The 71,041-nt window shown below is 36.7% G+C and overlaps 6 protein-coding genes across 6 annotated transcripts; 3 read left to right on the top strand and 3 right to left on the bottom strand.

Annotated features, from left to right (window-relative positions):
- Positions 1-1,625: 1,625 nt before the first annotated feature.
- Positions 1,626-4,857, top strand: LOC126704594 (40S ribosomal protein S25-2). Its single transcript, XM_050403617.1, has 4 exons — positions 1,626-1,777; positions 1,867-1,941; positions 2,699-2,833; positions 4,479-4,857. The coding sequence occupies exons 1-4, from the start codon at positions 1,775-1,777 to the stop codon at positions 4,590-4,592; spliced, it is 327 nt and encodes a 108-aa protein (XP_050259574.1). The 5' UTR covers positions 1,626-1,774; the 3' UTR covers positions 4,593-4,857.
- Positions 4,858-20,134: 15,277 nt separating this feature from the next.
- Positions 20,135-25,375, top strand: LOC126706019 (glucose-1-phosphate adenylyltransferase large subunit 1). The gene is made up of 15 exons (XM_050405279.1): positions 20,135-20,294; positions 20,744-20,987; positions 21,185-21,307; positions 21,466-21,636; positions 22,015-22,107; positions 22,257-22,340; positions 22,434-22,489; positions 22,675-22,768; positions 23,040-23,225; positions 23,564-23,644; positions 24,140-24,226; positions 24,304-24,408; positions 24,525-24,631; positions 24,721-24,781; positions 24,935-25,375. Exons 2-15 carry the CDS (start codon positions 20,757-20,759, stop codon positions 25,034-25,036), a joined length of 1,581 nt encoding a protein of 526 aa, XP_050261236.1. The 5' UTR covers positions 20,135-20,294; positions 20,744-20,756; the 3' UTR covers positions 25,037-25,375.
- A 1,117-nt stretch (positions 25,376-26,492) lies between these two features.
- On the top strand, positions 26,493-29,360 carry LOC126706020 (SNF1-related protein kinase regulatory subunit gamma-1-like). The gene is made up of 7 exons (XM_050405280.1): positions 26,493-26,758; positions 26,961-27,145; positions 27,241-27,348; positions 27,841-27,999; positions 28,240-28,322; positions 28,433-28,624; positions 28,816-29,360. Exons 1-7 carry the CDS (start codon positions 26,596-26,598, stop codon positions 29,201-29,203), a joined length of 1,278 nt encoding a protein of 425 aa, XP_050261237.1. The 5' UTR covers positions 26,493-26,595; the 3' UTR covers positions 29,204-29,360.
- Positions 29,361-29,788: 428 nt separating this feature from the next.
- LOC126706018 (uncharacterized) lies at positions 29,789-34,126 on the bottom strand. Its single transcript, XM_050405278.1, has 4 exons — positions 33,902-34,126; positions 31,614-32,968; positions 31,357-31,382; positions 29,789-31,167 (listed from the first exon to the last, which is right to left on the bottom strand). The coding sequence occupies exons 2-4, from the start codon at positions 32,908-32,910 to the stop codon at positions 30,394-30,396; spliced, it is 2,097 nt and encodes a 698-aa protein (XP_050261235.1). The 5' UTR covers positions 32,911-32,968; positions 33,902-34,126; the 3' UTR covers positions 29,789-30,393.
- Positions 34,127-39,076: 4,950 nt separating this feature from the next.
- LOC126705106 (uncharacterized) lies at positions 39,077-43,566 on the bottom strand. Its single transcript, XM_050404055.1, has 3 exons — positions 43,315-43,566; positions 42,770-43,204; positions 39,077-42,490 (listed from the first exon to the last, which is right to left on the bottom strand). The coding sequence occupies exons 1-3, from the start codon at positions 43,564-43,566 to the stop codon at positions 39,077-39,079; spliced, it is 4,101 nt and encodes a 1,366-aa protein (XP_050260012.1).
- Positions 43,567-44,155: 589 nt separating this feature from the next.
- Positions 44,156-45,109, bottom strand: LOC126705105 (uncharacterized). The gene is made up of 2 exons (XM_050404054.1): positions 44,987-45,109; positions 44,156-44,935 (listed from the first exon to the last, which is right to left on the bottom strand). Exons 1-2 carry the CDS (start codon positions 45,107-45,109, stop codon positions 44,156-44,158), a joined length of 903 nt encoding a protein of 300 aa, XP_050260011.1.
- Between the last annotated feature and the right edge of the window lie 25,932 nt (positions 45,110-71,041).

Below are 71,041 nucleotides of genomic sequence, written 5' to 3'. Positions count from 1 at the left end.
GGATGTTTTTAAATAAATGAATAGAAATGAATGAAAATGAATGAAATACAAGTAATCTTGTTTGGGAGTAATAGAGAGAGAATGGAATGGAATTATTTACGACAATATTACTATTAAACCCCTATTTAAAAATAAAGGGTTGAATATATAGGGGTATTTTGGGAGTTTAATAAAAAATTCACTAAATCTAATTTCATTCCCTCCATTCCTTCCAATTTCGAGATAAATGAAAATTTGAGATTTTAAGAAAATAGAAAGGAATGAGTGTTCCCTCTTACCCATTCCATTCCCTCCCACTTAGGGTGTGTTTGTTTGAATGTGAAATAGGGTAGAATGAAAACTTTGAAGAGAAAATGGGAAGAAAAACTTTTTTAGAGTGTGTTTGGTTGGGTGGGAGGGAAGGAAACTAAATGGTGAAACCCAAGTATTTTCTCCCCTAACCCACCAAAGAGTTTTCTCTCCAAAATGGAAAGAAAATTGAAGAGAGAAATTCGGCATCATTTTTGGATGAAAATGCTCATGTACAATTGCACCTTTACCCACGTTGCTTTTCTTCACACTTTTTTTTTTCTTTCTTTTTTTCCTACGTTGCCTACCTCCTTCTTCTTCTTCATTTTTTTTTTCTCTTGATTTACTGGGTAGGCATTGCCTACCTCTTTCTTTTTTTTCTTTTTCTTTTTTCCTTTTCTTTTGATTTACTGGGTTGGCTTGCCTAGTATTCTTTTTTTTTTTTTTTAGATGTGGATTTTTTATGGACATGATTTTTATTTTTTAATAAATTTAGGTGATTTTTTTTTTTTTGGTTGTTTATCACTTTTTGGGTTTTAATTGGGTATCATTTTTTTAATAAGGATATATGCGTAAATTTATATACACTCACTTTTTCCATCCCTCCATTTTTCCACTCCTAACCAAACAAAAAGGAAGGAAATTAAAATATTTTCTATCCTCCCACTTTTCTATCATCTCACCATTTTCTATTCTCCCCCACTTTTCCACTCCTCCAATCAAACGGAACCTTAAACTCCCAAATAAGGGAATGAATTTTCCTTTTTTATTTTTATTTATTTATAGAGGGAATGAACTTTCCATTCCCTCCATGAAAACTCCTAAATAAGGGAATGAAAGAATATTATAAAATTATTCTATTCTTTCATTTTCCTTTCCATTTCATTCCATTCCCTCCTTTCAAACGAGGACATTCCATTCTATTTTTTTCCATTCCCTTATGATCATTATATTCTATTTCATTTCATTCTCTTATGAACTCCCAAACAAAGGGTAAAACACTAAAACATATTTACCATGTCTAGTAAGGTTTCGAACAATACAATTCCTTTGTCTCCGAGAGTAAAAAAAAAATAATAATAAAATAAAATCAACAAAGCAATCTATAAGAAGTTTCACCTCACCAATCAAATGACCATAAGAGACAAAGGAAACATCATCACTAGGCAAAGATTTGGTGATTGTTTCTGAATCAAAATGGTGATAGATTGATTCTCAAAAAAATAAATAAATGGTGATTAAAAGATTGATCCCACTTTCTCATTGTACATGAGAGGGCCTACAGAATTAAAAAACGACAACAACGTTTTAAGTTCAGGGGAAACAAGCCCAAAAGAACGATAAGTCGTTTATACGGTTTGGCGGCAATATATAAGAGTACAAACAAACGGCATCGTTCCTGCACAGGTTTATCTTGTCCAATAAACCCTACTACTTCGTCTTCTTCTATAAGCGCCTCAGCTCTCTCTCTCTCTGATCTGATCCAATGGTATGCACCACTGTACTCATGGCCTACCCAGTAGATTTTCACCATTATCAGCAAAGTTCAACTAATAAGTGTTGGGTTATTGGTTGCAGGCTCCAAAGAAAGAGAAGGCTCCTCCACCTTCCTCCAAGCCTGCCAAATCTGGTGGTGGCAAGCAGAAGAAGAAGGTTAAACTCAGACCCATCCTTTTGAATACACACACACACACACGCTAAAATTGTGCTTTTTTATTTTGTGGGGGTGGGGGGTGGGGGGTGGGGGAGGGTATAGTGCAAGTTTGATATGTTATGATAAATTTTTTATAGAAATAAGAAGTGGGTATTTAGTTTTGATGATATAAAGTGGAATTATGTTGTAAAGTTTTGGTTTTTGGTGTGGGGTGTATGCGTGTGCGTGTTGTGTGCTAAAGTTGTTGGGTTTTTTTTTTTTTTTTGGTGTGTGGGATGGGGGGTGTAGTGCAAGTTTGATATGTTGTGATGAATTTTTTTATAGAAATGAGAAGTGAGTATTTTAGTTTTGATGATATAAAGTGGAATTATGTTGTAAAGTTTTGATTTTTGGTGAGGGGTATGCGTGTGTGTTGTGTGCTAAAGTTGTTGTTGTTGTTTTTTTTTTTTTTTTTTTCCTCTCTGTGGGGTGGGGGGCGTAGTGCAAGTTTGCTATGTTGTGGAGGACTTTCTATTTGGTAGAAATGAGAAGTGTGTATTTAATTTTTGATGAATGATGATATATACTTATATGGTGGAATTATGTGTGTGTGCGTGCTAAAGGTTTTCTTTTTTGTGGGGGTGGGGACTGGGGGGTGCAGTGCAAGTTTGATATGTTGTGAGGACTATTTGGTAGAAATGAGACGTGGGTATTTAATTTTTGATGATATAAAGTGGAATTATGTTGTAAAGTGTGGTTTTTAATGGTGGATTACAGAAGTGGAGCAAGGGAAAGCAAAAGGAGAAGGTGAACAACATGGTATTGTTCGACCAGGGCACTTATGACAAGCTACTCTCCGAGGCTCCCAAATACAAACTCATCACACCCTCCATTCTCTCCGACCGTATGAGGGTACTTCTTTTACCTTTTTTCAAAAAATTTGTATTGACTGAGTATTTTGTGTTCTGATTTTGTTGATAGTTTAGTAAGCATCTGTATTGATTTCGTCTAGGTGGTTTTCTTAACTGGAATTTCTAAGCGTGTATTTTTGTTATTATGTTTTTCTCAAATCATATAGGTTTAGAAATTATGGGAAATAAATTAAATTTAGTGAAGATGTTAAAATTACTGGAATTGGGATTAGTTCAGATGTGACCATCAGGGCTTTTAGTAAAAGAAATATCAAACTTAGGTAGCTAGTGTTATCCTTGATAGAATTAAAATTTCCAAGGAATAATAGTTTGAACCTGATTTAAAACTTGATTACTCATTATATGAGCAGGTGGACAATCCGAAAATGGAAAAATTTATAAGAGTTGGGCAATAATCATGAATGGTCATGTATGGATCCACATATTTTTGAGGTGGCTGATTGTTTTCATAGGTTATTGTAGTGAAGATGCCACATTAAAGAAGCCTGCTGTCAAGTATGTCAATCTGAAAGTCCCACGTTGATGTAGTGGATTCCTGACAATTAAATGTTGTAGAATCCAAAACCCTAATTTGATGCATTCTACAAACCCATTGTGACTGAATTTTTGGCGAGTGCCTTTCCCCCCCAATCAGTAGAAGATTCCTCACTCACCAAAATCATCTCATCCACCCACAGTAGTTTGAACCCCAAACGGCCTTGTGAGGACTGAAGAGTTCTACCAGGCCACTAGGGTGTTAGTAGAGGTAAGTGCCAATTTCACTTCATGATGTTGCCAAACCTATTTCAGTTTTAGTTTATGGTTGGTGAGTGCCTTAATGCCCCATTGAGAAAGAGTGATTTGATTCAAGTCAAGGGAACAAGAAAAGATAAAAGGCCAAAAGTAAAATTAGTAGAAGTTTTGTAAAAGGACATAATAATTAAGAAGTAACAGAGATGATGATTTTGGAGAGGGTAGATTGAGAGAGAATAATGCACGTGGTAGACTCTAGTTAGGCTGTTGAGGATCCATAACCCAACCCAAAGTTTTGTGACTTAGGCTTTGTTGATGTTGATGGTGAGGTTATTAAGAATGGCAATCTTTAAACTGTCCAGTTGTGGTCAATAGTGAATTTTAACTTGCATTTATAATTTTGGTTAGATTTCAATTCCAACGTATATTTTTGCTTCTTGTGATTCTTTAAATCAATATTTTTTGGTGTTTTCTTCTAGTGCTGTTCATGTTTGTTCATCAACATGTCCTGTTAGAGGTAGATGTCTAGTCAGAAATCTATTAATCATGCATAAAAGTTTGGTTAATAATGCGGATTTGCTGATAGTCTCAGCATCATCTATAGATATCTAGAACATTACTGCTTACTACTTCCATGTTCTAGGTCTATGTTATTGATAGGATCATCACCTAGTTTTACTAGCGTTTGTCTACAAAGTTGATAAGTAGTACGTTCCAGATGAACATTGGCCTAAGCAATTTGAACTTGCAGCTACATGCTCTTAATACAACTCCCCAAGCAATAATAAAAGCAGTTCCTTTTAATGATTGTTTCATGTTTAATTGTCAACTCTACCATAGGAGAGTTTTATGTTCCTTTTAATGTCTCATTTGACTTTGTATTCATTTCACAGATTAGTGGATCACTTGCAAGGAGAGCAATCAGAGAATTGATGGCAATAGGTTTGATCAGGATGGTCTCTGCACATTCAAGCCAGCAGATATACACACGAGCAACAAACACCTAGTTTTCTTATTGTCTATGCTTATTTAGTTTTATCTAGTGGTGCTGAGTTTGACCACTTCTATTATTTCCATCTTAAGATTTTCCTTCTGGGAATCTCATTAGTGTGCATCAGCTCAGTTCTAGATTATCGGCCATTTTTGCTGTTTTGGGGAGATCATATTTTTGTTTAGAAGTCTGTTTAATGGAGAGAACATATGGAGTGAGTTAGATTGTTTTTGAGTTTTGCTTAGAATATAGTATCTATTCTTAAAATGGGAATTTGGATATGTTGGTTTTGATCTTCATCATTTCATATTATGCTCTTTTCTACGTGCTTAAGGCAGGAAATTTGTGTAGTATGTAATAGGCTCAATTAGCATTAGCATTTTTGGCATTACAGCTTGTGATGGTTCCACTGATATCTGGGGCCTAAGCTAATGGATTCAGCTTTAATGTCATGTGGAAAGGCTGCTCCGTAAATATAAAGAGAAGATCACAAGAAACAGATTGGTAACTACTGGAATCCTCCGAAAAAAAAAAAAAAAAAAAAAAAAAAAAAAAAAAAAAAAAAAAAAAAAAAAATCTATTTCAGCATAAGCTAGAAGGCTTTGGAGTCATAATACTTATTGAAATATGAGTTCTATATAATATTTCCAACTATTGAACAGCCATTGTCTTGCTAGATGTTGCTACTGAATCATGTATCGGTGGGAAACATATGGAAGTTGGACAATTGTCAAAAAGGCAAATGTTGCCTTGTGAAATGGCTGTTATTGTTGGAGCTCTATGGTCGTTCATTAACCTGGACTTTATTCCATACCTAGAAACTCATAGAAGTGGATTCACGTCACATGTGAAGACCACAATGGGGTTTCAATACTTCAAATCTAATAACTGACTGGGAACAAGCTTCAGTTTTTCTGGCTGTTGGGCTGAGTCTTCTGGGTTCTCTATCTGAGAGATTGGGCTTCAAAGTTTAAACATCACCCCTTTTTGTCCGTACTTTGTGATGGCTCCCCAAAGAAATATATTTTTGAAAGTATTAACTTAGGCACCTTTGCCTATGATTTCTTGGGTGTACAAGTGTGCATTCAACTTACCAGTCCGATGAATCTGACCCAATATGATGTCTCAAGTTGGTTTTTATGGATTGTTGGATTTAGTTGGTTTCTAAACTTTTTTGAAGCTTGGAGTGCTTTGAGTTTAGGTTGGCAAAATTTTCAACCCAAGTAATTTGATCCGACAAACGCTATTAATCATTTGGAAAATACATATTTTTAAATTTATCATTTTGATTTATTTTGATATTTTTATAATTATGTTTACAAAGATAAATTGTGCGAATTATAAACATTTATTACATAACAAAATAGCCCAACTCGACCTAATCCCTACAGTTTTGGTGAGGTTGTTTTTTAAAGCTACCATGGGTTGGCTTGGTCATATTAGATTAAGAAATTTCTAGAACTCAGGTCAACCTGACCAATACAGACAACTACTCCTATGGTTTATAAATGAACCTTTATAAACCAAGTTGCTCTTGAATAACTCAAATTTGACTTGTCACTAACCAAATAAACTAACGCTCTGTTTGTTTCGCTGGAAAACCTTTTATAAAGATAGTTTTTAACATTTTCCAGTATTTGGTAATATATAAAAAATAAAAAATAAATAAAAAAATTGGTTAACGAAAAACTATCTTTAGTCAACAAAAAACTCATATAAAAATAAGATTTATTTTATATAGGTTGTTTTCCAAAAAAAATAAATAAATAAATAAAATTGGAAAACAATCTCTCTCTCATGTAGCGCATAATTCTTATAAATATTATCCTCTTCTGACTTAGCAAACAATATTTTCTTTCGCTCATTCAGCCTTTCTCACAATAAAATCTCTCATTTCTTCTCTTTCTTTTGTTTTTTCTCTCTTCTCACACCCTCACTATCACCCCCTCTGGCCTCTTCTCTTTCCACGAATTTCCCTCTCTATCTGCCGCTCTTCTTTTTTTCTCCCTATTTCTTCTCCCCTCTATAACACCGTTTTTTAATAATGTTTTTTTTTTCTTCTCACAGATCCGTCAACAATTCTATAACAATTTTTGGTATTTATCAAATTATTTGGCCTATGTGGCATTTGAACTATTTAAAATGGAACTTATGGGTATAATGGTTATTTTGAATTATGAGAAGTATGGTTAATATATATATATATATATATATATTGCTCTTGATTTGTGCCACTATAGTACACTTCCAATGTACTTGGTTGGTTTTTTTTCTAATAAAATTTCTTACGTTACTTATCAAAAATACTGTTTACATATATGAACAACATGAGTATTTGAGATCATGAAAATTGGACAACTAATTTTGATTGTATCCGTTGTCAAAATTTTAGTTTGAAAACCAAATTCATTCTTGATTATTTATTTATTTATTTATATTGATTAGATTAGGTTGGTTTACACAATACACATATTATACATGTTTAAAATTATACAAGAAATGTTGTAAAAATTGTGGATACCAAACACCAAAAAACGTTCTCAAGCCCATTTTCAAGGTTGTTACCAAACACCAGAAAATGAAATAGTTTTCTAAAAATGCTTTCTAGAAAATAAACTATTTTCCAGAAAACGTTAATGTTGAAACTAACAACGTGGTAAGCTCAAAATACAATTTCTTACTCATATATTTCTCACTACACAACTTTAAAGTTATGAGATCCTCAAGTTCTTGATTCTGTGCAGCATAGAGTCTCTGCATACACACACCACCAATCAGGATATCTCAGAGGAATGGATTTGTTAATAATTTACTAGCATGTCACGTGAAGTTTTTGTCACCTAATGTATTGTTGTTTTATGATCCTTATTTTCTTCTTTTGTGTAAGTACTTATCATCCTACATCATTCTTGTTTGTAATGTTGGCTTTAGGTGTCACAAACCAAAGAGCCCATATGCTTGATCGATATTCTTGAGCTCTATTTTCCATTCATCAACCTTACTTCTTTTGTGGACCCACAAGTCTAGTATTTCATAGCTCAACCTTTTACAATTTCCTTTTTGATGGTATAACATTCTAGTATTATACAATGATTTTTTTTTTTTTTTTTTTTTTTTTTTTTTTTTTTGCATTTAGCATTACTTTTTAAACATTCTAATTAGTTGTCAAGTTTATAAAACTATTTAACAAACTAGCATCTCAAGACTTTAAAACTCGAGTTTAAGGTAGAACTCGAGTTTAAGGTAGAACTCGAGTTTCTAATACTCGATTTGCAAGGGATGGTACGCTGATGTAGGCAAAATATCCACCTGGAACTTGAGTCTTTAAGACTCGAGTTCTTACACAGTAGCATCTTTTTTCTTCTTTTTTGGCATTTTCCATTCTCCATCTCTAGATCTTCTTCTTCTTTGGCATTCTACAGATCCGACATTTTCCATCCTCCATCTCCAGATCTTCTTCTTCAAATCCGATTTTCTTCTCCAGGTCATCTTCTTCCTCTTCTTTTGATCTGGATCTTCTTTTCCTCTTCTTCTTCTCCTTTTCTCCTTTTGCTTCTTCAAATCTGCTCCTATGGAACTCGAGTTCCACACTAGTAGTGGAACTTGAGTTTGAAAGCCGCAATTCTTGTCATCGAACTTGAGCTTTTCAAACTCGAGATGCTAGTTTACAACATTGTTTCAAAATTGGGCTTACTTGTTATATTGTTTCCCATAGTTGTGCTAGCCTGCAAATTACCCCATCTATATATTACTAAAAGCTGAAGCGTAGCGTTTAATGCTGCTGCTCTCACGTTACGCCACATCAGCTGCCACATTATTCTTTTTTTTTTTCTTTTCTTTTTTAAAATATAATTTGTCCTACAATTTTAAAATGGTTTTTACAATTTGCAACCCTATAAATGCAACCCACTACTTATTTATTTACTTCCACTATCACCCTATAATAAATCCAACCCACTACTTATTTATTTACTTCCACTATCACCCTATAATAAATTTGTATTATTAATTCAATCCACCTCTTATTTATTTAGTTCCACTATCAAGCTCAACCCAAAGTCTTTTCAGTTCAGTTTTAGGGTTTTGTGTGAGTTTTAAAAGGAAGAAAAAAAAAAACAAAAACAAAAAAACCAAACGTTGAAGCCTTTCAAGCTTTAGAGTTTTTTTTTTTTTTTCAATTTTCTTATAATTGTTTTTAACATTTATTTTTTTTAATATTTACACTTCTCCAACATTTCTCTCTCCCTTACCATTTTATCTCCCCACTACTTTTTCAATCTTTCTCCCTCCCTTACCTTTTCATCATCCCACTACCCTCTACATTAAAATCATTCTTTCTCTTTCCCTTCATCTTCCTTTATTTTTGTCTATTCTTATTCACATCTTTTTACTATAAATTTGTCACTATCTCTTCTATTTTATGCATAGTTTTCCCTTACAAAAAAAAAAAGGTTCCCTCTCTCTCTCTAAATTTTTTGGTGGATATTTTTTATTTTTCTTGCATCTCTACTTTAGGTTGATAATTTTTTATATTCTTTAAAACTCTATTTTGGGTTAATGCGATTTAGTTTTGTTTTTTTAAATTGTTGTTGCTATTTTTTTTTTTTTATTCTCTTTGATTGTTAAATGTTATCATATTGCGTTCTAAAGAACTAAATATAGCATATAAAAATATAATATTATTCTATTACATAGCATGATTTGGATAATTTGGTATTTATTCTGTTACATAGCATGATTTTTTATAGTTCTCAATTTAGATGTTAAACTATGAGACTTTACTAATTTTTGTTTATTTTATAATCCTTTGTGGTGGACAAAGTACTCTTAATAGTTGTATTAGAAGTACTCTATAATACCATTTATTTTTAAAAAAGTAAAGGTTAGCCAAACGAAAATAATCGGATAGGTGACAAATTTTAACTTTTGTAATTTTATTTTTATTATTATTATTTTATAACAATGCATGTATAGAAATTTAATTCTTAGATTTTGCTAATAATTTTTTATTTGATAATATGTTTTGGGTGGCCGAAATTATAATTTTTACAAATAAAATAACCTTAATTGATTATCAAAAAAAAAAATTATCCTAATATTGGTTCAATTAATCATTGTTAAGTTTTATTAATTTTTTTTTAGTTTACGTTTTTTTGGTGTTTTAGATTGTTCCTATATTACATTTATGATTGTTCTTATAATAAATAAAAATATAATTACGAAATACATTACTCATTATTAGATTAGTTTAAACTGTAAAAAAAATTTAATAAAACTACCATAAAAATAATTATCACGCGTAACGCGCGGGATCGCGGCTAGTTATACAATAATATATAGAACAATCAGGTCGGCATTACAACTATATTGGGATATGGCTTCATGGTAGAAATTCTCAAATTGTTTCACTTGGTGAGCAATTCAAGTAATAGCCCCAATAAAGTTCTAGTGATACACTTTGCATTACTCATTGCTATCACGTGGTATGGAATTAATAAGCCTATATCGAAACCCTTTTAAAAAAAGAAAAAAAAAAGTCGGCATTACAAAATCAAGTACAAAAAGTATATATATGTTATTGTTACACTTGCACTTGCACTTGCACAATGACATCCTTTTATATGAAGACAAGTGTACGGTGAAGAAATCCCCACCAACTAAATTAATCACTTGGGTCACTCTCAAACATTAGAAGTCAAATTACTTATCAGCATCATCATGTGATATGGAATCAACAAGTCCATACCGGAAACCCTTAAAAAAAAAAAAAAAGAAGATCGGCATTACAAAATCAAATACAAAGAGTATATGGGTGGGTTCGGATACCACTTATTTGCTGAAAACTGAAAATTTATTGCTAAAAATACTACTCCCTCCGTCCCACTTTGTTTGTCCTCTATTCCATTTTGAGATGTCCCAAAATATTGTCTCATTTTTAAAAATAAAAGTTATTAATTTACTAATGTTCCTATTATACCCCTATTAATTTACAAATTCAATTTTTTTGATAAATTTATTTAAGAGTAGTTTTGAAAACTTATACATTTTTAAAAGGTAGACAAAATAATAAATAATATTCCCTTAAAAATTTTGACTTTTCAAACAGGACAAACAAAGTGGAACAGAGAGTATAACAAAATAATTTTAAAACGTTAAAAGTAGCTGTGGGTCTCAGTTTTAAAACACTGCCGTGGGCCTTCATTTGTTGGTTGAACAGTAGCCGTGGGTCCCAATTTTAAAACACTACCGTCGGTCTTCATTTTAAAATGTGAAAAGTAGCTGTGGATCCCAGTTTTAAAACACTGCCGTGGGTCTTCATTTTAAAATGTGAACAATAGTTGTGGATCCCAGTTTTAAAACGCCAAACACAGACGTGGGAAATGCACCGTGCAATCCAAACTCACACTATATATCTTATTGTTACACTTGCACTTGCACAATGACACCCTTTTATATGAAGACAAGTGTACGGTGAAGAAATACCCACCAACTAAATTAATCTCTTGGGTCACTCTCAAAAATTAGAAGTCAAATTACTCATCAGCATCATATGTTTGGATGTTTTCCCAGATTGTTAAGCTCATCTACTCATGCCATGTTGGATCAATAACCAAAATCACAAAGTTGCTCATCACTCCCTCTCACTGTCTTTATCTTGTTATATATTTCTGGAATGTGCACCCTATACTGCTTCAAATGTCTGCTAGCTTTCCATTTTGCACACTATAACTGTTCCTGCTCTTTTTTTTAAAGCAAAAATAAATAAATAACTGAATTTATGTTTGCTATAACTTACCAAAATATATAAAAGCCTTGTATAGTTGTAGGTTGTAGCTCAACTAGTACATTTTATTGTGTTCAATAGAGACATTTAGGGTTCAAATCTTTCTCCAATTATCAAATTATGAGAAAAACTTACTAAATTATACTAAGGGTCACACAAAAATTCATGGTTTTTTCAAAGCTCTAATGCTTTCACAAGATTTATGCATAAGGACCTGTCTTTGATCTTTATTAACCAGTAACAAATAGTGGGACCAAAAGACTAGTGAAATGACAAACCACCATAATTTGTGTATGAAAGCTTGTAAGACTCATAAGTACAATTCTTTGATTGAACTTCTATGTTTAACTTTCTACAATATTTAAACCGAAAAATTTTGGCCAACAAATTATAAGGTTCTCATGGTGAACAAGTGACATGGTCCATCATTCCATTAAAAAACTTTCATCTGTTTAAAATTACTGAGTTAGAAAATTTTTAAAAATAGAAACTGATTACTAACTTAGCAATTTTAAACAAGTGGAAGTCTTTTAATGGAATAATAGACAAGTGACATGGTCCACCAGAGGATTGTACAATTTCTCCTCAAACGGATGCTCAACAAATTAGGACAAGACATGATGAAGAAATTAATCATTTCTAATGAGATGATGCCAACATTATTAAAATATAAATGAGAGAAAAAAAAAAATGAATGGGTGACAATAAAAATATTAAAATAGAGCGTGGACAAAGATTTGAGAATGATAATAAAATATGTAAGCATAAATTAAATTATAAACAAAATATGAAAAAAAAAAATAATTCACATATTAAAAAATTTTATATAAACACACTCGAGGTGGGACAGAAGATTTCCTCTTTTTTTTTCTTTTTTTTTTTATAAAGGGATCAAACATATATAAGCTTAAAGAAAGTACTACAAACAAAGTTTAGCCGATATTAGACATGTATTGCTGTAAGCAGTGGACTGGAAATCTACTAGTTCTAATTGCCATATCTAAAACCTGAGCAATCACTGCTTTAGTTACAAACAAAAATTGAGTGATCACCCCCTGCTGGTGCACATTGTGGAGATCCATTAGTAAGGCTTGGTCCTGCCATGCTATCTTCATGTGTTTGTTGCAAATATCTACCAACCTCGTATCAACACACACAATGACAACTCTGTCAAGTCCCAATTCTGTTGATTTGATCAGTGCCTTCACTAGTGCTTCCTAAATTACAAGATGTTGAGCTTTGTCTTCCACTACTAGCTCCCCCCCTAATCAAAATAGAAGAGTACCATCCATCTCCCTTGCTTCAAATGCATAGCCACATCTTTTTGTTCTTCTATTCCTGATGCTGCCACCTTGATAAGTATTTGCCAGCTCTGAGTTTAAGGATAGGTATTTTAGGCTTTGGTTTCTGACTTGTCTCTGATCATGTGATTGTTGAAACTTGAAAGGCATCCCTGTACCCTTGTAGACCAAAAGAAAAATGTGCAAAATGGCAAAGACTAATTAAGTGGGATAGGACATTCTCAAAAAATAATTAAGTGGGATAGGACATTTTGAACACCCCTAATTAGTAAAATCAATTAAACATCATATGATGTTACTACTCATTACCCAAAAGAAAAATCAACAAAATTTTTACTTATTTTAACATAGACTCACCGTTAAAAACTACTCTGTCCGACACAATTAAAAAAATAATAAAAAGTTGTCGATCTATAAAAATATCTATTTCATTTCATTTTTCATACACCTATTTCTATTTGGAATAGACTGATGAAGTGGGGTCCACCAATAAACAACATAGATACTGGTGAAGGCCACGAGTGTCAAAGTGCGGACACATCATGGGCTTATTTAAATGTGCAATGTAATAAGAACCGTCCACACGGTTTGGTGCGATATTCATATTCATATATTACTGTCAAAAATCTCAGAGGTCCATTGTCAATGGATAGTAACACACCCTATGATTGAACAATCTTCTTGTTTGGACTTGGGCTTATTTGGGCCCCACAACACCCATTACTTCTTAAAAATAATCTTCCACACGAAAAAAATATTTAAATATAACAAAGCTGAGTGAGCATCCTATGCAGTTCTCTTTAAATTTTTTTGAAGAGTCACCCTATGAATAGTAGTATTTTTGTTGTTTGAGACCCAAAGTATCATGTGCACATTTCAAAGGGTTTAACGCAAAGAAACACTGGATCTAAGTCTTATTATAATTGTGAGTTTTAATTATCTCAACTGATAAAATTTTTTATAGTTCAATAAGAGATCTAGGTTTAAATTCTTACCTATATCAAAAACTTATTAATATCTTAGTCTGATGATAAATTACACAATTATCAGAATCGAACGCTATAGGTTGAAATTTTATAAAATAAATAAATAAAGTCTTATCATAATTTATTTTGAAATATTACCCAAAACTAAAAAGGAGAAGCTGCAACTAACCTATGGATTTGGTGGTTCATTTCAATATCAGGACTTATAAGGATTAGATCCAAATAAATGTGGTTGTTTTGATTAACATAAATTTTATAAAGAATATGGTAGGTTTGTTTGTTGGTTTTTTTTTTTTTTGGGAGAATCATGTAGGAATTAGCTTAATCAAAAAATATGTTACTCTTTCACTTTTCCTTAAATTTTGCTTTATGAAATTGAGGGTTTTTTTAATATGGAGAATTATTTTTTTCCACGTTTATTGGTTCTATAATATATGATATCTTTATGAAAAATGAAATTGGCATTGCTGTAAAGCAATTTCTTTGGAATATACCGAATCTAAGAATATTGTAGAGGTGATTGATTGCAAGTCATGCACTTGATAGCCCCAAAATGATTTTTTCATGTCTCTATCCAAACTCCACACCCAAGAAATGAAATGAGTTGTAAAAGTAAGCAGCCAAAAAACCATTGGTGTCCTTGTGGTATATATATAAAACCACTGTAGAAAATGGAAAGGAATGTCACTTTGGCAAGTCTCACTGAGCCTCAACAATGAGACATGCTATTCTTCTGTCTGCCTATTTTATAGGCTTCCAGTTCAGACAATTATGTTTGAAGTAGAAATTCCCATTTCATTGCTCATGAAAATACACAAATATGGTCTAGGCTCTTTAATTTTGCCTTTCCTTTTCTGCCTTATGAGATCATAGTTGTACTTGTATAGTTTTTTTTTTTTTTTTTTTTTTTTTTTTGAAAAACTTGTATATTTAAATTTGCATGAAAATTTTAACACATTGTAATATGTTCCATATATTTTATGATTTTGTTCAAATATGTCAAGGTTTAATATCCTGCATGTATTACTACCGCATACTTTGATGCGATAGTCACTCTATAAGTATAAATATTTACGGAGTGTGGAGGTAAGAGTCGGGATTCAAGTCTCTAAGAGAAAATTTCACACACATATATACTTAGATTAAATTAAAGTAATATTTATATCTTGTAAAAAAAAAAAAAAATTCATTCCTGTATTTCTAATGGTCTAAACCACAATACCAAATCCTTCCAAAACTCAGATTTGGATATTGCATGGTGTAATTACCACTTGATGTGACATGTAAAAGTTGATAAGTTTTTTTTTTTTTTTTAAATAACATTTTACCTTTTCACAACCTTTTTGACTTTTTTTTTTTTTTTAAACTCACTACTTTTTTTACTTTTAACTAAATTTACTTTTACATCTTTATGGATATTGCATGGTACAATTACCACTTGATGTGACATGTAAAAGTTAATATAATTTAAAAAAAAATTAACATTTTACCTTTTCACTACCTTTTTGACTTTTGGCTTTTAACTAAATTTACTTTTACATCTTACATTCAAGTGATAATTATGTAGTACAATAGCGCTGGATCTACGTAACCAAAACTCTAGTATTAGTTACGAATGCTCAATAAATTAATGAGAATAAATTAAGTTAGGAACTGGCGTAAAAGGTGTGTTTTATTTACACCAACCAATCCTAACCTGCCACATCACCAACTTTTTTTTCTTCAGCAAAACAGATTAAGCCTTAAGCCTTTCTCCCACTCTTTCTCTTCTCTCCTCACCCAATCTCTCCATCTCTGAATTAAACCCACGACCTCCATGGCCAAAGCTTCAAAACTGAACACAAGCCACCAACACCACTACCATGGCTGAAACTCCAAGGTTCAACCAATAGCCACCGCTATGTGTGCTGTATTCATGTGATGATTTTACTCGTGTTCACATTTCACAAGAATTACAAATAACACAGCATGCACACATCTAGCCATAGAAAACCTGAAGCCCTAAAATCCCAACGCAAAAGCATAGCCACACCCAAATCAAAAATCCAACCTTTTGAACACCCAAAACTTGAAACAAAAATCCTTTCTTTCTTACACCCCCAAACCCAAATCAAAATCCCTTCTTTTTCCAAATCATTAAACCTAAAAAAGAAACCAGATCCCTAAACCCATAAACAGTCAGGCAATAAAAAGAGAAACTTTCGGCTATAAATCAAAGAATAACAGCAGAAAAATATAAAGATAAAGAGAAATAGAGATAGAGAGAAGCCGAGGGAAAATGGGGCCACCTCATGGTGACTCACAACGACAGCTATTGGTTGAACCATGGAGTTTTGGCCATGGCAATGGTGTTGGTGGCTTGTGTTGAGATTTGAAGCTCCAGCCATGGAGGTCGTGGGTTTGATTCAAAGATGGAGAGATCAAGTAAGGAGAGAAGAGAAGAGAGACTTAAGGCTTGAATCTTTTTTGTTGGAAAAAAAATATATATATTGGCGACGTGGCAGTTCGGCCATGGCAGTGGTTATTGGTTGAACCATGGAGTTTTGGCCATGGCAGTGGTGTTGGTGTCTCGTGTTCAGTTTTGAAGCCCTGGCCATGAAGGTCATGGGTTTGATTCAAAGATGGCGAGATTGGGTGAGGAGAGAAGAGAAAGAGAAGGAGAAAGGCTTAAGGCTTAAGGCTTAATCGGTTTTGTTGAAGAAAAAAAAGTTAGAGACGTGGCAGGTCAGGATTGGCTGGCATAAAACACACATTTTATGCCAGCTCTTGACCCAATTTATTCTCTAAATTAATTAGGGTGTTCAAACTTGAATCTAAAAAAATTTATTTATGAAAAGTGACCTTGGACGGCTCGACTTACTATATTCCTCTGGTTTTGTCTAGACTTAATTTGGTAATAGAAAAAATGTAACTCTAGTTTTAATTTGAGTAATTTCTTTTTTTCTTTTTTTTTCTTTTTTTTTTTTTTTTGAGAAGCCAGATCAGAGACCTGGGAAACTTTATTCCACAAAATAAAACTAGTGAACATCATGCAAAACTAACGGAGCAATATCAGACGGCAAATCATTTAGCCAAATCTGATCCCCAACGTTTGACTTAGCTTTCTTAGCGAGAGCATCAGCCACTGAATTACAAATGCGACTAACATAAACAAATTCCACAAACTGAAAAACAGAGGAATGTAAACGAATATCATCCAAGATGTTTCCGAAACTGGCTAGTTCACCCGCACCGTGAAGAAGAGCATTGATGATGACTGCTGAATCTCCTTCAATCACAACTCGGTTGAGGCCAATTTCCAATGCAAATTGAACAGCCTTCAAAAATGCTAAGGCTTCTATATCTGCCACAGACTGGGCCATTGGAATGGGCGAGGCCAGGGCACCCACTGCTTCACCAACATGATTACGGGCTATAATCCCAATACCTGCCAAGTTTGATCGATGAAACAAAGCGGCATCGAAATTTACTTTGAAGCACTGAGGGTCCGGAGGTCGCCATTGTTGCATGGGAGGAGGACGGGGCGATTCAGACACAACATTTTGGGCTTGAAGAAATTCCTGCAAATAACTACCTGTAGAACTGCAAATACTAGCCACTGGAAGAGGCGGGTGACCAAACTGGACTGCATTACGCCTATTCCACAGCAACCACACCATGATCACGAAAATCTCTGCTCTAAACTCCTCTTTGTTGCACAGAAAACTAGAAAGTAGTTCAGTGAATGAAGTGGGACGTGGCGGTGCAATTTGATGAAACCAATCCAACGTAGACCAGGCACCTGAAATGGCTTCACAGTACCACACTGCATGAAGAGAGTCTTCAGGAAGAACATTACACAGCGCACAGCTCGCACTAGGAACAATCTGACGCCGATGAAGGTTCACCATTGTTGGCAGAGCATTGTTACAAATTCTCCATACAAAGTGCCTGATTTTGTTTGGGACCCGGAGCTGCCAAATGCCCTTCCAAAACTTTTTCTGGGCTTCAGGATTAGAACCACCTGCACTAGAAGATGCATCACAGGAAACCAAAAGTTTATATGCACTACAAGTAGTGAACATACCAGTCGGTGTGTGCGCCCAAATGATGCGATCAACGGGGCGTCGAGTGCTCAAAGGAATACCCAGAATAATATCAGCTTCATGAGGTAAAAACAGTTGCTGCACAGCCTCTGTTTTCCAAGCATTGGTGTCTTGGTCTATCAATGTACTAACTTTCACATCTGGAACCAGTGAAGGCAGGGGTGAGATGACTGAACAATTTGCACGTCCAGGAAGCCACCTATCCTCCTTAATTCGTACAGCCTCTCCTGTCCCAATGCGCCAAACCATCCCTTGACGTATCACATCTCTTGCCCCAATAATACTCTTCCAAGCATAGGATCCTGACTTAGACTCTTTGGCATCTAATATAGAGCACTCCGGGAAAAATCGAGCCTTGAACACTCGATAACAAAGGGATTCAGGATTATTAATCATTCTCCACACCTGTTTAGCCAATAAAGCATCATTAAATTTTGCAATATCTTTGAACCCCATACCACCCACTTCCTTAGCTTCACATAGTCGCTCCCATTTTACCCAATGAGTTTTCCGATGCTCTCCTCTATAACCCCACCAAAATTTACGAATCATGCCCTCCAGTTCTCTGACTAACCCCTTAGGGAGTTTAAAGCAACTCATGGTATAGGTCGGAATCGCCTGAATTATTGCCTTAATCAGCACTTCCCTACCTGCTTGAGACAGGAGTTTTTCTTTCCACCCTTGAAGCTTTTTCCACACCCTTTCTTTAATGTAGATGAAACTCTGTTTTTTTGCTCTACCCACCAATGCCGGCAAACCCAAATATTTTTCAAAATGTCGAATAGCAGGGACACCCAACATCTGTTGAATCCGGGCCTAAACCTCCTGAGGGGTGTTAGAGCTAAAAAATATATTAGTCTTCTCCCGGTTAATTTTCTGGCCAGAACCCCTCTCATAGATAGCTAGAATATCAAGAATCTTTTGGCACTCTTCTTCTTTAGCACTGCAAAATAGCACACTATCATCTGCAAAAAATAAATGTGAGACTTTTGGTCCATTTCTACATATAGCCACTCCTCTAATTTGCCCCTCCATTTCTGCTTTATTCAGCAAACTTTGTAATCCCATGGCACACATAAGGAAAAGGTAAGGCGACAGAGGATCACCTTGACGAAGACCACGACTAGGTTTGATATTATCAACAGGTTGCCCGTTAAGAAGAACAGAGTAGGAAACTGAAGTAATACAAGACATAATAAGCCTTACCAGTCGTTCTCCAAGCCCAAGATGCTTCATTGCTCGTTCCAAAAACTCCCATTCAACCCTGTCATAGGCTTTACTCATATCAAGCTTCAGTGCCATCTGGCCCACCTTCCCATTGGTTTTCCTTTTAAGGTGATGCAGAGTTTCAAAGGCCACAAGAACATTATCTGAGATAAGCCTCTCATCAGTAATTTCTGATGTGTGGTTTCTTCGGTGAATAAGTCAATAGAAGAAAATTGTAGTATGTCTGAAATTGCCTTTCTTTCTTTTTTTTTTTCTTTTTTTTTTTTAATTTACACCATATTCTAAAACCCAAACAGAGAATTTAAAAATAATATTAAAAAAAAACACACACACACTAATAATTAATATATCATTATCACACAAGATACACGTACAAAAAAGATCAAAATTCCCGTGATGGCAAAGTACAAATTTGGGTCTCAATGATTAAGCAAAATTATAATTACACCTTTGAAAATCAGTCAAGTCATTATTACCATCTAATTAGCAACATGTCAAGTGGTAGCAAATATCTTTTCACTGCTGCAAAATGCATAATGATTGAGGAGGGCATAAGCTAATTTCTTCTTTTTGCTACCAATTCTTACCAATGAATCTCAGCCAGAGAAAAACACTAAGTTATTTTTATTTATTTTTCTTGAGGGACAGATGTTTGGCTCAAAATGGCCTCTCATGTTACAATCAGAGGAGCCTAAATTGGCATAATGGTAAACAATGGACTCACATAGAGCATTGTAGCATGGCCACGTTAATTTATGCCACTTTTTTATAGAGCAATCATATTTGTTCTTCTAAAAGGTTCTGTCTATTTTATATAAAAAAATTTACTTATTTTATTTTATATTATTATTTTTACAAAACGCTCATATTAGTTCATATATTATATACTATATTTTATATAAATAATATTTTTATAAGTTGAAGAGAGAGAAAATGGAAAAGAGAATATGAGGCGAGAGAAAAATATACTAAAATAATATATAAAAAAATTATAATAACTATACATATATAAACAAACGGTTATTTGCAACAATTATATATTTATGCATTAATTTACGCTTACTGAGTGGGTGTCTTTTTAGTCTAAAGGGGTAAAATAAGCTACTTTTTTAATATTTTGCAAAGCTGACGTGACGTGGTTCCTCCTAAATACAGTATAAATACAAAAAATGCTGGATTTCTCGTGAGAGCTCACAAGCCAACAAAGTTGAACCGCCTTCAACACCGTTCACGCATTTCACTCCCTCTCAAACTTGACTTTTACTTCCATTTCCACAACCATATAGTTCACTGATCACTCTGAACTATCACAGTTTTGGTGGTTTAAAACTTCAGGTCACTTTGCTTCTTTGCTTCTCTTTACTGTCATGACTTTTTTTTTGTTTTTTATTGATCACTTCTGGGTACTTGGGATTATAGGAACTTACTTGGTCTGAGTGCTAAGAACTTAGCATTTCTCACGTGCTTCCTAGATTTAGATTTAGCTTTTTGCTTCAGAAACTTCCTTTTGATGTTGCTTGGTTTTAAGGTTTTTTCTTTAGATATATTATTCTTAGTGTAAAACTTTGCATGTCTGACACAACTGTCATATACTATTTTATGTTACCTTTGTGTGATCTATACTTTACTTAGATTTAGAGTTCTACCTCTACTTTGCTTAACCAAAAAAAAAAAGTGTACTTTACTGGGATTTGGGATCAGTTTCAGTATTTTGTGAGAGCATCATTTTTATCTCTGATCCATTACCATCTGGGCTTACTGATTTTCTGGGTTGATCTTAGCAGTGAGGAAACTGTAATGGATTCTTGCTGTTTGAATTTGAAACCCAATTCCCATTTTGCAAAAGCTAAAGGTGGTTTCAGTCATGAAAATAATTGGTTTTGGGGGGACAGAATCAGGGGAAGCCTGAAAAATGATGTTTGGGTTAATCAGTTGGCAAAAAGTCTAAGAGCTGAGAAGAAGGCCAGGAAGTTCAGACCTGGTGTTTCTTTTGCTGTAATTACTTCAAATAATGCCCCAGAGGCTGTGGTAAGTTCATTCCATTCTGTGATCTATTTGAAATCTATGACAGCAATCACTTCATTAAAGTATTAAAATACTGTAGGATCATAGTAATTATGCATGTCAAATTGAAATTGTAAATTTAGTTCCATTGTCTTTGTAATCTTAAGTTCATCTGGCAGTTTTATGAATGCTTTTATTAATGATCTTTGGTTTGATTTCAGACCATACAAGCTCCAATATTTTATAGACATAAAGTGGACCCAAGAAATGTAGCTTCGATCATATTGGGAGGAGGTGCAGGGGCTCAACTCTTTCCTCTTACCAGAAGAACAGCAACACCTGCAGTAAGAAAAAAGATTTACAATTACACATATATTTGGTTAATCTAATAAAAACTAGTTTAGCTGTTATTATTGGAGAAGATTATGTTCTCCCACATTGAATTGTTCAATTTGTGCAGTATTGATATGTAATGAATCTGATAGTCTGGTATGATGTGCAGGTTCCGGTAGGAGGATGCTACCGGCTCATAGACATCCCAATGAGCAACTGCATCAACAGTGGCATAAACAAGATTTGTGTACTGACTCAGTTTAACTCTACTTCTCTCAATCGCCACATTTCACGCACGTATTTTGGAAATGGTATTAACTTTGGGGATGGATTTGTGGAGGTATGGAGACCTAGAGGCAAAATATTGACGTCAATTCCTTTTTGAATTCATTGGTTCTTAAAGTAACATGAAAAGTTTGCCTGTTATACAAGAGATAAACTACTTAGGTCTGATAGATTTCTCTTCTGATAGCTATTTTATTGAGTATTGCAAAATAAAGTCTGCACCATTGGCAGAGTCTGATATAAAAGCCTCGTGATATAATTAATGCCAAATGAAGTATTCAGTTATTAGGAGAGTGATACAGATCACAATTGTCTTATGTTAATATAGGATTGGAAGGAAAAGTGCATCCAATTATGTATATTTAAGTTCTTTTATGATATTGCTGCAAGTTCCTTGAATTTCATGACTCAAAGTAGCTCACTTGGCTAATAGGTTCTGGCAGCCACTCAGACACCTGGGGAAGCAGGAATGAAGTGGTTCCAGGGAACAGCAGATGCAGTGAGGCAATTCTCATGGGTATTTGAGGTGTGTATGGAACTTTGTAATCACTTTAAAATCTTTAAAAAAAATAAAAAATAAACCCAGATAGAAATAGATGGACCTTGTACCTGATTTTTTTTTTTCATTCCTTTCAACTGGAAATGGAGTCTGATATATTGCAATGATTTTTGTAGGAGGCCCAGAATAGGAACATTGAAAATATATTGATATTGTCTGGGGATCATCTATACCGAATGGATTATATGGACTTCGTGCAGGTATACAACTAATTTTGTAATGAAGTGGACTCGGTTGAATTTTTTACACATTTTTAGAAATAATTTGCTTATCTATCTGCAATGAATTGACAGAATCATGTTGATCGAAATGCTGATATTACACTATCATGTGCAGCTGTGGGTAACAGGTCCGTTCAGTTTTCTTTTTGCCTCAGTTATTTCATCCTTCAAAATGTATCTTATTGGTTGATATATTATGATCATAAAACCCAAATCTCTTCTGCTGAGAAAGTAGTAAAAGGAAAATTTTTATTTTTCCTTCTTTTTTTTTCTGAATTTAATTTCCATCTAAAACTAAATGGGTATTTTCCAGCCGTGCATCAGATTATGGATTGGTGAAGATAGATGGCAGAGGCCAAGTTGTCCAGTTTGCTGAGAAGCCGAAGGGAGCTGCTCTGAAAGCAATGGTAACCACTAAGCAGATCTAATGCTTAGAACTGATTGCATTCTCCTATTCTTTTTTTTCCTTTTCCTTTTGCCTGATAAGTTCCTAGGGATAATCACTAGAGTTTATCATATTCACCAGTAAGAAAATATTTAAGCACTACGTTGCTAATTATTTTATCTTAATGAAGCTAGAAAGTTCTTGCATACTCTTATTTTGAACCTTTTGTTAGCTAACTGCAGACATCAGAGCATTCTATCTTGAAAGTTTACCTTCTAATTAATTCTATGCAGCAAGTAGATACAACTCTTCTGGGGTTGTCCCCACAGGACGCTGTAAAATCCCCATATATTGCATCAATGGGAGTCTATGTTTTTAAGACAGAAATTTTACTGAAGCTTTTGAAGTGGAGATATCCTACGGCAAATGACTTTGGATCTGAAATCATTCCAGCATCTGTGAAGGAGCACAATGTCCAAGTAAGGAAATTCTAAAAGCTGAAAAAGATGTCCTCTTATTTTGAAAGTACCTCCATTTTGTTCTTGCTAGATGGTGAGCTTGTTTGTTACTAAGGCTTGACTAACACCCCCCCTTCCACACCCCCCCCCCCCCCCCCCCTTCCTTCTTTCTTTCACCACTTTATGTAAGATCATTTCTGATAGGACAGAACATTATATTACTGAGTGAAGCACCATACGGATCAGCCATTTGTTCATTTATATCTTATCTCTGTACTTTCTACATGCAGTATGCATGCTTACTAATTGAATATGAAGAAAAGGTAATGTTATATGACTGATGTCTTTTCTTTTGTCAGGCATACATATTTAGAGACTACTGGGAGGACATTGGAACAATAAAGTCCTATTATGATGCTAGTTTGGCCCTCACTGAAGAGGTCTGTTTCATTGTTTTTAAAACTGACATCTTTGAATTTCATATTGGTTTAATCCCCATTCATAATTTCATGAAATGCACATTAATAGCACATGACAAAAGGGTCCTTACACCCAAGGACATAATGACTCTAGCTCAAATGGCATTTCCTCTGAGACGGGGGTGGAATTTGGAAAGCTAGGACTTGGATTCAAGACACATTGGGTTCTTGCATAGCTTACAAAGAAAATTAAAAAATCCACATCCTATGCCTTTTTAGTGAAGCACACGGGCAACCTGTAATGCAAATTATAACATGGGAATCTGGATGTCATATGAATCTGTTTATGGCATTGCATTCCAACACATTGAAGGCTTTGGAGTTTCTAGTTTAGGCAACTTGTTCATACCCCATTGCTATTGTTAGTCAGACTTTCATTCCATATACGAAACTTATAAAATCTTCTTATTTCCTTGTAAAGAGATTAACATGTATGGTGACATCTCAATTTTGCAGTTTCCAAAGTTTGAATTTTATGACCCAAAGACACCTTTTTATACATCTCCTCGATTCTTACCACCAACCAAGATTGATAATTGCCGGGTATGCTAACAGACTTAGGCTCTTGTTTCTGGCTTCCTTGAGGTACCTGCCTTTCATGCTTCAATTTGGTTTTGCAGATTGTGGATGCAATAATCTCGCATGGATGTTTCTTGAGAGAATGTAGTGTTGAACGCTCAATAGTTGGTGAACGCTCAAGATTAGATTATGGCGTTGAGCTTAAAGTAAACTATCAAGCCTTTTGAATTTGTATTCTTACAACACAAAGATCCTAATTGACTGGGGCACTTTATTATAGTTTTCTCTGTTGACCAAGTTGAGCGTCCATTTTCCTTTTCAGGATACTGTGATGATGGGTGCAGACCATTATCAAACTGAATCTGAAATTGCATCTCTGGTGGCGGAGGGGAAGATCCCAATTGGGATTGGACGGAATACAAAAATTAGGTGACTGGAATTAAAAATTAAGAATTCTTAAATTTAGATAGAATATTATAAAGTCTAGTTCTGACTATGTTCATTATTTTCTTTGGTAGGAATTGCATAATCGACAAGAATGCAAAGATTGGAAATGATGTGGTCATCATGAACAAAGATGTAAGCATAGCTCCCCATGTTAGCTCATCTTTTTGCCTTTTCAACCAAGTTTTATGAGCATAGACTTTCTTTCAGAGAGTCAGCTTTTGATTGAAGTAAAGTGTGTATTAGCATACCCCATCTTATACATCTATCTGAATAATGTCTTTGTAGGGTGTTCAAGAAGCAGATAGGCCAGAAGATGGATTTTACATTCGGTTAGGAATCACCGTTATCCTGGAGAAGGCAACACTAAAAGATGGCATTGTTATATAAATGGATCTCAAGTACTTACACAGGTTGGTGAGGTGTTGGGAGAGGAATGCTGTAAAGAAAATTGCAACTGCTGCAAGGGAAACTGAGATGAAATCTGCAGCATTTTTCTCGAAGAAAGAAGCAAGCATCGTACTTGCTACCATATGTGTAAACTAGAAGTTCCTTGCATGTAAAAAAAGAGTTGTTTATCCTATAAGAGTTCACAGATGAGAGAAGTACATAAATAAATCAGAGGGCAGGCTGGCTTGTTCCTTTTGATCGAGTTCTCTTCAATGCCGAGACATAGAGACTTTCTGTATCAATAAAGATTGAGAATAATTGTGATGAGATTATGAGACAGACCGGTACTTTTACATTGGCATATGATAACTAAGTGTAAGTTTGGATAGAGCTGAAAAGGCAATTTCAGCTGCGTTCAGTGTTTTTTAGTGGGTCTCGTACACAGTGTACGAGACCCACAAGTACTTTTTTCAGAAAAACAACTTTAAAACTAGGTCTCACGACACTATTTACACATTAAAAATTATTTTGCTACAATATTTTCAATTTTCAACAATAAACGATATCCAAACAGACCCTAAATAGTTATCAGAAAACCCATCATCAATATGTTATCCGAGATTAGAAACATTAATTGGTGATGCAGGCCTTCTTTTTAAGGTGCATTTTTGTTTGCAGATTCTTAGTACACTTGATTTTTATCTTCAACTTTGAAAGTTGAATTTTCTAGGTATATTCAGTGTCTGGTACCCTTTGAATTAGTCTAAAAACTAGCTTTGCTTCTTTTGGTAAGTTGGACTTTTTAACAGCAGAAAATTTGTTAGAATCTTTGGTTCATACCAGCCCAAATGAGTATGCCAACATTAGACCTCACCTAAGAATCATCGATACATGAATCATATGACTCAAATTCACCATCAAGCGATGTTACAGTTACCAACTGATTCAAAGAATCATTGAGAAATGTATCACCAATATCCAATAACAACAGGTTTTCCTGCAAACAATAAAATCTCCTGGCTTTTTTCTACTGGCGTTTTTCTTAGAAACAAACACGTACACGGAATGCTGACACAAAAACACACCTAGTGATTAAAGCAATCATTACTTTTATATCGACCCATTATTAACATCATTTTTAACATACACCAATCACAACAACTCACGTTATTTATTGTAAATATAAAAAAAATAATAATAATAAAAAATAAAAATAAAAAGAGAAATCAAAGATTATCCGAATCAAGTATTTTTTTTATTCCATAACAAGAAATTTTATGAGTTAAATCAGCTTACACCCACTTCTAGATCAAAGCTTTTTTTCATTATTTTTTGTTTGACACAAGATTGAAATTGAGAATCTTCAGGTAACATTGCCACGTGGCTAACAATGTGTCGGCTATAACAACCAACACGTGGAACTATTACAGCTCTGACACCTGTCTAGTGCATGAATCTCGAACTCAAGAGAGTATAAAGGCAAGGTGGAGAATTAGAGCAGAACACACAAGGTTGGACAAGACACTGCAAACACGGATCTGAGGTACATAGAGAATGTAATGAAAGACTCAGAAAGTGGGATGATGGAGAAGAAAGAGACCCTTATTTCCAATAGTAATAAGACTGAGCATGGCAACCAAGATGTTGATTATGGCACTGCTCTCCAACTCTTTCTTGATCACATCCCCATCAGCTCCATTCCTGGCATCAAAAACTCATCTGGTAGGCTATAAAAGCTTTATCTTTTCCAGTTTCATTGTATGAGAATTGAATTCAACCATGTGGTTCATTGGTCAATACAATTGCATGGTTGAATTAGATTGGGAACTTATGGTACAGTACTTAAATATTGCCAACATGTTAATACTTGATGCCACTTTCAATTATTTTTTTTTTTTTTTTTTTTCAATTTTGTTATATGAAGTTTTGGAATTGAGAACTGGGGATAGTGTGAGGGATGCAATACATATGTTGTACGAGAAGGATGTGTTTGGTGCTCCCATTGCTGATGTCTTAGACCTTGATGAGAGCACTAGTGCCACCAGAAGATTTTCGGATAAGTACATTGGTTTCATTGATTTTGCAAGCATGGTTCTCTGGTGTCTTGAGGTGATTTGTTTCTCCACCATCTTGCATTTGCAAACTGCAATGTACTGCGCACACTGGAAGCAAAAACACTTTCTTTATACAATGGTCTTTTGTAGGAATTGGAAATGGAAGAAAGGCATACAAATGGCAATGGAGGTAAAGAGATTAAGAAGAATGGTTTCACCACCATGCTAGAACAAAATCCTGACATTGGCCAAACCAAGGTATTTTATCTTTTCCTTATGTTACTTTCAAATTTATAATCAAATTATCCTTATTTTTTATGGTACAAGTTAGATATATGATGCAGTTCTTTTTTTTATATTCCATAATGATTGAATTTCAGGTCCTACACTAACCAGTAACCACATATTATTAAGGTCTTTGATAAAAAGGATGGCACAATTTTTACACCAGAAATAACTGTTTCTGCACATCTTCTCTCATATGATGGAACCATTAAAAAAATTCTAAAATATTATGGTGGAAATAAAAATTCCCTTTCAATACATGGTTATATGCAGTTTGACATTTTTGGTGTCAAAGATGTGGTTCTCGTCAGTGGTGTTGTTCAATAGTGTAACTTACCCCAAAAAAATTAATTCAATTTCTTATCGTTTGGTTGAACTTTACAAGATGATAGTTTATGCACAGAAGACACTAATCTAGCGTTCTGTTTCATTGAATAATTACGCAATTCCATCTGTGTACAACAGGTCAGCGAGCTAGCCAAATCATTCCTGTGGGATCCATTTTTCCCTGTACAGTTAGATGAAACACTCTTTCATGTCCTGTTGCTTCTTTCAAAACATCGAGTGCAAGTTGTTCCTATTATAGAGCGGTCCAATTCTAATGTCATTGGTTTCATTACACAGGTATGTATATCGGCACAAATTTGTTTTGTGATTGTACTAGAAATTTGAGAAGCCAATGGAGTTTTTGTAGTTGCGGTACAAAATGTGAACCTTCGTGGGCTAGCAAATTGTTAAGCATTATATGATCAAAACATTTATGATATAGCATGATCTTTGGCTTGTTTAGATTGAAGTAAAATTATGAGTAAATTCTTGAAGATATTTTAATGCTTGGATAAATAATTGATTGTTTTGTGGCAGAATGCAGTCATCCAATTGCTTCTTAAATCAAGTGGACTAGAGTGGTTTGATAGCATTGCAGACAAGGCTTTATCAGAGATCAGGTACATAAGCTAATGAGTTTTATCCTTTTTTTTTTTCTTTTTGACAATTTATTTACTCCTTGTGGTTGACCCACTTCACATCTTATCCCATCTTTTGTTTTTTTATTCAGATTTGAGAATGAAGAGCATGTTGTTTATGTATATGGGGACCAAAGTATAGCAGAAGCCCTTCACGCTCTGCGGGAAAGCCAAATTGGTGCCATTGCTGTAATAAATCGAGGAAGTAAGAAGCTCATTGGTAGCATAAGGAGAAGTGACATTCATCTTATTATACAGAATGACAATCTTCTTCATAATAGAAAGTAGGTCTTCACTTCCATCTCTTTTATGTTCCAGCCTAAAGTTCTCACTAACAGTGTTTGATTGAAGGCTACTACCTTATCAGCTATTGTAGATAGTTAATAAACTATTTACATGACTATGAGTACTGGACCATTATAAGGCCAGCTTTGTTGCCAATTAGAGCTAATGTCACTTTTTGACATAACCATAGGAACCTAACTGCAGAGGAGTTCGTTCACATGGAGACCAATAGTGAAGACTTTGATCCATCGATTGAACAAGACCTTGGGGCTCTTTTATCATCAGGAACACTCTGTCTAAGAAACCGTTTTCTGCCAAGAATGGACTCACCAGTTACCAACAAGAAAACTGACACTCTCAAGCAAGTGATGAAAAACATTGCAGAGACAAAAAGTAGTTTCAGTTTTCTAATTGACGATATGCAGCAAGCAACGGGTGTGCTGACATTGAGGGACATAATCATTCAGTTTGCTCCACCATGTATAGATTCGAGCATACATGGAGGTGGATTTTTTGAATCTGCTCTACAACAAACTGGGTGTCATGTTGAAAATGGAACTTTAGCTTGTAATCATTGATCTTTTGTATTCATTGTTTAAGTAAAAAACAATTGAATTTTTAGTCTTGGTTTAACTTTCTTGCAAAGCTAGATGTACAAGTTCTACGCCTTCTTTTTTTTCCCAGTCAGATTCAAGTTCTGATAATAATACACTGAAGAGACAAGTTTGTATGGAAGTACTGGTACCAATTCGTGTTCAATAGAGGAAGCCCCTTGTACAAAAAAAGGGCAAAAGGAAAGATACAGAACCTGAAACAGACCTCAAAGCAGTCTAAACAAAGTAAACTACATCTCAATCGGTTAATCATGAAAGCAAAACAGCAACAAATGAAAACAATACAGAAGGAAGTTACACCTGGCCTATACTATTGAAAATAAACTTGTCAGGCGAAAATAGGCCATTATCAGATATGAATATCAAAGTGGAAGAGAGATGAATCTCTTGGTGAATAACAGAAGTAACCTTCCTCCTTTTTTCAGCCAAGTGAAAAATGATAGCTCAAGAACATTTCAGTTGAGGCTACTAGGACAAAGCACATACGTTGCATAATTCCTGTCCACTTCAACCATTTAGTAATCATAATTAGACTATTCTCTCACAAAGTAGTCAACCAAAAGATACATTAATAATATCATAGAAAAGCTAAATACCAAAACTTTTGAAGCATGCACAGCTTGACAGTATCTACAAAAGAGCAGAATTTTAAGGCCTCTCTCCCTCTCTTTAATTATATTACATGCAAGTCTGCCTGTCCTTGTGTGTTTTAGCATGTGCGCCAATTAAGATGCACAAACTTTATCTCCTCGTGTAATTTCAATTCTTGGTTCCCATGCGTTACAATGTTTCACTCCAGGTATTCTGGGAGGAACAGGAGGCCACATCAGCAGCATGGCAGATGCTTTCAACTTCATCAAATTAAGTGATGGCAGCATCCCCTACCCCCTCCTCCCCAGATTGCCACATCGAGAAACATATCCTCTTTGGAATTCTTCTGACTGCACATCAAGAGAACATATTCCTAAAGAGTAAAGAGAAATGAAAAATTACTAATAATTCAGAATCACCCAAAAAATTCCACAGCTTTTCCTTCTGATCTGATTGTGATAAATGGCCAAAGCATTTCTTGCCCCTTTTCAAAAACTAAAACGGGCACTATCCCTTTGATCTCTTTGATTACTCTTCATGAACCTTTACAACTCAGGGCAGAGTTATCTCAAAGCCCCTTTGGTATTCCAAACCACAAAAGATCCTCTTTTCTTAAACTCACATGGATGGAAACCACACATAGCCTTCCCCATCAATGCCATAGCAGCAGTGCTTGGAAATTGCTTCTTTTGAAACTCATCTATTGCTACCTTTGAACACTGTGGCTCACAAACCATCACAGCTTCAGGCTTCTTTTGGGGTGATGCAGTCAGATTACGACACCACCTCTGAATCCAAGGATGTGACAGTGTAACATCTGGACATTTCTTTACTGAATCAAGAGAAGAGGACTCACCATTCTTTAACAACATTGCATTTTGATCTAATGTCATCTTTTCTTTATTGTGACATCTAGCCATTGTGGTTTCTGAACTGGTTATGCCACATTTCAAAAATCTGCTGAAGAACTTACTAGCATTTTCATGGGAAGAGGCTTCTCCCATTTTTGAGCTCTTGGTACCATGAGCAGAATCTGAAGCACCGTACTTGAGGCGTTTGACCCATCTGCTGCTTGGATCCGGTCCCAGAGGGTCATCACGACAACCACTGGACTTAAAAGTCATGGGCTGCTCAGCATGGGAAAGGAGGTGTTCCGCATCCAAACTTTGGGTTCTTGAGGTGCTTTTATCCTTGCAGTCCGCTGGACTAGCCAAAGCGGGAAGATCAGGAAGCACTTGTTTTAAATTACGAAACTCCATGTTCAGGAGTCTACCCCCCATTTCTTCTCCAGCTGAAGCATCTACAGGTTGATGTATTGGTGACTCCCCACCGAGGTACTACAAAATTATAATTGTTAATGACTTCAGTATCACACCACATTAGGTCTAAATATTACCAGATATATTCCTGGATAACATGATTACTACAAGCCCAATTTACTTGGAAGACAAATAAGCCCATGTGGGAAGACTCAAAAACTACTAAGAGGCCACATTACGCAAATATCAAAACACAGCATGCATTACCTTATTTGATGGGGACAAAGCAACACCTGCAACAAAGGGGCCACCATCAGCCGAAAAAGAGAGCATAAAACTTACTAAAAACATGCAAATTACGCCTGATACTTAAAAAACTATTAAGTAAACTTCAGTGAGACTGTAAATATTTTTTTTTCAGCACTCTAAAAAAAGCATGTTATTCTTCAAACCAACTGCCATCTAACATATTACAAAATGCCATTAACTAAAACCAGAATTTCTGAGATAGAGAGTGTACATACCAGAAAGATGGTTCTCCTGGAAAGCATCCATATCCATAGTATCAGTTTCAGCTGATGATTCATTCTTCAATCCAACTGCTGCATTTACATCTCTGAGATTTTCTTTTCCATCACTGTCTGCGGAGCTTTCTAGAGGTTGCAGTTTCACTCCTTGCTGAACATTAAATTGAAAATCTGGGGATAAACTAAGAAGCTCGGTGAAAGTTTTTCGTTTGAATTTGGTTGATACCATTGACTCTCTAAACATTTGACCTCCATCGGATAAGTTAACATCAGTCTTTTTCGTAATCAGAAAATGTCGAGTTGTTTGAGACAACTTGGAAGGGCCTCTAGATGATCCTTCTTTGGAGTCAACAGTGGTGTATATTCTCATAGTCTCTACATCATGAACAGAATGTGGCAGTCTTGGAAGCGGATAACATCCATGATATAATTTTTCTGATTTGGTCGCCTTTGGGGGGCTACTCTGGCTTGAGGACAACCACATACCAGAATGATTTTGCATATTCTGGTACTGCTTACCAATAAAACTTGATTGCTGATTACTGCTCGTTAAAGGATCATGTAATAACAGAGCTGCATCTTTCTGACTCAACAATGACTTCCCAGATGTTCTAGAGTCTAATTGGTTACTGATTTTATTCTCATGAACAACAGACTGCAATGGAGTCATTCTGCTGTTAAATCCATATGGCACAATTTTTAAACTGGACCTCATAGAACTATCCTGAGGAGATGTTGAAACAGCTAAGCTGTTTGTTTCAAGATCTTTATGAGATTTTGCAGGCTGCTCTGAGTACCCTGAGATGCCTCCAGGCTGAGAATGACATTCAAGAGTGTCTGTTTCAGGAGTAGCCCATGCAAACGTTGAAGGTAAATGACGCTTGCATCCATTGAGAAAAACAGTATCATGTCCAGAGTTGGAATCTCTCCCATGACACATGGCTTCGCCATTATTTAAAGCCAAAATACCCTCTCTCTTTTTAGAAATACTGAACATTGGAAAGGGCTGACAATCTAATCTCTCTCTATCAACTGCCTTGGCTTTACTTGCTTCTCTAAACCTTTTAGTGTAAACCTCTGTTGCTATATCTGGCCCATTGAGTACAGGATGCTGTTTGGTATCATGAACTTCTTCCTTGGACTCAGAATGAATTGATAAATTACTGCAAGCCTGAGTAGCTGACTTACGGCTTGTGCGCATCCAATGATCCATCCAAACAGATTTGCAACGATCCACTGATTTACCATCCACTGTGTCACCACCATGATACGATTGTACACCACGATCAGACATGGTACTTAATTATGTATCCAAATCAATTACTATCACGCAGCATCTCATCAAAAATCACCTGAACAACCAATTCAGCATGAAGTGTTTAGACTCCAACTTTTTATCAAATACATGAATATTATTAAATGAATGAACACATCAAAAAAAAATTCAAGAAATGAAGGATATACAAACAAAAAACCAAAAAAAAATAAAAAAACATAATGGGTGGTTTCATGGTTAAGCAAATTAATCGTCCATTATAAAATTCGGTCACTTCATCAAGATTTAACTCAGAGATGACCATGAGTCGAAATTATTCCCAAAAACTTCTTTCACTACAACAACAATCTTTAAAAACCCCAAACGTATTTTAGTCAGTTACGGCATTCATGGAATTCACACTCACGCCCCTCCTTGGAAAGTATGGAGAAAGGAAGTCTTACTCATTATTATTAAGATTTTCCCATTACAAAGTGTTCTTGTTCTGTCAACAACACGACCAATTATCACAGAAATATAGAAATGCATAATTGGCAAGACAAGCAAAAAGAACCATAAACTAATGAAGACATTAATAACATCCTACTTATGAACCAAACACCCAATATGCTTAACCAATATGCCTTTCTCACCTCAATTTCACAAACCCCAGATATTTAACCTACAAAATTTCCACATCACTTTCTGGGCCTTATCATATATACATTAGTTATGCACCAAACAAGGCATAGGTAAAGTTAATTCTTTGAGATAATTAGTTCCTCCCAATCAATCATTTCTATTTCCACACTTTTTTTTTCATTTTTCTTCCTCAAAAAAAAAAAAAAAAAAAAAAAAAAAACCTACACCTCAAGCAAACAAGAACCCCACACACACACACACACACACACACACACACACACACACACATACAGAGTTATACTTATACACCTCCATAGAAAAAACCCAACAGAGAAAGAGCTTGAATAAGCAAGAACCGTAAATAAATTCTGAAAAGAAACAAACTTACCAGCTGATGACAGAGATATCAAAGTTCAGAGAGAAACATTAGATCCCAGAGGATGAGATTAAAGCAGAAACCAGAGTGAAAGAAAAGAAAGTTCTTTGTTCTTTTCTCGGTAGCGTAAGAAGAAAGATGTGAATTTTGTGGACAGGGAGGAATGAAAAGAGCAATGAATAAATAAATAGGGTCGGTGAAAATTTTTGGATGAAGAGAACAGTGTAAAAGGAAGCCGAGCTTCTCTTTGGTCTTTTGGCCTTTCGTTTTCTATATATGCTTTGCTTAACTGAGCCGGCAAGAGAGAATGAGAGCTGCAGAGTTGGAAAGTGAGGGTCCCACTCATTCTTTTAAAATCTTAATTTTTCTTTGATCCAGAAAGAAGAAATTCATTGCATATGGTACTTTTGTTTTTTTTATTTTCCATGTTTTGGTCTTGTGCACACGTGCTAGTGTTTTGTTTAATGATTTTATTCCTACAAATGGAACTGAAATGGGGGCCAGCTAATTTATTCAATACTTGGAAAACAATTTTTTTTGAATAAAAAAGCATGTACATGCACACACACATATGTATAATGCAATTAATCGCATACTTAACCTAGTTCACGAGTACTTACAAGAGTAGGAAAAACATCTCGAGACCCATTAAATGTGTGGCGGCAATAGACTTTTTGATAATTAAATCAATAACGGCTCTCTGAATGAATATTTGCTATGAAATTTTAAGGTGAAGTTTGTTCATACATTTCTTGGCGATTTTCCTCTCTTTTATGTATGTAAGGGGAGTAGATCACTCCGAAGTTTGAGGTTAAGTTTGAAATTTGAATTATAATGCATCTTTCTCTTCATGGAATATCTCATAATCTTATATATAAAAAGCGGCAATGCCGCTACAGTAATTTGCTATTGTTCATTATGTGGTTTTCAATGTTTATTTACAGTGAAATTTTCACGAGGCATTTGTCTCCTTTTTTTTTTTTTTTTTTTTTTTTAAGTTTTGAACAGTAGTTACAGTACCAAGCGGCACTGTAGCTACACTTTTTTTTTTTTTTTTTCAGTCTTCCGTTTGTATTTTTTTCCTTTTATATATATTGTTATACTGACACAACAAATTTCACAATATTTTCACAATTATTGAAGTGTCAATTTCTTATAAGTCAAAATAAAATAATAAAATATGAAACTGTGACCAACCACAACTGAAAATAAATGTTTTGTGAAAAGCAGTAATGCCGCTACAGTATTTTAGCAATGTTCATTCAGTGTTTTTGCATTGTTCATCTACAGTGTCATTTTGGTGAGCCACTTTTTCTTTTTCTTTTTTTTTTCTTTTTTTTTCTTTTAAATATTTATGTAAGCTGGTATATATATTGTTATACTGACACAATAAATTTCACAATATTTTCACAATTATTGACGTGTCAATTTCTTACAAGTTGAAATAAAATAATAAAATATGAGACTGTGACCAATCACAACTAAAAATAAATGTTTTGAGAAAATGTTACAACACTTATTGTTATCACAATATTTTCACAGAGATCTCAGTTTCTTATAGATCAAATAAAAAAAAATGCTAAGTCCACAACATTTTAACATTAATTTATATAGTGCCTACATTTTTTTTTTTTTTATAAATATTTATGTAAACTAGTATATATATTGTTATACTGACATAATAAATTTCACAATATTTTTATAATTATTGACGTGTCAATTTCTTACCAGTCGAAATAAAATAATAAAATATGAGATTGTGATCAATTACAACTAAAAATAAATGTTTTGAGAAAATGTTACTATGGGGTCATGGGCCCAGATCATACAATTGGGTTTTGGGCTTAAGGCCCAAGCCGAGGATAAGAGACCGTCCGAGGATGGGTAAGTATAGCCAAGGAAACTCATGCTAGTGGATAAGGAAGACAATATTGAACATAATGGCCTAGGAGTTTGTGCCGAGGATGAATTTGTCCTCGGCTAGCCAAAGCCGAGGTCTGTAACGGATGCCTGCCATCTAGAGGTGTGATCCATGAAGTTCTGAAAATATGGATAAGCACTGCAGGAACAAAAGACAAAGAAGAATCCCAAAATATCTTGGGAAAAGCTGCTATCACCGCATTTAATGCACCCCAGCTAACTCCCTGGCTGCATTAATGAGGAAGTGACCTCTACACAGTATTATTGCAGCCTTACAACCACCCTAGAAGACTTCTAAAGGGGGCTGATGGGACAAGTATCAGCATAAACCATCAACTATCCACGTATAGGGTGGAGATGAAGGAAGATATGTGGTATAAATAAGGGTAGAGACCCCAGAGATCGGGGGGGGGGGGGAGAGAAAAAAAGGAGAAGAGAAAGCATTGTATCAATCTCAACAACTCCTGTAACCATTATCATCCAATATATACTAGAACAGAGTTTCTTAGATTGTGCCGAAGACAAACTTTCTTGTACAAACTTGGTACATTTTTGTTTGATTGTTTTGGAAACTCATTATAACTGTTATCACATTCACTAAAACCTAGTTCTTCTACCCACTTTCTACAAATTTATTGTACTGGGTTCACTGGGTCAGTATCCCATACATTTTGGGCCTGGGCTGAAAATTGTGTCCCTACAGTTACAACACTTATTGTTATCACAATATTTTCACAGAGATCTCAATTTCTTATAGATCAAATAAAAAAAATGCTAAGTCCACAACATTTTAACATTAATTTATACAATGCCTAATTTTTTTTGTTTTTTGTTTTTTGTTTTTTTTTTTTTTTTCCAGTTATCGGTTTGTGTTTTTTTTTTCTTTTAAATATTTATGTAAGCTGGTATATATATTGTTCTACTGACATAACAAATTTCACAATATTTTCACAATTATTGACGTGTTAATTTCTTACAAGCCGAAATAAAATAATAAAATATGAGACTGTGACCAACCGCAACTAAAAATAAATGTTTTGAGAAAATGTTACAACACTTATTGTGTAGTGTTTTTGGTTTATTCAACCGGCACGGTAGCTACAGTGCCTAAAGTTTTTCTTTTTATTTTAATATTTATGTAAACTGGTATATATATTGTTATACTGACACAACAAATTTAACAATATTTTCACAATTATTGACGTGTCAATTTCTTACCAGTCAAAATAAAATAATAAAATATGAGACTGTGACCAATCACAACTAAAAATAAATGTTTTGAGAAAATGTTACAATATTTATTATTATCACAATATTTTCACAGAGATCTCAGTTTCTTATAGATCAAATAAAAAAATGCTAAGTCCACAATATTTTAACTTTAATTTATACAATGCCTAAAGTTTTTTTTTTTTTTTTTTAATATTTATGTAAGCTGGCATATCTATTATCTATATAAAAAGAGCCAAAGGCTCATGAATAATGTTTTTTTGGTTTATTCAATTAGTGAGGTGCACTTTCACTTTTCTTTTCTTTTCTTTTTTTTTCCCCCCTTCAAGTATGCCAGTTGGTTTGAACTTTATTTTTATTTTGTGTTTTTTTAAGATCTTTATATGTTTACTTTGTACTTGCAATGCAAGTTTACATTGTAAATACACAAAAGTGGTTAATATTATACACATTTGCACAAAAAATGGTAAATATTGTACAAATTTTGTAAATGTGTACAAAATTTGCCAATTTTTTTTGTCTATAATATAAATTTACATTGTAATTAAGTACAATGTATACATAGAGATATTATGAAAATGTTGTGACACATGTGTCAATTCCTTATGGGTCAAAATAAAATAATAAAATATTATATCGAGATCTAGCACAACTAAAAATGTCGTGACATTTTGTTGTTATTACAATATATTCACAACTATTGAGGTGTAAGTTATAGGTCAAAATAAAATAATAAAATATTAGAGTGGGATTTGTCACGGTCTTATACGATTGAGATTAACTTTTTATGACATAATTATCAAAATTCTTAAAATTAATGTCTCTTTTGATTAATGTAAATCTCTATATATTTTAAAAATCAAATGATTTATATCTTTATTTTGTGATACAAGTAAAATCTAAAATTGATACCAATCACTACTTTTTTTTCCCATGGCTAGCACATGCCTTGCACGTGCTGCCTTGACTAGTAATAAGGATAAGGCTCCAATGATCTCAATAGTCGATTGGGTTTTTAAATACATTCCATATGAAGGATCAGTGGACTTTTTCTTTCTTGTCATTCGCCAAGACAAGCTTGGTTGCACTTTTAAAAGAATTTTCAATATGAAAATGGTAAAAGATGAATCTTATTATATGAAAGTCGTTGAAAAAACAATTTTGATAGAATATACTAATTTCTTTTATTATTATTATTATTATTGCCTATGTGTGTATGTATAATGCTATGTGTTTGTGCATATGAGTAGAACTGTCTTAAGTCTTGACTAATATATTAGTACCATAACTTGACCCCCAAACAAAAACTACTAGTTATGCCCGTGTAAGACTTCACACATAGCCTATAAGTTATAACTTAAAAAGAAAACCAAGGTGAATTCACGTCAATAAATATAGAGATATAATTTTTATATTTATAATTATTTATGTAATCTATTGTTATTAATGTATAATAAATGTGATATTAATGGTGATACTATGTAAAAATGATCTTATTTTAGACATAATTTATTATCTTAACATATTATTAAAAAAAAATTATGAAACTAATTGTGTTAGTAATAAATTTGCTCATTCTAGATTCATAGCAAACCTAATTAACTAATAAAAACTTAAGTTGTAAGAATTTTTATGCAATCCACTATATGATGTGTAGTTATAATCATATAATATTTTTAATACTAATAAATCATTAGTTATATGACTTAAAAATTCCTGCAATCATGTACAAACCTTACTCAGAAGTCAGAAATTTAGGAATGGCAAGACTACCATGGGTCCATGGACCATGATGGAGTCGAACTTTTGGGAGCACGAAATAGGAATAAATAATTTTTTTTTTTTTTGGTTAAAATGGAAATATATTAAAACTAGCTAGCCAAAAAAGGCGAAGTATTGGCTAAAAGTCTTAAGGAGTACAAACCAGCAGCATCTGAATTAAGTAATACATAAAAACTATCATAAGGGGGAAGATCTAAAACAACAAAATCCTCTAAGAGGTTACATCCACCCTTGGCAAGTGAGTCCGCATAGCGGTTAGCCTCCCGAAAAGCAGTTAATTCTGACTTGCTGGAGTTGACTTAGGAGGAATCTGCAATCATTCAACAAGGAAGAGTATGGGCTGTTAGATGGTTTCCTAGAAAGAACAAGATCAACAACAACTTTTGCATCAAGTTCAACAAGAAGATGGGTGATTCCAAGCTTAAGAGCTAGTATAAGACCATCCCTTAGAGCCCAAAATTTTGCAATGATGTTAGTGGCCACCCCAATATTCCTCATATAACCCTTGACCCAAGTCCCTTGACAATCACGGATCAAACCTCCCCTTCCAGCCTTCCCCGGATTTCCTAAGGATGCCCCATCAGAGTTCAACTTGAACCAGCCTTGTGGTGGTTTATGCCAACATACCGAAATGACCCTATGCTGCTTGAGTTTCTGCGGTTTCCCAATACAAAAGAAAAACTCTCTAGCTTGATGAATACATGAGGAAGAAAGTCTCGGATTACTAGGGACATTCTCGAAGACAATCCGATTTTGGTGTTTCCATAAGGACCAAAGAGCAAAAGGAAATAAATATCTCCACGGAATACCATTAGCAGCAACAAAATCTTTGGCTAGGCAATTAATTTTCAACCACTCCGAAAGGTCAAGTTGTAGAAAATTCCCCACTACCTGAGGAGTTCCAATCTTCCTCCAAAAATCCCTTGCAAAGGGACAGTCCCTTAAGAGGTGTAAAATAGATTCTTCATGGGTATGGCAAATGGGACAAGCCACACTACACTGAATACCTCTTGCAGCAATGATTTTTCTGACAAGGATGCTGTGATGAAGACCAAGCCAAATGAAGTGAATAATTTTTGGAAGAGAGTCAAGTTGCCAAACCCAACTACCCGTGAAAGCCTGGTCATCAGAATCCACGGAACCAGCCAAAGTATAGGCCGAATCCATGCTAAAGTCACCATCTTTAGAGAATTTCCACATTAAAGTGTCCTCCTTTTCCCCAAAGAGTTGTATAGGGGTGGCTTTAATTTTATCCATAATTGTACAAGGTAAATCAAAAGAGATTTTATCCCAATCCCACTGTCCATCATGGAAAACTTCAGCAATAGACAGACTAGTATCTTGTAGATTGAGCGGGCTAGCAATTTGTTCCCTTATGGAGCACCCTTTCACCCATTTACTTTCCCAAAAATTAAGAGGAGACTGGCTGCCCACACTCCAATACACTCCTTTCTCAAAGATTGGGAATCCAACCTTGATAGCTTTCCAAGTAGGTGAGCATGGGAGGCTATCTGGGTTTTTGGCTTCCATTCTATGCCGAGAACAATATTTATATAGAAGAACTTTCGCCCAAAGCGAATCCTTTTCCTGATAGAGCCTCCAATTAAGTTTAGCAAGCATGGCAATGTTCTTTGCTCTGGCAACCTGGATACCCAATCCGCCTTCTTCTTTTGCCTTGATGATTTTACTCCAACCAACAAGATGTACTCTTCTTTTTTCCTCAGTAGACCCCCAAATAAAGTCTCTATTGATTTTGTCGATCTTACTACACAAGTGTGTAGGGAGAGCAATGCCTTGCATCACATAGTTAGGAATGGCCGTCATAACCAACTTAACCAAAACAGTTCTGCCAGCAAAGGAGAGGAGTTTGGATTTCCACCCAGCCAGTTTGGAGATGAGCCTATCAACAACAAAGTTGTATTGGTTCCTACCCGTCCCTCTATGTTTTAAAGGAAAGCCTAAATATTTCTCCAGTTGGAGAGTTGCTTGAATGCCCAAGGTTTCACATATGTTATCTTTGGTAGACTCAGGGACATTAGGCGAAAAATAAACACAAGATTTCTCTAGGCTGACCGTTTGCCCAGATTCCACACCAAACTTCTGCAAAACTTCCCTAATAGACTTTGCCCCTTCAATATTTGCTTTGGCAAAAAGCATGAGATCATCAACAAAAAATAAGTGAGAAATCCCAATATTGTCTCTTGAGGCTTTCATTGGCACCCATCTCTTCTCCAAGCACTCCCTGTTGATAAGGTAACCCAAATATTCCATACACAAAATGAAGATGTAGGGAGAGAGCGGGTCCCTTTGACGGATACCCCTAGTGGGTTTAAAGGAATCCAACTTGCCACCATTAAAGAGTATGGAGATGCTTGTTGAGGATATGTAGCTTATTATCAAGTCTATGAGCATACAAGGCAAATGGAAAGCAGTAAGGACGTGGTGAATAAATGACCACTCAAGCCGATCATAGGCTTTAGCCAAATCAACTTTAATTGCCATGAACCCCACTTTCCCTTTTTTGGTGTCAAGAGAATGCAAAAGTTCTTGGGCTATCACAACATTGTCCAATCCACGCCTGCTAGGTACAAAGGCAGCTTGATTTGGAGATATCAGTTTGTCAAGATGAGGTCTGAGGCGGCCCACCACAATTTTTGAAACAATCTTATAGATAGTGTTACATAAACTAATAGGCCTGTAGTGGTTAAGGCTTTCAGGGGTTGGGCATTTAGGAATGAGGGAAATCAAAGTTTCATTTAGGTATTCAGGAACAATCCGTGAGTCAAAGATACTTGTCACTTCTCTGCAAACAGCATTTTTCACATCAGTCCAAAAGAATTGGAAGAACCCCGCATGGAGCCCATCGGCCCCAGGGGCTTTAAAAGGCTTCAAGGCCCATAACCCTTGCTTAATATCTTCTTCAGTCACAGGCTCAGCCAGAATGGTCCTATCCTCATTTGACAAAAAGGTACAAGAGAATTCCTCCACCTCCGATGTCCATCTGGAGTAAGAAAGTTCAGTCTTAAATAACTGTTGGTATTCAGATTGGATAGAATTTTTAATCTCATCCTCATTCGTAATCCATTCTCTAATCGAGTTTTTAAAACCACGTATCTTATTTATGTGCCTCCTGACAAGAGTAGAAACATGAAAGAACGCCGTGTTCCTATCCCCATTAGCAGCCCAGTTTATACGAGACTTTAAAGCCCAATACTTTTCTTCTTGTTGTAAAATCAAATTATATTCTGTAATGAGCTCCTTTTCAAGATGAATAAGAAACTGACTTGGGTCATTAGACAAGGCTTTTTGAGTACCATTAATTATGGCCAGCACCCTTTTCTTACGGCCAAAGATATTGCCGAATTCATTTCTATTCCACTGCATCGCAGAGGCAGTGAAGTTCTTTATTGCGATTGGCAAGTTGGTCTCAAAATTCCAAGCCCTTTGCACAATCTCAGGGAACTGGGGGTGATATAGCCACATAGTATAAAGCCTAAAAGGTTTTTCAAAACCAGCTGGGGGCGGTTTAAACAATTCCAAGACGACGGGACAATGATCCGAGAAAACCCTTGGCAAGTGTGTGACAACAGCCTCAGGAAATAGAACTCTCCATGAGGGGTTTGCAAAGCACCTGTCAAGACGCTCAAGAATGAGCTCAGTAATTTGCCTCTGATTAGACCACGTGAACTTGGGTCTAGAAAATCCAAGATCAATAAAATTACACGAGTCTAGACAATCCTTAAACTCAATGGCCCTGTTAAGGTTCACCTATCTACCCCCTAACTTATCATTGCAACAAAGAGTCTCGTTAAAGTCTCCGAGAAGAAGCCAAGGAAGGTTATGTAATTTAGCCACTTCAGAGAGATTAGACCAGAGAATTTTTCTTTCCATAAAACGAGGGCTAGCATAAACAGAAGAAATAATCCAAGTAGAATCAGAGTTACATACCTGGATAGTGGCGTGAATTTCCTGTTCCGTAGAGGACAGCACAAACACATCAACTTCATCTTTCTTCCAGAGGAGCCAAAGACCTCCGGCATACCCTATAGTCTCCGTGCAGAAATAGCCATCAAAAGGAAGTCCTTCGATTATTTTTTCTGCACGATCTCCACCCACCCTAGTCTCCGTAATAACCATTATAGATGGATAGTGATTAACAGCCATTTCAAACACCCTCCGTTTGAAGTCCGAATTTAGAGCACCCCTGTAGTTCCATAACAGGATATTCATTCGAGTGCAAAATTCGATGGGAAACTCAATCTGGTTAGGCCCCCTCATGGATGAGGCAATCATGCTCCATCTCATTCTCCTTAGCAGATCCTTGGATGCCACCCAATCTGGCTTCCATACTACTAGATAATTCAAGATTCCTGAATTTCCTCCCTGCAACAAAGAAGGAGATCGTATCGCTTGACCGTTTTGAGAATCTGAATCAGCTTAATTGTTGGCACATTCCCTAGGTGAGTCATTATTGATCCCCTGAAGTCGATCACCTTCCTCTCTTGGACTACCCATCCGGATTCGTCCAAGTGGGGCACTACCAAAGGCCTCCTTAACTTGTTCAAGTCCTCGGCTTCCTTCTCTGTGATTAGAGGTAGATCGGTGAAAAACTTCCACCAGGGGTTTGGCGTCGTTCCCCATGCCGGGTGATCCAGATGTAGATTGCCTGTCCTTACACTGGTTGGTGTTATCGGGAACAAAAGCTTCCAGGCCTTGCTTAGATCCTCTTCGAACCAACCCAGCATTTCTGTCGGTGCAGCCCTTATTTGCGCAATCACCTCCTCTGGAACCTGAATCACTCTGTCTCTGTACCAGATAGCCTAACCCGCCATTGTTTGAGGCGGAGAAAGGAGAAGAAGATGAGCCATATTTTTTATTAGAAGTGGCCTCAGAAAAAGAAAACTGCAAGCTTGAATCAATCTCCGGGTTAGAACGTTTCAGAGACTTAAGTCCTTTAGACTTGGGATTTTTTTTATCCTTACTTGATCTCGAGGAGCTTGCCTTAAGGCTCTTATTCTCAGCCATTTGATTTGTTTGGCTGACACGTTCACTATTCAGGGGGTTATGAGGAATATCCATCGTTCCTTTGGAAGGTGCCACGTATCTAGTTTGCGTGCTTGACTCTCCAACCTCACGTGAAGTAGCCGTTGCCAGCCCCTTGCACACTGCCAAATTTGAATTGAAAAGTCACATCCGGGCATGGTGGTGTCAGGCCTTTGTCCCACATCCCATTCCTATCCTTAGTCCCTTTAGAACTTGCTGAAGTTGGTTGGCTGACAGCATTTGGCCCACGAGATCGTTCGGATTTAACTGGATGTTTTTTCCTCGTAACAATCATCCATTCTCCAAAGGTATTGTCCTTTTGTTGAACTTCAGATGCAGACCACCTGATGTTTGAGAGCTTTGATCATCAACTTTAGCTTTCTCTACAGGTTTGACGTTATAGCTACAATTTTCCTGTTTGTGGCCAAGTCTACCACAACAGAAACACAAGGACGAGATGCCCTCATACATAACCTTTTGGCGCAATCTACCCAACCTCACCGCAGTGATCAGGGGTTTGGAGAGGTCAATTTGTATACATAGGCGAGCAGCATAACTGCCTCTCGAACCGAAAGCAGTATAAGAGTGAATCCTAAGGACTGGCCCAATGGCAGACCCTATTTCACACAGCACCGATGCATCGTAAAATTCTATTGGTAGTTCTGGAAACCGAATCCATACAGCAACAGAAGAGAACGAAGCTTCAGATGCTTGAAAATACGGTTCCCATGGTTTGATCGCAAGGAAATGATCCCCAACAAACCATGGACCCCCTCTTAACACTTTATCATAATCAGACTCATCATGGAACTTTATGAGGAAGAAATCCCTTCCAAGATCAATACAATCCATTCTGGCAACTGGTTTCCACAAGGCATTGATTTTGAAAGTAAGGTAGCTGTAACCCACAGTTCTACCAAAAACTTTCACGATCAAAGCTTTGGTCCAAGGTGCCCTGATGCGGGCTTTGGTCTCTTTGGAAAGATGGACATCCACCATGCCATCAACGAGTTCCTCTAACTTAGTATCAGATTCACCATCAACATCTACAACTGCATCGAAACGGAAGGCCTAAGCATAGGCTCCCGGAATATCACCCACAAGGCTCTCCTTATAACTCACCTGTTTGCGGGGTGGGATAAAGGAACTGTTACTAGAATTATCTTTGAATTTTTTGACACTCCTTGCCAGTTCAGCTTCTTCTTCACTCGAACGCAACGACCCTCTCTCAAACTCTGGTTCCATCTCTGTGGAATTCTCTGTTTGCACAACACAAATTTTGTACTGTTTTTTTCTTCCTTTCTTTTTTTCATTCAATGTTAGAAAGCATGTTTTGGTTGGTCACACTTAAAGATTATAAATAATATAATACTGACCCCAATGAAAAAGATTATAAATTATAGTATAATACTCTGATTTGCTGGGACTTGGCAATTGACATTGCCGTCAGACGAGATCTACAAATATGAAATATCTTTTCTTTTGAAAAAATATCTTCGGCTCCTGTGAATTCTACAAGTGGTTAAAAAATTGATGGCAACATAATTTCATTCACTGAATATGTGAGCAAACAAGCAAGCAAGTCTGGCTATCATTCATAGCACACTATCTTAATCACACGAAATTTCTTACACCTTTAGAGCAACCACATCAGTCCGTCTAAAAATTTCCGTCTATTTTACACTAAAAACTTACTTTTTCTATTTTACACTACCACATTTCCAAAATACCCACATCAGTTAATCTATTTTACACCTCTATTCTAATTAAATAATATTATTTATTGTTTTTTTATTATTATCTATTAATACACATTCTCTCTCATAAACACCCACAACCATAACATTAGCTCTCTCAACGTTCCTCTCTTTCCCTCACTCTCTTCCTCACAGCTGCCTCACACAGCTCGATGTCGCCGCTGATCTAGCTCGCCGCTGATCCAGCTCTTCGCCGATCCAATTCACTTTCACCCTCCCTCTTTCCTTCGCCCCTCCCTCTCTTCCTCCACCACCAACCCTTCGCCTCCCACCCCCAACCGACGACAGCAATGGAAGATCCGGTGGCAGCAATGGAAGACTATCGGACGGCAGCAGTGGCAGCAGATCCGGTTCCGTTGAGTATGGTTTGGGCTGGGTTTTCGGGTGGGGTAGGACTGTTTTTGGGTTGGGTTTACCGGTGAGTTTGTCTTGATTTTGAGTTGGGTTTTCAGTGGGTTTGTCTTGATTTTGAGTTGGATTTTCTAATTGCTTTTCTGTTGATTTTGGGTTAATTCTCTGTGTTGGGTTGGGTGGTTATTCTGGCGCGCCGGGTTGTTGAGAAAAAAGAATTAAAAATTCGTTTACATGGTGAACAGTAACCATGTATATATGCACAATTACTGTTCATTTTGCAAGATATCATGTATATTTAGACATTTTTACAAGAACTGATGTGGAAGGATTTTGGGATAAAATGTGTAAATTGGAGCACTTTTTGTATTTTAGATGAGTATCCACGAGCTGGTGTGGATGCTCTTACAAGTAGTATAATATGATTGTAAGGGCACGTTTTGCTCTCAAAGCCTAAATGAAATGGACAAGGTCCAAATAGCCCAAAACAATAAATTTGTAGAAAGTGGACTAGAAACTGAATTTCAATGAGTTGGACAACGATCACAATAGGCTAATTGTTGCTTGAAAGCATAAACAAACTGTTTTGGGTAAGGAAAATCCTCCTCGAAAATATCCAAGGAAGGTTGTTATTATGTATTTCTCTTAGACTTAACCACAATTACAGTTCTTGAGTGTACAATGATTTTTCTACAGATTATCTTATGATCCTTTTACAATGGGATTTTCCTTCTTTATATTCATCTTCTTTACTTCATCTCAACCCTCTACGTGTAGATTAGATTGCTGGCTTAAATACTTGTCCCATCAGCACATTCCTGAAGTCTTGATGGGTAGCTGTAAGACTGAATGTTACTGTTCAGGTATCACTTCCATATTAATGTGGCCAAGGGGTTAGCTGTAGAGCATTCAATGCGATGGTAGCAGCTTTCTTCTCAGATATTTCCCAACTCTCTTTTGTCTTATCCCTACTTGATGTTTATCCATGCCAGTATGATCGTCTGTTGCTTTGTTCTTGATGAAAGGTCGAACTTATGAACCCTGCTTTGTTCAGCTGAAGAGGTACTTTTCCTCGGACAACATTTCTAATTCCTTATGACCAAACCCCTTCCACGAACCATTGTCCTGTAGGCCTTCATCACAATTACCTGTGCTCAAACTACTTGATGTCCTCGAACATGGCCCAATAACCATATTTGGGCCCTTTATCCCTACAATGATTATGGTTGGTATAACATAAAATTTATGTGAATAATAGGTCTATATATGAAAATGATGTTATACAATCATGGATATGGCTCCCTCTTATAAAAAAAAAAAAGGCTCCCTCTAATTTAAATCTCTCTAATTCTCTCTTATTTTTATTATCATCACTTATTGTGTAGCTCACAACCTAATAGATTTTCAATATTTTCAAAAAAGAAAAAAATGGTGTGAGTTATGTGCTGCAAGTGCAACACATGTTATTTTGTTATGTAATAAAAGTCAAAATTAAAGCGAAAACTATTCATATAATTCCTAGCACAATAAAATATATATGAAAGTGTTGATATATTTTTAAGCAAGACTCAGACATAAGGAAAATTACCATTTAGTCGTTAAACTGATTACATTGAAACCTTTTGTAATCAAATAAACTTACTTCATTCATTTCGATTAAAATTTTCACATGGAAATGGGGGCGAATTTAGATCATGGGTGCATCAACCTTAATCTGTTACTTCTTTGGAGATTAAAAACTCGGATGAGGTCAAAGTGTGGTAGGTTAGATAGGTCGAATGGAGGCATATTGTCGTCCTTAATGAGTTGGTGTCGGTGCTAATGGGAGTAAGCGGACAAAAGAGAGGCAAGAGATAGTGTGTTCTGGGAATAGTCAATATATCATGCCCAATTCTAGGCTCAGATCAAATAACCACACTACCTTTGCCTATCAGCAACATGTATGTCTGAATCTGACACTCGATCCTCCTTATAAAATCCAGTATAGACTGTATAGTCATGAAAAATGTCACTGAAATAGTGAATTGCTCAATTTGTATACAAGACTATGGTTGTGGTGGTCTCGGCTAGTGTGAGTCAAGCCGAGTAGCAAAGGCTTGAAGGCCTATAAGCTGAATGGGACAAGTTGTTGCTGCATAAACCATTGGATTTTTGTTGGATGCTGAAATTGCCACGCACCAGTTTTGATTACCAAACAGGTCTACCACTCCAAGCTCTGGCCACGGTTTGTCCACGTCATTTCGGTATAATTTAACAGGCTGTGATACTGATGTGTCTTTTTCTTTGATCTTGACTTTGAAAGTTTGATTGAACAATGGTATTGTGGGACATTATCATAGTATACTTTCGTGAGATTCCTGATAAACAACATTAATTGGAAAGGAAATTTGCTAGTTTACACTATTTAGAAAAGGAATTTTAGAGATTTTTGGAGCTTGAAGCCAAGATCAGTTGTGGGATGGGCTGATTCTTTGTCAACATCTAAATCTTGAAGCTAACAAGTGTGCCGATGTGCTTACTAGTTGGATTTTGTCCTTTTTGATATCCCTTTTGTCACAATTTGTTGATATTTTTAATTCTGACTTCAACGATATGTACTATAATAGGCTTTGTCATGATACTTTTATTGTTTCTTAGTCGGTTTAATTTTAGAATGAATTATGTTTTTATTTTTTTTTTTCAACAAAAGAAAGGGTTTTGTGGGGATTAAGTTTTTAGATATTATAGTTTGAACTTTGAAGGCAACTCCCTAATTTATGAAATTCTTTCAATTTAATAATTTAATCCCCTATCCATCTCTATTATTTATTTACATTGTGTTGAGGTCTAAAAAATCACAGTACCCAGGCCCAAAGAAATAGCACAAGGGGCCATAGAAAGTGAATTTAAAAAAATGTGGTAAGCCCAAAAGGCTTGAAGCCCAAAAGTCATAAAGGGACAAGCCTTAAAGCCTATGAGAAAAGAAGGAAGAAAAAGAAAAAAGGCCCAAATCAGAAGATTGAAGTGTAAAGAGCTGAGTCGGGATCCTCAGAGGCTGCTAAAGGCTCGGGATCCCCGAGACATGTAGCACAACTAAGATAGGATTAAGACAGTTCAAAGGAAACACCAAAAACACAAGAAATGAAGAGCAGATATGTCCTTCTCAGGCACCAGAGATGCAGCAAGAAAAGTAGAGAGTCTAAAGTAACCGCTCACGATGCAAGGGAACGGTACCTCGGGGAACCAAAATTAGGACCTATAAAAAAGGAAGTAGCAGGAAAGACTTTCGAACCAGTAGAGATAGATTCCGCTCACTTTGGAAAAATGACAAAGAGGAAAGACGATCAAAAGCTGAATCAAAAAGGGGTAAGAGGTTTTGAGGAACGTGAAATTAAGAACAAGCGCACTCCGGAATGGAAAGTTAGCCATGGGCTTTCAAAGAAACAGCACCAAAAGGAGGAAATTACGAGAAATAAGGAAAGACTCAACCTTCTGGGTGATGGACACAAAACGGGCTTTGGTACCCAGGGAGCAAAGGAGGGGAATCAATAGTTCCCCGGGACCCTAGAATGACACTATAAAAAGAGGGGAAGGCAGCCAGCAAAAAACAAAGGAATTTTGAGCGAGCAATAAAAAATCTCGATAAAAAACCATTAAGAAAACTCTGTCAAATTCAAGGGAAAACAGTGAAATATCTCTTGGTATCCCAGAAACAGCCACTATAGCATATACTTGGATTCAAAAGGGTTCAAATTTTACAAGTCTTAGAGGCCTAGATAGACATCAAAGTCTGTAATTTTTAAGCTTATTTGAACCTTGTATCACGTCTTAGTGAGCGCATTGTAACCATAACTAAGGAAAAACTAATGAAGTATTTCTTATTAATCCAAGGATCCCTAATAATTGTTTTGTGTATTTCTTGATTACTTTGCACTCCTTTGCTGTTTTTTCCATTGTTGTTCAACATAAATATTATCGTTTTGCTAGTTTATGTGTATTGTAGAAAACATGCCATGTGCTCCACTTGGTTCTTAAACAGTCCCTTTAACTGCGGTGAACCAAGCCCAGTCTATCAAACTATAACTATTTGGCCCACGATCCTTGGGCCAGTGTGCTGAAGAAAAAGGTACTCTCACACATTGTTATAGACAATAATTGAACAAATAACTTATTTAAAAGCTTATGTCTATCTTTGTTATTTATTTAGGTTGTTTTGGATAATAACTTGGCACAAAAAATGGAAAGTTATAAATAGAAAATAATTTTGATTTTTTAGCAATCATCTTCTCACTCTAACCAACAACTATCTCTCTCTAAAAAGAGCGTTGTCTCTCTACCAATTTTGTTCATAGGCTATCAATTTTATTATAAATAAGCTTTAGGTGAAATGCAAAGTTAAAAAAATGGTTTTTCTACTTTTATTTTTATGCCACTACCCAAAATATCAGCAAATGAATAACAGAGATGCACATAGGCCTTAAATTAATATAATTTTATAAATTTACGACTTTAATTGACAAAATTTAAATAAAAAAAATCGATAATTGATCTGAAAAGTGGTATAAAATTTGGACCTTTCATGTAATTTTCTCAAATTTTTAATGGAAATAAATTTATTGTTTTTCCCAATGAATATAGAAATAAGAAAGAAATAAGGAATGGATGTCTATTTTTTTTTTTTTTTTTTGGCTTACATGAATATCAAAAACTCATTGGACACCTGGTTGCCTAGTTAGTAAGTGAATGCGATTGTTTTAGGTAAAAAGTACAATACGCATTTTATCAACTTTACGTAACATTCAATTAACTATAAATGACAAGGATAAATATTATAAGAGTCCAAGCAAACGCAAAAGGCTCAAAATTAATCACTACCATCATTTCCTTATTCATTATTCTTTGAAAATTGAAATCAAAAGATAACTCACATGGCTGGTTGTTCCCTGGTGTATGTAGCCACCCAATCTCACACACACTAGACAATTACATGGATAAATCCTTTAAGGGTCGTCCATGATCTTATGGATCTCATGAGATCCTAGAAACTATAAGACTAAGCCCTTAGAGTTGAATATGACAATGGCTTTTAGCTTTGCAAATATATTATCAATAACTTTTTCATCTCTTTTTTTATTTTTTTCTATACAAGATAGAAATTCTATTCTAGAATAATTTATATATGTGTGAAATTTCCTCTTAAAGACTTGAATCTTGACTCTTGCCCCCCCCCCCCCACACCCTACAAGCACTTATACTTGTGGAGTGACCACTACACTGAGAGTGCGCGGTGGTTTTCATCCCTATATAATCATACATTTGGCACATTTTTGGTCACATAAATGCTTCAATAATTAATAATAATAATAATAATAATAATAATAATAATGATATTCAAATTGATATACCCAACTCTATATTTTAACACTACTCATCTTTGACTGTTATTGGTTTCTTATTATTTTTCAAAAGGATATAAAAAAGAAAAGAAAAAGGGAAGATAGTGCCAAGGAAGTAGGAAGTAGGAACACTTGTAGCATCAACAAATATCTTTATTTACTTATTATAGGAGCATCAACAAATATCTTGAGTTGATTCGCTTGTCATCAAATCCACGCAATGAAAAATAAGCTATCAAGTTCTAATTTTGTTGTTATATTATATAATATCCTTTATTTATGAAGGCTTGCACTTGTAATTGTAATCACTCATAAAGAATCGAATCACCAATAATTTAATTTCCAATATTTTGTGTTACAGTTCATCAAAAACAAAAAAATTCAAAACTAAAATTATAAGTAGGTTTTGGTTAAAGTTCAAAGTTAGCTAACTCTCAAGACTCGACTGTGTTCTTTTTTTCCTCCCCATCGCCAAACAAATCAAATCTATCTACTTCCTACACAAAACAAATATAAACAACATTCACTCATCATATTATGGTTTGGAACTTGAGAGGGAAGAAGTTCAATGGGAGAGAAATATGCACTGATGCATGAACTGGGATTTGATACATCATGTCTTTTGCAGACAACATGGGTTCATTTGTGGAAAGTGTTGAAGCATTTTAATATTAATTAATTAAAATGAATAAATATTATAACATAAATGTAAAGATGTGAGAGTGATTATGAAAGATGAGTTAGTGAAATTGTTTAATCCTACACTGAAAATGAGAGAGACTATATTATTCTTTTTAATTGTGATGATTAATGGGCTAATATGAATTGACTCAGATATTGGACTAGATACATGCGCAATGGGGAGGTGAAAGGTGGAGGTATCAGAATAATGGACCTAATTAATCAAATTAATTTGGGTATTATTTAGATAGGAATAATGTAAGGGTTGTGTGTGAGAGGGTGTGAAGAATTGATCAAGTGTGTGCATCAAGAGGCAACTCGCGACTGGATCTCGCGATTGACTCGCGAGTGGTGACTTGCCAGAATCTAGCACACATGTGGAGCATGCAGAAAGTTGAAGGGTTAGGACAGCTTGATCACTACAGGACAAAAAGTACAGTCTGACCTTTCTGTTAACTGGCGACTGGAACTCGCAACTCATCTCAGACGTAAAGTGACTCGCCAGTGCACCATGTTTTGCTGAAAACTGACTTTTCACATTCTATCTCATACCCTACTATAAATACCCTTATACCCACGAAATGTAGAGAGCTTCTAGAGTGAATTTTGAGAGAAAAACCCTAGAGAAAAATAAGATTGATTCATTCACAATCTTATACATTTGATTCTCCAAATTCCTCTACTCTCACCCTCTCCATTGTCATACCCTTGAGAGGATCTTAAGCCAAATCCTTACCTCACCAAATTCATAGTAGTGAGAAGGTTCTTGGTGTTTGGGAAGCAATTCAAGAGAGAACTAATTCATATTGGTTGATGTAATGGGCTAATTGCGGAATCCGGTAAGTTAGAGAAGACATGGTTAGGCGTAACCTTATTGAAGCAAGAAGCTTGGAGGGCTTAGGTGCATCGGGTATATTAAGCTTGGAGGGTCTATCGCTATTCATGTATCCCAACTGATTTTCTAGTGGATCATTTTACCGGTTGGAGGGCGGCGGAGAGATTTTTTGCTGAGTTCTTCGGTTTCCTCTTCGATAACACATGCCAATGTTATCTTGTGTTTGCTTCTCTCTATCCCTTACTCTTTGCTTTTAATTACTACTGAGTTGTGATTAAAATATGGCTTAGAGTAGTTTGCATATTTGGGTATTGCTTGTATTTCATATTCTGCACATACATTGTTTGAATATAAGCTTGTATTGGATAATTTGTTTTTGGGGGTCTAAACATTTACAAGTGTTTTCACACATTGAGTGAGTTTTCAAATACAATTGTCGCTCTTATCTTTTGAATTGTCTTGCCGATCATTTCTATGATTATTATGATATAACTTATAATTCTGCCAAGAAAATTTGGAAAGCTTTACAAAGCAAGTATGATATCGAGGAGGCTGGTGCAAAGAAGTATGCTGCTAGTAGATTTTTTTGTTACCAAATGGTGGATGGAAAATCAGTGGTAGATTAAGCACAAAACTTCCAAATGATTGTTGCAGAATTGAGATTTGAAGGTATAAAGATTAGAGACAATTTAGCGGTAGCTGGCATAGTTGATAAACTACCACATCTTGGAGGGAGTTACAAAAGACTTTGCAGCACAAACAAAAGGAGACATCCTTGAAGACTTTGATCACACGCATCCATGTGGAGGAGGAGGAGGCTAGAGGACAAGATGCACTCATGACATAAGAGAGCAATGGTAATTCTACCACAAAGATAAACCTTATTTCAACCAATAATAATATGCCCAAAAATCATTTTCCTAGAAATGGTCAATTGAAGCTAAAAAGAGAGCCTTTAAAAATACTAATAGACCTCAAGGGAGGGGAAACCAAATAAAAATTACAATAAGAACCAAGGACCCCCTTCACAAGATCAATTTAATAGATCTTGTTTTGTCTGTGGCAAGAGTGGGCATATTGTTCGATTTTGCAAATTTCGAAAACGTGAGTCTGTCCTGCAGGCTAACGTAATCAAAGAGCCTTTAGTGGCTATAATTATAGACAACAATATGGTGCAATATGTTAAAGGGTGGTGGGCAGATTCTGGTGCTAATAAGCACGTTTGCTATGACAAAAATTGGTTCAAGTTGTACACTCCCTTTGAAGAAGAAAAAACTGTTATGCTTGGTGACTCTAGCAAAACCAAGGTTCTTGGGAGTGGTGAGGTTGATTTGAAATTCACTTCTGGGCATGTGCTAACATTGAAAGATGTACTTTACACTCCGTCCATGAGGAAGAATTTGATGTCAAGTTTTTTGCTTAATAAGGTTGGCTTCAAGCAAACTATGGAATCTGATAATTATGTAATCACTCAAAAGGGATTATTTGTAGGTAAGGGTTATGCTTGTGATGAAATGTTTAAATTGAATGTTGAGAATAATAAAGCATCTACCAGTTCAGTTTATATCCTTTCTTCTATTAATTTTTGGCATGTTCGTTTGTGTCATATAAATAGTAGATATGTGAGAATAATGAGTAGTTTAAGATTAATTCCAACACAGTCAAAAGATTTTGAAAAAAGTGAAACTTGTAGTGAAGTTAAGATTACAAAAAGGCCTCATAAAAGTGTTGTAAGAAATACCGAATTGCTTGAGTTAATTCACTTCGATTTATGTGAATTTGAGGGAATTTTAACTCGTGGAGGAAATGGATATATTATCACTTTTATTGATGATTTCTCAAAATATACAACTATTTATTTGTTGAAAAATAAAAGTGATGCTTTTGAAAATTTTCAAGATTTTTTAAAAGAAGTTGAAAATCAATTCGGTAGAAAAATAAAAAGAATAATAAGTGATAGAGGTCGTGAGTATGAATTAAGTGCATTCAACTCATTTGTTCAGTCCTTGAGAATTATTCATAAAACTACTGCTCCATATTCACCCACTTCTAATGGTGTGGTTGAAAGAAAAAATAGAACTCTAATTGAGTTAACAAATGCCATGTTAATTGAATCTAGTGCACCTTTACATTTTTTAGGTGAAACTATTTTAACTGCATGTCATGTTTTGAATAGGGTGCCACATAAAAAGTCATATATCATACCTTTTGAGATGTGGAAAGGACATAAGCCAAATTTGGGATATTTGATAGTATGGGGTTGTCTTGCTTATGTAAGGCTTACTGGCCCTAAAATACCTAAATTAGGTATAAGAGCTACTACCTGTACTTTTCTTGGTTATGCGATTAATAGTGTAGCCTATAGATTTTTTTATCTTAAAACAAAATAATTTTTGAATCTAGTCATGCAATTTTTCATGAAGAAAAATTTCCTTTTAAAATGAAAAATAGTGGGGGTGAAGAAAATATTTTGTCACAACCTAGCTAGTTCTTCTACTTCTTATTTACAAAATCAAGAAAATTTTGAAATGGAACTTAGAAGGAGTAAAAGAGCTAGAGTTGAAAAGAATTTTGGTCCTGATTATTATGTTTTTAACATTGAGGAAAATCCCCAAAATTTAAAAGAGGCTTTAACATCATCTGATGCTATATTTTGGAAAGAGGCTGTAAATGATGAGATGAAATCTATAATTTTTAATAGAACTTGGAAATTAGTAGATCTTCCACCGGGTTGTAAGACCATAGGTTGTAAATGGGTCCTTAGAAAAAAGTTGAAACTGGGGATCAATAGATAAGTTTAAAGCTAGACTTGTTGCAAAAGGTTTTAAATAAAAAGATAATCTTGATTTCTTTGATACTTTTTCTCTTGTAATAAGAATTACATCTATTAGATTGTTAATTGCTATTGTTGCAATTTTTTATTTGAAAATTCATCAAATGGATGTAAAAACTACTTTTCTAAATGGGGATCTAGAGGAAGAGATTTATATGGATCAACGTGGAGGCTTTGTAGAGCCTGGACAAGAAAGCAATATATGTAAGCTAACTAAATCCCTATATGGCTTAAAACAAGCACTTATGCAGTGGCATGAAAAGTTTGATTCTTGCATGATTGAGAATGGTTATAAATCAAATGAATGTAATAAATGTATTTATTCTAAATCATGGAATAATTTACATGTTATTATTAGCCTTTATGTGGATGATATGTTGATTTTTGGCTGAAATATGCATGTTATAAATGAGACAAAAATATGCTTAAAAGCCATTTTGATATGAAAGATCTTGGTGAGACTAATTTTATTTTGGGCATGAAAATTACAAAAACATGTGATGGAATATTTCTTGATCAATCACATTATGTTGAGAAAATATAATTTTCATGATCACAAAAAAGTACCTACTCCTTTTGATTCTAGTGTTCATTTATTTCCTGTGAATAATGATGATGAGATTTTTAATCAAAAGGATTATGCTAGCATCATTGGTAGTTTGCGTTGTGCTACTGATTGTACTAGACCTAACATTGCATATGTAGTAGGAGTGCTTAGCAAATTTACTAGCAAGCCTAGTAAAAATCATTGGCTAGCTATTGAGCGAGTCATGAGATATTTAATTGGTACCAAAAGCTATGGCTTATTTTATAAAAAGTACCCTGCTGTGATTGAAGCTTTTAATGATGTCGATTGGAATACTTTGTCAGGTGATTCTCTCTCTACTACTAGTTATATTTTTACCTTAGGTAGTGGTGCTATTTGTTGGAAATCTAAAAAGCAAACAATAATTTATAATTCAACAATGGAAGCTGAATTAATAGTGTATGACACCTAGTGTCCAAGTTCATTTGGACCTTGGGCCATGAATTAATGATATGGGCCAGGGGTCCAACCTTCTCACCAACAAAAGCCCCGGCCCAAGCCCACAATAACTACTAGTCTAAATCGGGTGTTGTCCGGATACTTAGAAAATGGACCGCGGACACCCCGCTCGCATGCTGCCCAGGAAACCATTTCCGAGCTCTATACACGTGCCCGATCACATCGCCATTTAAGTGCTCGGCGAAACATAGGAAACTCCGCTGTCGAACACATTCGCTGCAGTGGGAACCATTTCCAAAGCCACTCGTACCTAAAAACCCACTTAAGTTTATCGACACTGGACCTTACTTTGCACTAAGGGGGAAGATAATGATGATCACCCCATTAACAAGGGCTATAAATATGAGAAACGAAGGAAGGGAAGGGGATGCAAGTTTGGGAAAAGGAAGGAGAGCGAAAGAGAGGATATGAAGAAGAAGAAAACATAGAGAAAGAGAAGGAAGTGCCTCCATTGGGTCCCTAAGCCTAGAACAACCCAAGGTAGGATACCCAGACCCACCACACAAATAGATTATGAGCCCAAATAGCGTTTTGGCCCAGCAGGCCCGTCTTTGGAGCTTACAATTGGCGCCCACTGTGGGGCTCTCCTACAATGCCGTGGTTCTAGAGGGGCTCGAGCTTGGGGAAAATGTCTGAAAGACATTTGGGGGACCATGCGGAAATCGGATCCGTAGGGTTTTCTCAGGGGTCAAGTTGGCTAGAGCGCAGACAAAAAGAACGAGAAGATAGGGAGTACGACCAACGAGAAGAAATGTCCGGCACAAGGGAGGGGTCGTACCAAACCCAATGGACGGTTTCTGGTGCTACGGGACGTAGGCAGAGGGAGGAACGGGATGAAGAGCTTAAACGGCTACGCAGACTAGTCAGGGGTTTGGAGTTGGAGGTGAGAGATAGGCACCGGAGAGGAGACAGAAATGACCGGCAATAGGAGGTCGAAATTGGGGGAAATAGATATGGAGAGGGATCTAATCAGTCTGGACCTTGACTACGGCGAAGTCGTTCACATTCCCGAGAATCCCACCGGTATTGAGACCGTTTGCATTCGAGAGGGTCTCGACGAAATAGGAATCAGTCTCCCTCTTGGGAATCGGGGCAACACTGAGACTGTTCACATTTTTGGGAAGATCAAGTTAGAGACTCTCTCTCCCCGGAAGAAAGGCGATCTCGGAATGCTGCCATGGATGCCATGAGTCGCGCTCTCCGAAAAGCAGTTCGGTCCCCATTTTGGAACGAAATTGAGCGAGCCGAGATGCCAAACAGGTTTACCCGTCCACTGTTCAACTACTATGACGGGAAGACTGATTCGGTAGAACACGTCAGCCATTATATTCAAATGATATCTTTGCATACTCATAACGATGTGCTGATGTGCAAGATATTCCCTTCGAGTCTGGGACCAACTGCTTTGAGGTGGTTTAACGGGTTACGGAAAGGATCCATACGTAGTTTCTCCGAGCTAATTCAGGAGTTTTGGCATTCGGTTTGTGACATGCAGCCAAGTACCTCAGCCAGTAGACGCGCTTCTCTTAATGAAAATGAGGGCGGGAGAGACCCTCCGTTGTTACGCCAGCCGATATTGGGAGCTGTACAATGAGATAGGTGGGGATAACGAAAGGGTCGCAGCAAGCACTTTTAGGATGGGGTTACCCGAGGATTCCGGGCTACGAGAGTCGTTGACCAAGAAGCCTCCCGAAGGCATGCGGCAACTTATGAGACATATTGAGGAATATAAACGATTAGAGGATGACCGGCTACAGAGCAAAGGCAAAGCGCCAATGATGAATCGTCCCTGGCAGACTGGTTTCCCGTTCAGGCCTCGGGGGGGGTCTGACGATTCAAGAACCGGCCGCACAGATGGGAGAAGTGAATGTAACGTTTAAGGAACCGATACACAGGATTCTTGACCGAATCAAACACGAGCCGTATTTCTGATGGTTGAATAAGATGGGAGGGGACCCATCCAGGAGGAATCATAATCTGTACTGCACTTATCACCGGGACAAGGGTCATACTACTGAACAATGCCGGGTATTAAAGGATCACCTCAGGCAATTAGTCAAGGCCAGGCACTTAAAGGATTTTGTGCTAGACTCGGGGGACAGAGTCGTAGGGCAAGATACTCGGCAAAGGGGGAACCCTCTCCCACCCCCTATAGGGGTGATCGAAGTAATCCATGTTGCCCCGAAGAAGCTCATTGTAGGAAGGAGGAAAGGAATGTTGACAGTAGTACCGGTAGAGGGTAACCCGGATCTACAGTCGCCAGGTAAGAAGATGAAGTTTGCACGGGAGCCCATCTCATTCGACGATGACGATTTGGAGGGGACGATCCAACCACATGATGATTCATTAGTGGTCACGGCCAGGATAAGCGGCTTCTTAGTAAAAAGGATGATGATCGACCAAGGAAGCGGGGCCGACGTGATGTACCCTGATCTGTTCAAGGGACTCGGGCTAAGGAAGGAGGACCTGATGAAGCACACTTCACCTTTGGTTAGGTTCGATGGCAAAGTAGTGATTCCTGAGGGGCAAGTTTCTCTTCTCATGATTATTGGGGGGGGGGGGAAAGAGGTGGCAGTGACATTTACGATAATAAGTTCATTTTCCCCGTATACTGCCATTCTGGGAAGACCGTGGATCCATTCAATGAGGGTTGTCCCATCAACACTACATGTAAAGATTAAGTTCCCAACTGAGTAAGGTGTCACCGTGATAAAAGGAGACCAGTAAGTGGCCAGACAGTGTCTTACCGCCGTAGTGAATTGGAAGCGGGGAAATCAGGTCAATCAGGGAGAAATCACAGAACAACTGGTAAGAGAAGAGGGGACTGGGCGGGCCGAACAAGAGCATGTTGAACGGGAAGATTCGTCTCGGAAAAACCCTTTATAGCAATCAAAGGGGCCCCGAGAAGGAACGGGGGCTAGCTGCACTGAGGAGTTAGTAAAGGTAAAAATACTGCCGGACACTAATAAATATTTTCAGGTTGGAGCAAGCATGAGTAATGAGGAAAGAGTCCAAGTATTGCTGTTTCTGATTCAAAACATGGATATTTTCGCTTAGGACCCTTATGAAGTTCCCGGGGTTGATCTCGAGTTTATCGTCCACTAGCTTAACGTAGACCCCTCATATCCCCCAAAGAAGCAGAAACCGAGAAGGTCAGCCAAAGACCATGTTGAGGCGGTAAGGCAGGAGGTAGAAAAACTGAAGGAGGCAGGAGCAATAAAGGAGACCTTTTTCCCGAAATGGCTGGCAAATACCGTGGTCGTCCGAAAGAAGAACGGCAAGTGGAGGGTTTGTGTGGATTTCACTGATTTGACTCGAGCATGCCCAAAGGACCCATTCCCCATGCCAAAGATTGATCAATTAGTGGACGCCATTTACGGGCACCTGAGGATGAGTTTCCTGGATGCTTTTCAAGGGTACCATCAGATTGCCCTGGCCGGTGAAGACCAGGAGAAAACGGCGTTCATATCCCTTAATGCTAATTATCATTACACCTGATGCCTTTTGGGTTAAAGAATGCCGGAGCAACATACCAACGGATGATGACGAGGATGTTTCGGGATAAAATTAGGCATACGGTTGAAGTGTATATTGACAACATGGTGGTGAAAAGCAAGCAAGAGGCACGGCATGTAGAGGATCTCCAAGGGGTGTTTGAGGTGTTGCGGGAGCATAGATTGCGTCTTAATGCAGAAAAATGTGCCTTTGGAGTAGGGGCTGGCAAATTTTTGGGGTACTTGATCACCAGCCGAGGGATAGAGGTCAATCCCAACCAGATAGAGGCCGTGAAGCGTCTCCGATCGCCAAGCAATCCGAAAGAAGTATAGGTGTTGATTGGGATGCTGGCCACTCTCAACCGGTTCATCTCAAAATTTTCAGATCGCTGCCGTCCATTTTATCAGCTTCTGAAGAAGTGGAAGGGATTTCGGTGGGATGATGAATGTGAAAAGGCTTTCCAGAACCTCAAGGAGTACTTAGTGCGGGCGCCGATGTTGAGTGCATTAGAGCCCAGAGAGGAACTGTTCATGTACCTCTCGGTATCCGACCATGTTGTAAGTTCCGTGCTTTTAAGAGACCAGGGAATACAACAGCCTATGTATTATATTAGCAAAACCCTAGTCGATGCCGAGACCAGGTATTTGCCCTTGGAGAAATTGGTGTTGGCCCTAGTGCATGCCACCAGGAAATTGCCTCAGTACTTTTAGGCTTATACCGTATATGTGCTGATCGAACATCCCCTGCAGTCATTATTGAAAAGATCTAATTTCACGGGGCGAATAGCTAAATAGGGGGCACGGCTTGGGGCATTTGATGTGAGGTATAAGCCGAGAAGTTCAGTGAAGGGGCAGGTATTAGTTGATTTTGTAGCAGAATTCTCTCCTAAAGGGGAGATGGCCTGTCAGTTGGAACACAGCCTGTGGAAGGTACATGTGGATGGGGTTTCTAGCGCCAAAGGGGTCGGAGCTGGGATAGTCATAATTACCCTGGAAGGAATTCTCTTGGAGCATTCGTTCATATTGGGGTTTAACGCCTCCACAACGAGGCAGAGTATGAAGCTTTGCTTGCCGAACTGAGGGCAATCTCAAGGTTAGAAGCCCGGGATGTAGAAGTTTATTCAGATTCAAGGCTCATAATCAACCAGGTGCAGGGGATTTTTGAGGCTCAAGATCCTCGGATGAAAGCATACTTAGACTTGGTGAAGTAGGTCATAGGTAGCTTTCATACAGTGAAGGTGATTCAAGTGGCCCGAGCACAGAACAGACATGTCGACTCTCTCGCCAGTCTGGCATCACCAATTGCCAAGGATATTCCCCGACTAATCAGAGTGGAACTCGTCCCCGAGCCCAGCATTAAGGTGGCAGGAGATGAGGGGGTTGCGAGAGTCGAAGTCATAACAGTCGCAACACTTGGATCGAGTTGGATGGATCCCATCATAGATTTCTTAGCCGATGACCGAATTCCAGACGATGAGAAGGAGGCCAACAAGATCCGCAGGGTAGCTGCTTGGTATTGGTTGTCCAGAGACCGAAAACTCTATCGTAGGTCATTCGGAGAACCATATCTTTTGTGCTTGCACCCAGAGAAAGTAGGCTAACTCCTGGCCGAGTTGCATGAAGGGGTATGCGGCAGTCATGTAGGGGGACGGTCATTGGCACACCGGGCAATGACTCAGGGATTCTGATGGCCCCAGATGCAGAAGGATGTCGCGGAATACGTTCGAAAGTGTGAGCAGTGTCAGAAGCACGCCCCTCTGATACACCAGCCTGCCGGGCATTTGAACCCGATCAATAGTCCTTGGCCTTTCGCACAATGGGGGCTAGACATACTCGGACCTTTTCCCCGAGCAACGGGCAATCGAAGATTCGTTTTTGTGGCCGTCGATTACTCCACCAAATGGGCAGAGGCAGAGGCTCTGGCCAATATTTGGGACGTAGATGTGAAGAAATTCGTATGGAAGAATATAATCACCAGGTTCGGGGTTCCGGACTCCCTTATATCGGATAACAGGCTGCAGTTTGACAGCCGAGCTTTTTGCGAATTTTGCAACAACTTTGGTATTAGGAACAGGTATTTTACTCCAGCATATCCCCAGAGCAACGGCCAGGCTGAGGCCGTGAACAAGGTAATCGTGAACGGCTTGAAGAGAAGGTTGGAGGGAGCGAAGGGCAACTAGGCCGAGGAACTACCCAATGTATTGTGGGCATACCGGATAACTCCTCGGAGGTCCACGGGCGAGACACCATTCTCTCTCACGTATGGGGCTGAAGCCGTGATACTAGCGGAGGTCAACCTATGTAGTGCACGAGTTTCAGGATTCAATACGTCCCAAAACGATGGTCAGCTGATAGAGCGCCTAGACTTACTTGAAGAATATCAAGACGCAGCGGCTATAAGACTAGCGGAGTATCAACAAAAGCTTGCCCGGGGATACAACCGAGATGTAAGAGTGAGAGAATTCAAAGCTGGAGACCTGGTATTGAGGAGGGCAGTAGGAAGCATGCGAGATACAAACGCCGGGAAGCTAGCCCAAACTTGGGAAGGACCGTATAGAATTACAGCCATTGCAGGTGTAGGGGCGTATTATCTGGAAGACATGAACGAAATACCATTACCCCGACCTTGGAATGCTTATAATCTTAAGAAGTTTTATCATTGACCGTCCATGCACGGAAAAATGTACGTTGTACTAACTCATATGATAACGATGCAACTAGTTCGTTCTAGCCTAGCCAATTCTTTTTATTCACTATGTCCAGTTGATAGACACGGAGGAAGCTAAGGAAATTCAAGCAGTTAAAAAAATTTTCAAGGACAGGAGCCTGCTTCTCGGTTCGATCCCTATCACCGAGAAGGTGGAAACCTTGCTAAAAATTTTCTAAGGACAGAAGTCTGCTTCTCGATTCGATCCCTATCACCGAGCAAGTGGAAACCTTACTCAAAATTTTCTAAGGACAAAGCCTACTTCTCGGTTCGATATATCACCGAGCAGGTGGAAACTTACTAAAAATTTTCTATGGATAGAAACCTGCTTCTCGGTTCAATCCCTATCACCGAGCAGATGGAAACCTTACTCAAAATTTTCTAAGGACAGAAGTATACTTCTCGGTTCGATCCCTCTCACCGGGCCAGTGGAAACCTTACTCAGAATTTCCAAAGAGCATAATCCGACTTTTCGGTCCGATCCCTATCAACGAACGAGGGAAAACCTTATTCGAAACTCTATAAGGGCAGAAGTATTACAAAAATATGTTATATACCAAGTCAGAAACACACCTTGTGCATTAGTGATACGCGCATGCCCGGAAACTTTGAAGCATGCACAAGAAGGTTAAAATAAACATGCATAATCACAAAAACGATTAAGGTAAGTGATCGGCAAATAAACCTAAATCAAAACTAAGCATGATAAATCAATTATTTCATCACCAAAACCCGGTGATATTAAGTTCAAATCCGGAAATTAAGTAGCTATTTAGTAGAAAAACTAGGAAATAATCGCTTAGTTGCCACAGCTCGGTGACATGGGCAAACCAACTTAAAATAAAAAGCAGTTAAATGAAGGCAAATAAAGATAAAGTAGAACAGGTTTGGTAGTTAGGAGGAAAGATCCATAGGTTGCGTCTCGGAGTTCATCTCGGCGGAGTAGTGCTCGGGTACAGGAGGCTGGAGATGGACATCTTCACCATGAGGGTCGTCCGTAGGAGGGTTGCTGATCGCTTTTGTCCCGATCATCTCCACGTGGGCATCAATCTACTCCACCAACTCCTTCAAGCTATCCGTCTCCTCCTCATCGTTTGGCCCGACTGGGTTCTGAGCGACAGGGGCAGAATTTGGAATGGGAATCTGGCCAGGATCCTTAAGAGGGGAGTCCTCGAGCACCCCTAAGGCATGTAGAGCAGCTATCCAGCCCTCTCGGAAAGATAGTTGTCGAGCTTGCATCACTACTGTCTCCACGCCCTTCTTTGCGTCAGCAAACCCCTCGTCATACCATTTACCCTCGCAAGCTTCAAGGGCCGCCCACAAATCCGCAACTTCTTCGGACAAGGTAGAGTTGTAAATGGCACAAGCCGGGAGGGGCGTGCCATTTACAAATGTGGCCTCATCCTCCAAACCCCTCGTCATACCATTTACAACTTCACGCTGAATGGCCTCATGAGCACGTTCCCGGAGATATCTGGATGCTGCTTCGGTTGATTCATCCTTTATAGGCGTAAGTTCATCCGAATAGGTGTACCGCGGGTCGGGGTCTCGGGCTTCGCCTACAGTAAAGTTGGGAGGAAGGAAGTTTGCGTGACGAATGTCTATGTAAGAAAGGAGCGGACTATCAACGATGAGGGCTTGGCTGAAAGGTTGCCAAGTGGAGTACACCGGATCCACGCCGAGAATAAGGTGAGACGCACGGAGTTGCCCATCCCGGTGCACAAAGATTTCGGACCTTAGCACACAATTCAGGTCCCGGACATGAACAGTTCTGATATCCTGGGTGAACACTGAACCATCTGCAACAAAAGAAAATGAATTAGAGTTAGAGTAAATAAAGTAGTTACAAATGGAAGGGATATGAAAAATTAAAGGTTAGAACGAACCAACTTCGCGCCGTGACAAAGAGGGAGGGATGTCACCAGCAAACCAATTGCTGCGCACCCGGATATATTCCTTGACAGAATTCCCATTAGAGTCCGGCAAACATGAAATTAGCTGTACCCTGGTATCTCTAGTCTTTAAGTAGTAATTTGATTTATTCTTTCCACAAAGACTGTACATGTGGTTTACGTCGTGGTGGTCTAGTTGCAAACCAAACGTTTGGTTTAGCCTATCCACACAACTCACTACCCGATAAAAGTTTGGGGGAAGTTGGTCGGGACTTAATCCGTAGTATCTAAGGGTGTTAAGTAAAAGCGGGTCTATGGGAAACCTAACCCCGCCCTCTAGGACTGACATCAATGGGAAAAAGGCCGTGCCTGCCCCTCTGTGGAGAGCAATCTCACTTTCATGGCAATACGCCATCTCCACATCATCAGAAACGCTAAAGCTTTGCCTAAAAGCGGCTAAGGGGGCCCCGACATTTAAAAGATAAGCAAAACCCATCATAAGCCTAGAAATTAGAAAGAGCTTTGGGGAGGGAAATAAAAGCAAAGGAAAGGGGAAAAAGACTTACTTCTAGCTCTAAGGGAGAGGAGGATTCTGGGTTAGTGGACTGGAACGCAGGTGAATGCTTGGCAGAGAGAAATTTTGGAAGAACAGAGAGTGAAAAGTGAGAAAATGGATTAAGGAGAACTATTTATAAGAGCTAATGAAAAGCATCGGTTAATGAGCACTAATTAACATTAATTAGCAATGATAAAGCAAAAGGGAGTGACCTTAGAAATACCCAGAGCAATCAACATGCGTGCCTCGGTTTGCGAACCGCCAGGTAATAATGATGGCAGAACCAGAGGATCTGAAGCAACACACCTTTTGAGAAGTGCATTTATGGACCGCCGTAACCACCCAAAACGCATCTGTTGGATTTCTCGGGAAAATCACCACCTCTTTGACTCCTTGATTCGTCCCCGGGAGCCGAGGACGATTCAAGGGGGGGGGGGGCTATTGTACAACACCTAGCATCCAAGTTTATTTGGACCTTGGGCCGTGAATTAATGATATGGGCCAGGGGTCCAACCTTCTCACCAACAAAAGCCCTGACCTAAGCCCACAATAACTACTAGTCTAAACCGGGTGTTGTCCGGATACTTAGAAAATGGATTGCAGACGCCCCGCTCGCATGCTGCCCGGGAAACCATTTCCGAGCTCTATACACGTGCCTGGTGACATCTCCATTTAAGTGCTCGGTAGAACCTTAGGAAACTCCGTTGCCGAACACATTCGCTGTAGTGGGAACCGTTCCCAAAGCCACTCGTACCTAAAAACCCACTTAAGTTTATCGATATTGGACCTTTCTTTGCACTAAGGGGGAAGATAATGATGATCACCCCATTAACAAGGGCTATAAATATAAGAAACGAAGGAAGGGAAGGGGATGCAAGTTTGGGAAAAGGAAGGAGAGAGAAAGAGAGGATTTGAAGAAGAAGAAAACATAGAGAAAGAGAGGGAAATGCCCCCATTGGGTCCCTAAGCCTAGAACAACCTAAGGTAGGATACCCAGACTCACCACACAAATAGATTGTGAGCCTAAATAGCGTTTTGGCCCAGCAGGCCCATCTTTGGAGCTTACAAATAGCATTAATTTCAGCTAGTGAAGAGGAAAATTGGCTTAGAGATTTGTTATATGAAATTACACTTTGGGAAAAGCCAATTCCATCTATATTAATTCATTGTGATAGTACTGCTGCAATTGGTAGAGTTAAAAACTGTTACTACAACGGTAAATCCAGACCTATAAGAAGAAAGCACAGTACCGTGCGATCTTATTTGAGTAGTGACATCATAATTGTGGATTATATTAAGTCTAATGATAATCTTGCAGATCCATTTACTAAGGTCTTGGCAAAAGATAGAGTCTGGAATATATCAAGGGGGATGAGACTAAAGTCCATAGATTTATAAGCCATGTATGAGGATATCCAACCCAAGGACCAGAGATCCTAAGAATTGGGTTCAATGGGAAATACGAACCATACGATGGACGAAAGAAATGCACTATTTATTATTTTTTTAATTATTTATTTTGTAAATAATTTTTTAATTGTTCATCCCTATGATGTAAGTGCATTTATCCTGTAGTGTGGAAAGGTTAAGTAAAAAACTCTTAATGAAATTTGTAGCTCGTATGAGTGGTGTCAGAATTACAGGTGCACCCTTGACAAAATTTCACCTATGTGAGTATGGGGGTGGGGCCACTTCCTATGATATTTGGACTTAATCTCAAATACACTCATGAAACTGGGATCAACACATGGCCGTAAAGTGCTAGTTATAAAAGCTCATGCCAACACCTGGGTTGTTATGTGTAAGCAGAGACACTTAATTTCCCTAAAGCAGTCCTTGTTCAAGTTGGAGACCGCTACGAATCTGGAGTTGAGATTACTGTTTTACTAAGTGAAGGTTTAATGCAGAGCACATCTTCATGATGCATAGTGACCCGTCTTTGCCTGGTAATCTCTCTTTAACTAAAAAAAAAAAATTTAATATTAAAATGAGTGGGGGATTGTTGGAGCATTTTAATATTAATTAATTAAAATGAATAAATATTACTACATAAATGTAAAGATGTGGGAGTGAATATGAAAGATGTGGAGTTAGTGAAATTATTTAATTCCACATTAAAAAGGAGAGAAACTATTTTATTCTTTTTAATTGTGGTGATTAATGGGCTGATATGAATTGACTCAGATATTGAGCTAGATACGTGTGCAAAAGGGATGTGAAGGGTGTAGGTGTCAAAATTGGAAATGAATCAGCCTCTCTAGCCCATCATATTAATATCTAGTAATTAATCTTGTAACACCCAGTACATCAGAATAATGGACCTAATTAATCAGATTAATTTGGGTAGTAATTTCGTGGGGGGCCCATTGAGCCTATAATAGACTCATTCAGACCCAATCCAAATGACTGTAATATACACTAAAACAAACAGAGAAGTTCTTGGCAAGGAAGGGTGTTCTTTCTGGTAGAGTTTTAGGCTTAAACACTTTGTGTAGAGGTTGTTCTAGCCATACGACACTTGTTGGGCTGTTGTATCCTGGGAGAGACAAGCCAGAGAAGGTTTGCACCAATTACAAAGTTTAGCCAACCAAAGGCTTGAATCTCCTTAAAGAGAGTGAGTGTCGCGCCTTAGTTCAAATAGTATTGTGTATTTTCTTTCTCTTCAAATTAATAATATTCAGAAGTATTATTTAATTTTTCTTTCTGTTCTTTCCATTATTATTGTGTTTGCACCAACAGAGAGTAAGAAATTAAAGTATGAATATCTAGAACAAATATAAGTATTTACTCAAGGAAAAAAAAAACATAGACCCATTTGGAAATAGAAAATCTGAATAATAATTGATTGAATAATGAGATAGTCATACTTAAAAAAAAAAAAAAAAAGATGACATTCTACATCCACAAAGGTGAAGCTTGCATTAATGTGAAGAGTTAAGACTGTCCAATGTGAGCAGTTAACTAGAGTCTCCAAGAACGTGAAAATGTGTTCAAAATGGTGCATCTTTGAAAGAGTTTGAATCGATGCTATATCCAAAGGTGCTGACTTTAATAAGAGAGCAAAAATCGACAAATAGTAGAAGAACTTAACTGTGATAAATCGAGTCTCTCTTGCAAAAGAACATGCTCGGCTTGTGCAAGGCTTAAATGGTAATCAGAGAAGAAGATACATGATGTTGTTAGCAAATCTGTATCATCAAGTAGTGGTGGATTTTATTCTGTTCATGTCCATGGAGGAACAGGAAAGAGATATGTGTGGACCAAATTAGACCAAAGTGGACCGAATTAGACCAAGTGGGATTGAAGTGGACCGACGTAGGCCGAAATGGATCGAATAGACCGAAATTGACCTAAGTGGACCGAAATAGACTGAATGGACCGAATTGGACATAATGGATTGAAGTGGACTAAATAAGATAAGAGTGGACCGAAGTTGACCCAAATGGATCAAATACACCAAAGTGGACAAAACGGACTACTTGATTGAGTCTAATAAAATAACAAATCCATGAGGATTTTCCCCCTAATTTGGACTACACATTTGGCACTTTACTTTCATATTTGCAATTTTTTTTTTCTATACTATGAATAAGGAATTAAATAATATAATTATTTTTTATTTCGTTATTTATTGTTACAAGTCTAAAAAACTAGAATGCCAAGAAAAAATATATAAAATAAAATAGTAACAAGAAGAGATAATAAATGTTAATGGTGCAAAAGAATATGTCAATGATAAAATAATTTTACAAGATAATGAATATGACAATATCATTGACATAGATGGAATTGATTAGGCAAGATAATGAACCGTATAAGAGAGAGAGATTATTATTTCGTTCTTATGTTATATATTATATTTTTGGGTTTAATCAATTTGAAGTTGGATATTATAAACACGTTAATTTGATTTATTTAGTTAGTTTTATTAAATATTATTACATAAGTGATGATTAAATTAAATTAGTCACTAGTTTCTTTTTTAGAAGAAAATTAGTCATTAGTTCATTCTTAAAAAAAAGAAGTCAGTAGTTGAATATGTTTCAAATTTATAATAAATATACTTTTTATATGTATATCTGTATTCTATTAAGTGTTTGTTTATTTTATGATATATGATATGATACGATACAATACACAATAACAAAAAAAAAATCATTCACAAAAGGATTTACGTTAATGCTTTGTTTGTTCAGCATTAACGTTTTTTGAAAAATATGTCATTTTCCAGAGATCATTTTTTGGAAAACTACCTCATTTTTCGGTGTTTAATAACAACCTTGAAAATGAGCTTGATAACGTTTTCTAGTGTTTGGTATGCATTATTTTTTTTTTTTAAAAAAAATTTATTGTATAATTTAAAACATGTATAACATGTGTATTGTGTAAACCCAATAAATGTAGTCGATAAAAAAAAAAAAATGAAGTATGAATTTGGTTTTCAAACTAAAATTTTGACAACAGATACAATCAAAATTAGTTGTTCAATTTTCATGATCTCTACCACTCATTTTGCTCATATATACGGATACAATGCTCAATGGTAGTGGAAATAAAGCTCAAAATTAGTTGTTCAATTTTCATGATCTCTATCTGCAACACTAGTACATGTTATTAAATTCCAAATATTTGAGCAGACTGATATGAAAGTACTAGATGAAGCATTAATTCAATTCAAAATGAAGTCACTAATAAATCATCTACACAAACCTTCCCACAATTCAATGCAGACTGATACCTTCTTCTTCTTCTTTTTTTTATTTTATTTTTTTTATATTTAGTTAGGAGTTTTGTGCCTTGGTGAAATCATCTCCACAAACCTTTACCACAATTCCTCCAAACGATGTTTAGAACCCAAGCTCCAAATCAATGGAGCTTGCTGCTATGATTGTAAGCGCAACTTAAAAGTATGAAGACAGAAAATAAACCAATATGTTGAATACAAATGGACACAAATGCATGGACAAGACAAACACAACTATATTAATGTAATCTTTTGCCTTTGTTGCATTAGGGGAATTGGCTTTACGAACCTAATTGAAGAAGAAAACAAAAAACCTTATCAAAATAACAGAGTTACAGAGGGGAAGAGAAACAAGGAGAAAAAAGGGAGAAGAGAGACAGATAAAGAGCGAAATTGATGACCAAAAAGAGTGATAGTGAGGGCCTAAGAAGAGAGAAAAAACAAAAAAGAATTGAAGAAATGAGAGATTACCATGAGAAAGACCTTGAAGGCAAGAAAGAAAATATTGTTTCCCGCAGCCAAAAGAAGATAATATTTATAGGAGTAGTTATGTGCCACATGAGAGAGAGTTTGTTTTTCGACTTTTTTTTTTTAAAGGAAAACAACCTATAGAAAATAAGTCTTATTTTTGTTAGGGTTTTCTATTGACTAAATATAGTTTTTTGTTGACAAATTTTTTTTAGAGAAGTGTTACATCCACAATTTTTTCATAACAAATCATAAGTAGTTAGTTATTATTGGTTCAAATTTGAACCTATCACTGAGATTACTTTTTTGTCCCAATTAGTAATAATCTGCCACTTAAGATTTGTTGTGAAAATGTTGTAGACATAACATTTTTTTTTATACTACCAAATACTGAATAATGTGAAAAACTATCTTTATAGGAAGTTTTCTAACGAAACAA

This window comes from Quercus robur, chromosome 11 (genome assembly GCF_932294415.1).
Source record: "Quercus robur chromosome 11, dhQueRobu3.1, whole genome shotgun sequence".
In the NCBI taxonomy this organism is placed as follows: domain Eukaryota; kingdom Viridiplantae; phylum Streptophyta; class Magnoliopsida; order Fagales; family Fagaceae; genus Quercus; species Quercus robur.
Note: the sequence above shows the minus strand (reverse complement) of the source record. Positions and strands in the feature narration are given on the sequence as shown.

Excerpts from the sequence above, each read along its gene's own strand:
- LOC126704594 (XM_050403617.1), top strand. Across the intron at positions 1,942-2,698 it reads GTGGCAAGCAGAAGAAGAAG|AAGTGGAGCAAGGGAAAGCA; the intron begins GTTAAACTCAGA and ends GGTGGATTACAG. Across the intron at positions 2,834-4,478 it reads TTCTCTCCGACCGTATGAGG|ATTAGTGGATCACTTGCAAG; the intron begins GTACTTCTTTTA and ends TTCATTTCACAG.
- LOC126706019 (XM_050405279.1), top strand. The coding sequence starts at position 20,757 with ATGGATTCTTGCTGTTTGAATTTGAAACCCAATTCCCATTTTGCAAAA. Across the intron at positions 22,341-22,433 it reads ATTATATGGACTTCGTGCAG|AATCATGTTGATCGAAATGC; the intron begins GTATACAACTAA and ends ATGAATTGACAG. Across the intron at positions 23,645-24,139 it reads GTTTGGCCCTCACTGAAGAG|TTTCCAAAGTTTGAATTTTA; the intron begins GTCTGTTTCATT and ends TCAATTTTGCAG.
- LOC126706020 (XM_050405280.1), top strand. The coding sequence starts at position 26,596 with ATGAAAGACTCAGAAAGTGGGATGATGGAGAAGAAAGAGACCCTTATT. Across the intron at positions 27,349-27,840 it reads CTGACATTGGCCAAACCAAG|GTCAGCGAGCTAGCCAAATC; the intron begins GTATTTTATCTT and ends TGTGTACAACAG. Across the intron at positions 28,323-28,432 it reads AAGGCTTTATCAGAGATCAG|ATTTGAGAATGAAGAGCATG; the intron begins GTACATAAGCTA and ends TTTTTTATTCAG.
- LOC126706018 (XM_050405278.1), bottom strand. The coding sequence starts at position 32,910 with ATGTCTGATCGTGGTGTACAATCGTATCATGGTGGTGACACAGTGGAT. Across the intron at positions 31,383-31,613 it reads CCAGGAGAACCATCTTTCTG|GTGTTGCTTTGTCCCCATCA; the intron begins GTATGTACACTC and ends CCTTTGTTGCAG. Across the intron at positions 31,168-31,356 it reads CTTTGTCCCCATCAAATAAG|TACCTCGGTGGGGAGTCACC; the intron begins GTAATGCATGCT and ends ATAATTTTGTAG.
- LOC126705106 (XM_050404055.1), bottom strand. The coding sequence starts at position 43,566 with ATGCTGGGTTGGTTCGAAGAGGATCTAAGCAAGGCCTGGAAGCTTTTG. Across the intron at positions 43,205-43,314 it reads GGGTAGTCCAAGAGAGGAAG|GGAGGAAATTCAGGAATCTT; the intron begins GTGATCGACTTC and ends TCTTTGTTGCAG. Across the intron at positions 42,491-42,769 it reads AAATTCACGCCACTATCCAG|AGGCAAATTACTGAGCTCAT; the intron begins GTATGTAACTCT and ends TGGTCTAATCAG.
- LOC126705105 (XM_050404054.1), bottom strand. The coding sequence starts at position 45,109 with ATGGAACCAGAGTTTGAGAGAGGGTCGTTGCGTTCGAGTGAAGAAGAA. Across the intron at positions 44,936-44,986 it reads TTATCCCACCCCGCAAACAG|GCCTTCCGTTTCGATGCAGT; the intron begins GTGAGTTATAAG and ends GCCTATGCTTAG.